Raw genomic sequence first — 69705 nt, 5'->3', positions numbered from 1 at the left:
TTGTATATAAAATAACTCTGTACTTAACTGTCATTGAGGTTTCAAGTGCAAGTCTACATAGGTGTGGGGTGGGACCTGGGAATCAATCTAGTTTTCAGATATTCCCAAGATAGAACTTTGATTCGTTATGTTTGGGGACCAGTGTGCGCCTCAGTGGTTCTTAACTCTGTGTGAATGGCACCTTTGGAGCTTATTTAAAAAAAGGAAAATAATGCCTGCAGCAATTTTAGACAATCCCTGGAAATAGGGTCTGGGCATCACAGTTTTTTTTCAAATTATTTTTTGTAGGAACATCACAGCTTTAAAGCTCATTTGCTATTTAATATGCCCCAGGTTTCAGAACTGTGGTGCTAGGTGGTCTCTCCAAGATGTCGTTTATATCTGACATGAGTTTTAGAGTAATTCTGGACTGCAGTCTTTACAGCTTTTTTCTCCTTTGAGGAAGAGGTTCTCCATACTTGTGGTCCCAAACTAGCATTCAGTTCTTCATAAGCCTTAGTCAGAAAGAAAGTTTACAAAGTTCATAGTCATAGTCTTACTGGTGGACCGGCACTGAGATAGTTTAGGCAGTCGTCTCAGTGGTTAGGTTACTTAGGCAGCAGTTTGAGAAGGGGGCAGGTATTTGAGCTGTAGAGTTCAGCTAAGGTTTTCTAAGTTAAAGCTAGAATGTAGAGGAAGGCTGTATTTCTCTGATAACTTCAAGACAAATGTACTGTACAGATTTCATTGAAAATGGAGATCTTTTTCACTCTTCCAGGAATATTCTAATTCACCTGCAGAGAGTACACAGGTCCAGATTTAAAAGGATAGGGTAGTGCTAGAAATGAGTGTAAATTGAAGTTACTCCAACAGAGTACATTGGACTTCTAGGAGATGAAATCTCTTGTTAACTCATGGTCACTTTGTTCCTCTGCTGCAACTCCACCCCACCCCCACCCAGCCTCACCCCCCACACCCACCCTGGTTATTTGTCAGACCTTTGGGCAGTGTCACTTGGCTTTATTTCCTCTTGTGTCAGTGAGTATAGTTACAAGTGGATTTATTTATTTCTGTTTTTTTGAGTGGTTAAATAGGTAATGGTTTCCTTTGTATTAGCCTTATTCTGATCCATTAATATTTGATTGTATAGAGTCTTAGTTTCTTGGTTCGTGGTTTAGGTGTAAGTTGATGCAAAGTCCATGTGACCAGTCCTCTCAGAGGCAGCAACAGGAGCGGAGTACCTGGGTGAGTTTGCAGATGTTTGTTGCTTTTGAGGCATAAACTCTAAACTGAAAATTCTTTCTTAACTCCCTGATAACGGGCCGTTGGCTCTTCAGGGTACAGCCTCATATAAGTGGGAAAACTAGTGCCAGTATCCAGCTGTCTCTTTCTTTTAAACAATTTGTTGAGCTATTTTTAACTCTGGACCCTCTGTTCTGTAGCCCATGGATTTCTTGGATTGTTGAGGTTAACTCCGCCTAGTGGTGAATTTAAGTTAAAACTGACAGTGACTCCAAACAACATCCCTGTATGTGGGTGTGTTTTTTTTTTCCTGGCTGCTGGGCATGTGGGATCTTCGTTTCCTAACCAGGGGTCGTACCCGCGTCCCCTGCAGTGGAAGTGTGGGGCCCTCACCTCTGGTTTCGTTGTTGTTTAGTCGCTAAGTCGTGTCCAATTCTTTGCGGCCCCGTGGACTGTAACCCTCCCAGGCTCCTCTGGACCGCCAGGGAACTCCCAGAGTAAGGTCTTGATGGCAGAAGGTAGGGAGAAGGTGGTGAGGCAGAAAGGAATAGTGACTGAGCCAGTTCCCTGGTGGACTAGGGAAATTTCTGAATTATGTAGGAGAAGTTAGGAGTCAGAATTTGTAGCCAGTCAGAATGTAAAAATCTGAGGTAGTGTGTGCTGTAGGGAAATAATGGCCCCGAGTTATAAGACTGTACTAGCTGTGTGATTTTTTTCAGTGAATGTCCGTACGCTCCATTTTCTTCATCTGTAAATGGGAATTGTGATAAATTCTACATCTCAGGTGGTGAGTGTGAGAATTCAATGATATCTCATATGTGACTGTGTTCTGTAAACACGTAAGTGCAGTGCAGATATTAACAGCTGCCAGATATGCTTTGCAGTGCGGAGAATTCAGGTTTATGTGAGGGAGTTCTTACTAACACCATTGTGACATTGCTGCTGGGTGTATATTGGAGAGTTTGTGTTTGAGTAATTATAGGAGTACACTGTTTATAGAGCTAAGGGGTAGAAAGTGAAGTTGCTCAGTCGTGTCTGACTCGTTGCAACTCCGTGGACTGTAGCCTACCAGGCTCCTCCATCCATGGGATTTTCCAGGCAACAATACTGGAGTGGGCTGCCATTTCCTTCTCCAGGAGACCTTCTCAACCCAGGGATTGAACCCGGGTCTTCCGCATTGTAGGCGGACGCTTGCTGCAGATAGTTGAGAGGTTTCTTTAAGAGGAATCTAAGGCCCACGCTTCTCAGTTTCATAGAAATACTTCATGTTCATAGTGCCTGTATCCTAGGAGCCAGAGATGCTTCGTCTCTGAAGCTGCTTTCCTTCTCGGACACGCGGGAGGCAGGAACACAGAAAAACCTCTCTGAAGATCATGGCAGCCGCGCAGTTTCCCCCGTGCCCCAGAATTACCAGGACTGTTGTCCCAGGTTGGCCAGATCCCTGAAGCTAAGCATGAAGATCTTGCTGGTCCAAGCTGGTTTGTGAATATCAAGGGATAAGAACTATTCAGAAAACGTTATTAAGAACTCAAATCTCCCCCATGCTTTTGTTTTGTGTAATGTCAGTTTTACATGTTCATTTAGTACTAAGAGGCCCTCTGTTAGATAGCAGGGTGGATGAGGATGGTTCTAATCATGAAAGTCAGGGAGGGGAACTGAACACATCAAGAAGAAGATAAATAACATTGAGCTGTGTGGGTGTGTTGTTGGGGAGAGGAAAGGTAGGAGGTAAAAGTAAATCAGGAAAGGCTTCTTGAAATAGGTGAAAGATGGGTGTGGTTTGGACATGCAGAGATACACAGGGCTGGAAGGGTCAGGTGGATGAGTATGGATTTCTGGGTGGAAGGAGAGGACACGAGAGGCACCTGGTGTGTGGAGTAGACAGGAGCCCCAGTTTAGGGGTGGGTGTAGTATGAAGAGAGGTAGCTCTTAGGGGCCCTCACAAACTCTGAGTGTTAAAGAGGGAGCATTAACCACTCCAGGAGGGCTCTGCTCTAATTATTGAGGTTCATAAAAGAAATGGAACATACTCTTTGGTAAAAGAATAGCGGTTTACCGACTACAAACTGTGTGCTTGCACTGTGTTGAACCCACAGTATTATCATATTTAATACTCAGAACAGCCCTGTGAGATTTATGCTGCAAGTAACTGCTTTATGGGGCTTCCCAGGTGGCTCAGTGGTAAAGAATCCGCCTGCCAAGCAGGAGACACAGGGCATGTAGGTTCAATCCCTGGGTCAGGAAGAGCCCCTGGAGTAAGAAATAACAACCCACTATAATATTCTTGCCTGGAAGACTTAGTGGACAGAACCTGATGGACTAGTCTGTGGCTGAGCACACATGCAACTCTGTTTTACGGATAAGGACTCGGAGACTTCATGATCGCTTAACATCTCCAACCAGAGTTAGAACTCAGGTCGGTCTGGTTCTGGAACCTGTGTGCTTAACCATACATACATTGTGAAAATAAAATGTATACGACCAATTACAAAGCTGAAAAACTGTAGTTCAGCCATCGTATAATGCGGAGGGCAAGCATGGCAGTATAAAAGGCTTATCTGTAATGGCAGGTTATTGGGTAGGACCTTCTGGGGAAGGTGACTTTAGGAACAGTTCTGGCCTGAGAGAATGATTCCCTTTTCCTTTGCATAGATTTAGAGGATCTCGAGGTGCCTTTAATTTTGGATAGTCTGCCTATAGTCCCTGCTCAGCTGTAGAGATGTTTTTTCCATCATAGCAGCCCTGTGGGTTGGCAGAGCAGGATCTGTTAATGAGAAAGCTGCACCTTAGAAAGTGATCAAGGCCAGGGAGGTGACGGGAGTGCCATGAAACCTGGCGCTGTGCTGTGCTCAGTCACTTTAGTCGTGTTCGACTTTGCGGCTGTGTGGACGATAACCCACCAGGCTCCTCTGTCCATGGGACTCTCCAGGCAAGAATACTGGAGTGGGTTGCCGAGCCCTCCTTCAGGGCATCTTCCTGATGCAGGGATCAAACCCACATCTCTTGGACTTCCTGCATTGACAGGCAGGTTCTTACCATTAGTGCCCCCTGGGAAGCCCATGCCCTTTTTTTTTTTTTTAACCAACTCACAGAATGACCTTTAGAATCACACCATTGTTTTCCATATATCTAGCGTGGGCCTGATCAGGAGAAAGGAACTCTATTACTAGATAACAAAATTCTCATTAGCTTGACCCAAATAAAGGAAAAGCAGTTGGAATTCTGGGGCTGCATCTCTCCAGAGGTCAGGGTTCCTCACTCTGTCTTGAGTTTACCTAGTAAACTCATAGACTTGGATTTATGTTTGTATTAGTGATTTCACTTGGTCTTTAATAGGACCCCCTAAGGGAGGGAGGACAGATGACATCACTTGCCAGATGGCAGTACTGAAGTTACACAACTTCAGCTCTGTCACTGACTTGATCTTTGGCCTTAGACAAGTAACATAAGCCTTCTGAGCTTTGCATGCTGCTCTGTGAAATAAAAGTATTCTGTTACCTGAGAGATGTGAGGGTTAAATAAAATGCTGTATATGAAGCACTTAGCATGGTCTTGGGCACGTAGTAGATACTCAGGAGTAAATGGTATGAATTGAAGCGTTCATCACCATCGGCTCACTTTGAACCAGGGCCAGAGAACCCTCTTGGCTTTTGGGTCTCGGGCTGCTGTGAATGAGGGGGCTTCAACCCCATTGCCAGGAATAGGAAATACTTGCAGGGAGCTTGAGCGTATATCATATTATCCCTCCCATCTCACATCTAACCTACTCTGGGATAAGGCTGGCTATTTGTCCACAGCACCATACCCACAATGGAGCCTTAGTGCCAGCTTCCTGGACCTCCTTTGTAAAAGCTTTATAAGATCTGCACTGGTCTAATGGGGGAGGGATGTTTGGCTTGATTCTGAATCTCTTACTCACTTAAGAACTGCCACCTTTTCTCTATCGCTTTAGTATTTCACAACTATATTGGTGTCAGGGAGTTCAGTGCGTCCCTTGGCAGCTTGTGAGGGGTGGGCAGGCACCTGTGAGCTCACTTGCCTCATGTGAGAATGACTTCACCCTAGGATGCCATTGGTAGTTCTTTCATCTGCTAGTGTAAAATTCCTGTCTTAAATGCCAATTTCTTTTAAGACCAGTCTTTCCTTAACCTGTAAGATTCTTGAACCCTGATAAATGTAATGTTTTGCTTCTAGCTAGCATTATGGTGTTTGATCTTACCTCTTCGTTTTTCCCATGGTAGGTGATATCTCTACTGGAAAGAGCTCTGGATTGGGAGTTGGAGGTGCAGGTTCTAGTTGGGGCATCAGAATTTCCTTGGACAAGTTGCTGTACCTTTTTTGAGCCTCAGTTTCTCCATGTGCAGATAAAATGCTGTTCAATTCCTTTTTGGTTTGTATCTTTTTAGCAGTAGGCCTCTTTTATTCCAGATAAAATCTTGCATAGAGCCCTGTTATAGAGACAGAAAATGTATCATTGGGGAACAGAGCTGCTGTGATTTAAGCAAGCAATTTTAAAGAGAAACAGTATGGAATAAAAAGAAAAATACATACACTTTGGAGTAGAAGGAACCTAAGCATGAGTTTGACTGTGTCAGTAACTAGCAGTGTTAGAGCAAACTAATACTTCAGTTTTTCAATATTGATTTACACATTTGTAAGTTGAGCCAGTGATACCTGTTGACTTTTTAGCAGAATTGTCATAAAGGTTAGTAATAATGTATCTTCATTCCCCAGTGAATGTTCTGTCAGACAGAAGGACAAACATTGGTCTGTTACAGAATTACTCTCATAGAAGAGCATCCAATTTTATATTTTTTGTGGGTTCAAATGATAAGTCACCCAGTCTTGAGCTTATGCATTTATTCACTTCAGGAAACACTTGTTTATATATTGTTCATTTTGCAGGAGGGCATTATAGAGACTCTAGAGCCAGCCTGCCTGGGTTTGAAGCTTGCCTCTATTGTTTACCTGCTGTATAATCTTGGGCAAGTTACTTGATATTTTCTTGTGGGGATAATAATGCCTACCTCCTCAGGAGTTTTGTTTTTGTTTTTTAAACTAGGGTGACAAATTCCTGTCCAGTCCTGTAGAAAGAGAAAAGTTAGAGCACAGGTTGGAGGGAGAGTCTGGTAGTGTAGCACCAGCGATAACAACTCGAAATTTAGCAGGTGGCTCGTCTGTCCCCAGTAGCATGTTTCTGCATTCTGGTTATGGACATCTTTTCTGCCTCATTCAGGTGTGCTGTTTGTTTGTTCAGTTGTTTTTTAAATAAATGTTAGCAAGCACAGGTTTGGGGGAGGGTCTCATATACCTAGAAGAAATAGGAAATTATCTTTAGTCCCTCATTTTACACACGGAGCAGGGGAGGGTATAAGCTTCACTAACAAGCCACAGCATATGTGGTGGCAGAACCAACTTGGATCCTATACATAGTTCAGGACTTGGTCCCTGTTATACAACAGAGGACTCACTTTTTAGAAAGACCAGATAAACAACTCTTATTAATGAAAAGTAACAATACATAGTATTTCATAAATTACAGGGAGACAGGAAGTCTGAGAACATGGGGTTTTCCCCCAGAGGTTGTGGGCCATCAGATTCTCTTAAGTGCTTAGAAGACTGAAAGTGAGAGAAGGAATCAGTGAGGAGGAGCTGTCACGTAGGACTCAAGAGGATAGAGTTTTTGAGCCAGGGCTGACGGGGGAGGGGGTTTCTGATGTGCAATGTGCGCGGCTTATGGAATGTTATCCTCAAATGATACACGTGCTACTCCCTTAGCAGAAGTGGGAACTTATTCATCTGACCGGAAATTTAGGCTCAGAGTAGCTAAGTCAGTTGCCCAAGATTCTGAAGCTTCAAAATAACGAAACCATGGTTCAACTCCAGAGCTGTCTGATTCCAAAAGCCAGTGTGTATCCTACAAGACATACTTGCCCCCTTCAAGTGAGAATGAACATTCTCAGAAGGGTTGAGCTCCAGTTGGACCACACCTTTGGAGGACCTCTGTAAAAAGAGAAAGGCCCAGAGCCTGAGGCAGGCTGCATTGCCCTGTTTGTTTTCCCCTAGGGTGAGTGGGTAGTGTAGATGTCCACCGTTTGGGTTCCTCACGGTAGGAAGAGGGTGCATCTACCATTTGGAGGCAGAGGCTGCTCCAGAGGGTGGAGCAAAGTTCTTCAGGTGGCTTTTGATGGGACGGTCTTAATACCAGGCTGCATCTGTTCAGGTCAGGTGATCAGTGGGGCTGATAGTGATAGATGACCCTGCCCCCTAAATGACAACTGGAAGGGCCTTAAGAGATTATTTAGACCAACCCTCTCATTTTGTGTGTGTATGTATGTGTAAATGCAGCAATTGAGAGATAATCCACATACTAGACAGTTTATTTACAGTGTACAATTCAGTGGGTTTTTTCCCCCTTATTTTGAGATATAATTGACATATGGCACTGTGTAAATCTAGGTGTGCAGTGTATTGACTTACATGCAATGTGAAATGATCACAATAAAGTTTAGTGAACATCATCTCATACAGATAGAAAAAATTTCCTCCTTTGTGATGAGAACTCAGGATGTACTCTTAATGTTCATATATAACATACGGTGTTATTAGTTTTATTTGTCCTGTTGTACATTACATCCCTAGTAACTTATAACTGAAAATTTCAATGGTACTACTATGGCCTTTTTATTTGGTTGTGCTACACGGCATGTGGGATCTTAGTTCCCTTATCAGGAATCGAACCCACATCCCCTTCAGTGGAAGTGGGGAGTCTTAACCACTGGACTACCAGGGAGGTCCCTAGGACGTTTTCTTTACCTCAGGAAGAAACCCTGAGCCCTCGCTATCACCGCCTGAGCCCCCTTCTGCCCCCCGTGCCTCCATTTGTACGCAACCACGGATACTACCTTCTCTTCCTGTAGATTTGCCTATCCCGGACATTTTGCATAAATGGAATCGTACAGTTTTGTGTGCTCTTATTTGATTGGTTTCATCAATTTAACGAAATGTTTCCAAGGTTCATCCATATTAGCATATGTCAGAAATTCATTCCCTTTTATGGCTAATACTGCGTTATATGGACAACATTTTGTCGAATTCATCCATAACTTGATGGACTCTTGTTTCCACCTTTTGGCTATTATATATAATGATTTTGTGAGCGTTTGTGTAGATGTTTTGTGTGGCCTCTCAATTTTCAGACAGAGCGATTGAGTAGGGTGATTGGCTCATTTCCCAGTGCTTTGCCCAGTGTATCCTGTGGCTGGAGGAGGCTGCAGTACCATTCTGTTGACTAGGATGGTAATTAATTGTGAGGAACTTGGAGCATATAGGCATTTTTGGAAGAATTGAGATTATTTTTAGTTTTAGGGCCTTCTGTTCCTCCCTTCAGGTGGACTATAAAGTGGCATGATACTTTCCACTGACTCTCAGTGTAACTCTGGACAAGTGACTTGACTTCTGTAAGCCTGCGTTTTCTTGTTTAAAAGGTAGACTCAATTCCCACCTTGCCGTGTTAAGAACAGCAGTATAGATAAAGTATCAGCATAATTCATGGCTGTCTTAAGTGGCATCTTTGTTTAGGAAGATACTGGAGGGGCTGAGGAAAATGGCCACAAGGTGGACCTGTAGTGCTCCAGAGCAGCCACTAGATGGCAGAGAAACAGCAAGAAAAGTCTGGTTGGTGACGCAGCTGAGACTTAGCAAGGTGTCTTGAGTGAGAAGAGAGAACAAAGTCTCCAGCTGCTGAGAACAGAGCCACTGCCCACAGTGTCTTGTCACGCATACCTGCAGCCTGTGCTTCAATTCTGAGACCCCTTACTGCCCTCCAGAGCCAATGATCTTGCTTCTCATATCTCAAAATAACTGAATATCTTTCAGTTAACCTTCAGCTGAGCATCAGTCTTCTCCCCCTCCCCCCCCTTTTTTTACTTTCTTGTGCAGGCTCTGTCTTTGGGGACCTTGCAGACGTGTGTAGACAGATATGCACTGTGTAGACATGCTCTGTCCTTACATGCAGCAGCATCAGATTTGGTCTGCCAGAGAGGAGTGAAACGTCTGTGTGGGGCGTGGGAGCTGGAGGGAATTGGTTTATTTCAGGCCTTTGGGGGTTGGTTGGAATATGTGTAAGCAGAGAACTCCTTAAGGCTATGCGCTGAGACTATTAGATGAGATGACCTCCACATCCTCTTCGGGTTCTGAGCCTAGATGGCCGGAATGGGTGGGTAATGGGAGTTTTCAGCTTTTCCCGGGGGCATTCAGAAAGATTTCCTACTGCTTGTTTTCTCCTAGTGACCTTTTCCTCCCAAGGAGGGAAGTTTATATCTAGTGGAGTTGAGGCTCTTCATTTTGGCAACACTTAGGAGTAGAAGATGGAAAAATCAAGAAGTTAGTGGCAGGTTGGTGGGATCCTGGGGCTGGAAGTAGTCTTGAAAGGTTATATCCATATCGTTGGGGCCTATGAGTGTCTGAATTAGAGGGAAGCTGAACTTCTAGTCCTGGGGCCCCACAGCCAGGGCGAGAGGGTCTTGGGCAGGCCTGAGGCTTAACCAGATCCTGGCCATTTCTCATCAGGCCTGGCCCTTCCGTTCACTGGAAGCCAGTTGGCTCTCACACTGTCCGATCTTAATGTCTCTGTCACCTTTTCTTAACCTGTGTGTGAGCCTCTCCTTGTATCCGGTGTGGTGTCAAGCACATAGTGAGTTCAGATGTTTGAACAGAAGAAAGGGAGAGGAAGGGGAAGCCAGGAATGCAAAAGAAACCAACAAGGGAAGAAACTTGTATGGGGTCTTAGTATCAACTATTTGTAAAGCTGTTGATAAAACACTTTCATGTTCATCTTCAGAAAAGCCTGTGAGGCAAGCAGACCAGGTATTTACTTTATAAACGAGAAAACCGGTGTAGGGTTGAGCTTCTGTGAGATTGACAGGCCAAGTCAGTCTTCTGGCTCCGAGTCCGGTGCTCCCTCTCAAGCCCCCACGTCCGCGTAGATGATGCCCCTCTCCACCCAGTGGCTCCTGCGGTTAGGAAAGCTAGGGCTGGTGTTCACTAATGCACACGGTGGGTGGGGCTCATCTTCAGCACCTTCACATCCCTTTTCCCTCATGAAGCCACTCTCCCCTGGGATAGGTGGTTGTTGTCACTTGGTCAGATTGAGGTAGAAATGACTCAGGGGAAACCAGGCTGGCAACTGCTGTTTTGGCTTCCAGATTCAGCAGTCTGGGTTTTGCTTCATGAGTTTTTTCCCTTCAGATGTTAAAGGGTAAACAACCTTGCTTTGAGACTGGGAAACTGGAAGTTAGGAAAGAAGGAGCATTAAAGTGTCCAGGGTTGCAGGGTGGTTTTAAAATTAACATGGAGGCTGTAGGCGTTGGAGTAAAACAGATCTAGGTTTCAAACCATCTGCTATTGAAACCTGTGACTTTGGACAAGCCCATTAGCCCCCTCTCAGCTTCAGTTTCCTTTCCTTAAAATTGACCAGCTCGCCTGTTAGAGGGCTGGGGAGGATCGGAGATGGGGCACGGGAAATGGCCTGCGTGCCTGCATGCCGCCCTGGGACGGGTCCTGAGTTGTCTTCTGCTCTGGAGTGCTGGGAGCAGGAATCCCAGGCCTGGTTCTTGGGAAGCTCACCCCAGGGGCTATAGAATCTGATGCATTTGTACTTTCCCAGGAGAAGGGGGAGGACGTCTTTAAACTTCTTGCTGGCTGCTGGGCCCTGGGACAAAGGGGAGACAAGCCCCAGGGCTGAGACAATCATGTCTTTATTATCTCAGATGTCTCAGGCCTGTCCCCCGCCTGGAGATATATGGCCAGGAAGGCTAGCTGCATGGCCTCGGCGCGATTCCAGGTTCTCGGAATGTCTGGCTGTTTTATAGCAAACAAGATCACGCACAACAGCCCAGCATCCAGGCATCTCGGCCTCGGCAAGTTCTTTCCGCTAGCTTGTAAAACAGTGGGACCTACAGCAGTGTGACACAGGCCCCATGCTTCTTGGGGTCCCAGCAGCCTGGTATAGGGCAGCAGTCCTGGGCAACAGTGAACCCATCTAAGGCTCTGGGCACAGGGCCAGCAGTGCAGGCCTGGCCGTACCCAGGGACAGTCTTTCAGGCCAGGCCTCGCCTGGCTTAGTCCTCACTTGTAAGCTCTGGGCGGCCCTGATTCTAGCCCACTTCTCTCCCTTTTGACCCCTGGGGAGCAGCTGTAGGGAGCCACTGAGAAGGCTTGTTTACAGATGCATTTGGCTCAGGATGAGGAGACCAGCAGTGATGAGTCCTTGAGTTCCAGCTTCCAGCTGCTCCCAGGTGCTGGGGAGCCTTGCACTCTGGGCCCTGAAGAAAGAGTCCTCACTGTTGTGTTTGGCTGAGGCTTCGGGAACTTGGAGATGAGGAGACCAGGAGACAGTGGGTCAGATGGCCGTCAGGGCATCATTTATAACAAAGCCACGTGGGCTGGCCCTTCGGGAGGCCTTGTGCAGGAACCAGGGCTTGGGGGCCCAGGCCGGGGCTTTTCTTGGGGGTCCTGAAAGGGCTCCTGCAGTCCTGGGTACTGGTTGATGGAGATGGTTTAATCTACTCTCTTGACTCCTTTGTTCTGGAGAAGGAACCGAGAGGAACAGCCATAGATGTGCAGCTTTTCAGATCTTCCAAGGATTTGAACCCACCGCTCCGCTGCCCTTTATCGGGCCGGCAGCCCACTGTGCGCCTGTCTAGGGCTTGGCAGGTGTCTGCATTGCATCTTCTGGGATGCATGCCTCAGGTCACTTGACATTTATTCGGTGCTTTCTGAATCCCCGCTGCCCGGTGCCACGTGAAATAGAAGATCCAGATCTCGGCCTGAATCAGGAGCTCACGGTCCGAGGGGGAGAATGTGAGCATTAGAAGCAACAGCGTGTGTGGCACAGTGGGTCTGCAGAAGGGGCACCCACCCCGTTCTCTACTGCAGCGTGTCCCCTGCCAGCTGAAGTCTGGGGTGTGCACCCTGATGCACCCGGCCCAGCGAGTCCTCCTGGCGAGCATTCTCTGTCATTAACAGCAGTCGTGATGGCTCCTGGCTGAGTACCCGCTGTGTTGTGTGGCAGGCAACATACTAAGTGCTTTACGTGCTTTACCTTCACAGTAGCTCAGTGGATACCTGAGGAAACAGGTGAAACGACTTACGCGAGGGACACAGCTGGGACATGGTGGAGCTGGGATTTATTTGACTCCAGAGCTTTTGACCACTAGACTTCCCTGGAGAGGAAGTATTAGAATAGCCAGGGGACAAGTGGTGTATGTAATGTGAGGTGCTTATTTAAGTCACAAGATTTATTTTGAAATGTCAGAACTAACAAAGCAAGGGTGTTTTGTCGCTCAAAGGCAGGGGGCATAGGTTAAAGGTTGGGAACCTCTTTCTTGCCAATGAGCTGAGCCCTCTCCTGGGCGAACTGGATGGAGTTCCTACCCTTGAGGGCAAGTTGGAGGGGAGTCACCTGCCTTTCCCTTCGCCATGCTGGGGTCCTGCTATCAAATGAAGCCTGTCAGGCTTGCAGACAGGTGCCTGAGCAGCCTGGAGCCCAGGAATCATGTTCTGTATTGAGCTTCCCCTGATGCTGAGAGGAGAGGGCTGGTGTGGGGGGGAGGGGGGGCGTGCCACCATCAACTGTGTGGCTTTGGTACCTGGCCAGATGGGAAGGGAGGACAAGTGTCCCAGGTCACAGCGAAGGGAGTGTGGCAGAGAACTCACTCACTGGACCCCATCTCCAGTCATGGTCCAATTCCCATAGTAGGCTCTGAGACGGCACCAATGGGGAACCTGAGACTCTGGGGCTAACGTCTCTGAGGCTGCCCAGCTAGTGAGAGGCCTCGAAGACGATCAGTCCCGGGCCTGTGTGACTTCAGCTCAGGCCCCTTCTACCACGCGGTGCCAGTTCTCTTGAAGCATGATTCTGAAGTCACCCTTCTTTATCCTCTTCTGATTCAAATGAGCGCTCTGCCCCCCGCCTCCTGGACCGAAGCAACCTCAGTTCACAGCAGCAGCCCTGTGTCCTCCTGGTCACTTCTCTGGACCCAGTCCCGCTCCGTGATGAATCAGAGGAGCAGCAGCACACCCCATCCTGGCTGTGATAACCATCAGCTATTCCCGAAGCTTCCCAGGTGGCTCCAGCCGCAGTCCCAAGAAGGAAGGAGAGGAGCCCCAGGCTTCAGGCGGTGCTGAAGGGCGGGAGGAGGAGGGATGGGGAGACTACCAGGAGAAGAGAGACCCAGAGGATTCTTGCGTCATCTGAACCTGATGGCACCGGGAACCCACAATGCCATCCCCTGCACCCCAGCGAACGCCCTCCCTCATTCTTGAAGAAAGAGCCGGGGTGCTGGCCAAGGAAGACCCTCAGCGTCCTTTGCTGCCCTTCCCAGTCCACGAAGCACTTCCCCACTCAGTGCTTCCCGAGAGCCACGGTGGTGGGGGCAGGGGGCAGGAGGCTGGACAGGAAAGAGGCTTTGGAGTTAGCCGTGAGTTCAGTCCTGCTCTCTGCTGCAGGTGAGATGGAGAGGTTACTAACTTGCTTCAGATTCCACAGGCAGCCAGCCGTGGAGCTGGAAGGAGAGCCCCGTGTCCCGGGGTCTAGAAGGAGGCTTCACGAGACCGGAAGAGGGAAGCAGCATCCATCAGACTCTGGTTCGGTGCTGGTTAAAGTCCTGTTTAGGAATCTGCTTGTTTCTGTGTACTTATAATCTGTTTGTTTTCCTTCTGTTTCCTAGTAAAAGATCTTCTTGAAAAATACCTCCCTTTTTGGCTGAACTGAAGGGGAAAAGGACTCATCTATTCATCTATACCTTGTCCAGGCTAGAAGCTCTAGAGCCAGGTGTTGGAGCAGCCCAGAGTGTAGCCCTGTCTGTGGTGGGCAGGATGCTGACAGCCTCTCTGGCAGGCTTGGAGCCGGGCCTGAAGTCTTCTGCCATGCTAGCCAGGGCAGGGGGTAGTGGGCCAGGCTGCTGGTTCCAGCTGTGGCTTTGTCAGCCCTAGCAGAGTGACAGCATTCTGTCCCCAGAGTGGCACCTTCCTCATTTTCTGCCCCAGAGAAAGCTGTCTACAGAGCACAGTGTAGCTTCCCAGCAGAGGGACAGAGTTAGCTGAGCCCAGCTAGAGACAGATAGTGCTGTTTTGTGGGGGTGGGTCGGCCCAGGACTGAGGCTCTGGCACAGAAAGCGCCAAAGGTGGGTCTAGGCCAGCAGTGGGGCGAGGAAAGTTGAAGAGGCTTGCGGGTGGAACCGGAAGGGTGCCGGGTGACATACTGTATCCTGCCCGGGAGCCTGGAGGTCTGGGCTCTGGCTGTGGGCAAGGCTTCCCTTCTGTGGGCCTCAGTGTCCTCATTTGTAAAGTGGGGATAAATCCTGCACTTGCCTCCCAAGCTGGTTTATCCGACAGGAGGGATTCCTGTTCCGTTACTCGCTTGTGACCGTGACACACGATAGCGCTGGTAGGCTGTGTTAGTGGGGGCCTGACTCCGCAGCCAGTCAGTGTTCAGTCAGTGGCGATGGTGTTGGATGTTGGTGATACACAGAGCGTCCTGAGGGGCCTGGCCAGGCGGGAAGCCATGTCACTTCCCCAAGCTCCAAGGAGGCTGTGTTTTCCTGATGCTACACAGTCCCTGGCTACCTGGGGGATGCAGAACCAAACTGAGGATAGAGGGTTTAGCTCAGAAAGGAGATGATCCCAGGCCGCAGGCTGGTGAAGGTGGAACTGGGCTGGAAAGAAGAAGCAGGGCTGCAGGAGTAGGGCCTTGTCTCTGGGTTTGCCCGGTGGCTGCTGGCTGGAACCAGGACCAGTCTGTGCCAAAGCTTGTTCTGGATGCCTCCTGCCTCTCTTGGCGCCATCTCCCCATTTATCAATCTCTGGGCCTCAGGGGGTTTCTTCTGGGTCCCCATTTGCCTTTTCAGTTGTGGGGTTTTGCCATGGCCTTTCCAGGCTGGGGGAGTCGCCGATGGGGCTCGAGACTGACCCTGCTCCAAGGTCACATGCAGTCTGTTCTCTCACTAGACCGGGAGTCCCCTGAGGGCAGGGTCCAGGTGTGAATTGCCTCTGGGTTCCCACGTCCAGCGTGGAGCCTGTAATCCTCTTGTCCCGTAATCCTCTTGTCCGACCAGAGGGCCCATCCCCTCCTGGCCTCTGTTGTTGGGCTGGCAGAGTTGGCCCTCCTCCCTCACAGGTGGCATGAGTAGGGGTGGGGGTGGGCGCCGAATCAGAGTATATGGCTCCTTGTGTCCAGCTTCCTCTTCCTGGCTGGCCCAAGGCTTGGGAACAGTGGCTGCCTTTCTGGGGCAGCCGGGGCACCTGGCCAGAGTATGCTCTGTCGGGCACTGTCAGCTCTTCAGCAAGCCCCGGTCCTCCTCTTAACCTAGAGAAGGCCCCGGGTTATTGGTGTTGTTCTTGGCGGACCACCGGGCCCCTCAGCAAACAGGGAGGCGAGTGTGCACCCGGCCTGGGCCTGTTTGTGTTGGCCTCGCCAGGCGGGGGATTAGCTCAGCTGGGCTGCTAATTGCCTCCGAAGTGCCGGCCGGGATGCTGACAAGGGCCGGGACTCTAGGCCCCTCCTTCCCAGCAGGCACGATGCCAGGCCTGGGGGCCTGGCCCAGAAGGGCCCCCTTCTCTCCCCTGTCAGCGCCTGCTTGGCCTAGACCCTTGAGATGCGGGCAGGGGGTCAGCAGGGCTGGCGGCTCAGGAAGGAATGGGGGGAGATGCCTATGAAGTCATCGCCCGGGCCAGGCCAGGCCACGCCACCCTCCACCCCCTCCCCCACATCCCTTAGACCTTCTTGAGTCAGACGCCTTCTCCTGAAGCTCAGCATTCTCTCCTCTTACTAGGAAGCTGCTGGACTCCTCTGCCCAGATGCCTCCTGGTCCCTCAGCACCTTCCCGTCTCCTGGTGTCTTCTGTTTCTGGTTTGCTCTCCTGCCCTCTGCCTTTTCCTCACTCAGCCTTTCTCGGCTCCTCTCAGTTGCTCAGAACCGTATACATCCTTCTCCTCTTCATTTTCCTGTGTTCTCTGGCTCTTTCCTGACCCAAGATCCACTTTAAACCCTGCCTCTGGTTTCCCCAAGACTTCCTCGGGCCACTGGCTGTCAAGAAAGAGCTGAGAAGGAAGTGTACTTTAATCACAAGCTTCCCAGAACCCTTCAGGCAATGTCTGAGGACATTGTCAAGGATGGATCTGGACACAGCCTCTCTGCGAGCTGACCAGGCCTAGGAGTCCTGGAAACCTTCCATCCTCACAGGCGGAGCTGCTGGGCCCCTCTGCCCAAGCTTCCCGCAGCTCCGACATGTCCCCCTCCTCTCCTGACCGCCCTCCTTCACCCCTCTCCCTGTCCTAGTCCTGTTTCTCACCCTCGTTGGGACCTCTATCCAGCCTCTCCTACTGGGGACCAGAGGCAGCATTACCATTGCTTGACAGCTCCAGGGTGTCTCAATCCCTCTTTTCTGCCTGGGGATCTCTGACCTTAGCCAGCTGCCAGCTTCTGAGCTCAGTCAGGGGTGGGGCCAAAGCAGGACCACGACCTTGGGACACGTGCCTTCAGCGCCTGGCCTAATCCACAGTTTGCTCTCCTCCTCGTCTCATCCTCTGTCTGACCCCCTCAATCTTCGAGCTACCTTAACTGCGCACTACATTCCTGAGAAGGGAATAATGATATTTATGGTAGTAGCTGTCATTTGTTGAACTTTACATGGTTTATTTGACATCCTCAAGAAATAGGTTCTATCATTATTTAGTCCTATATTATGAATGGAGTTGGGGCAGGGGGAACAGCCCCATATTACAAATGAAGCAAATGGGTTCCCGAGAGGGACAATGAGTTGTTCAAGGTTCCATGTAGCGAAGAAGTGGCAGTGCTGGCATTCCAACCCAGGTCACTTGGATGGCAAAGCCTGGATCCTTTTCCCACTTCTAGAGAGTGGTTGGGCAGGGACATCTCCACCACTTTGCTCCACCATCTTGGACCCTCTATATCACCAAGGATTTGACCCTGATTTGAGGATGTGTCCTGTTGCGGACCCCATCCCTTCCCCAAGTCCTTCACCAATTTGTATGTAGCCCTGCTATCCTGAAAACACTTTGCTTTGGCCCTTTTATACCCCACTAAATTTTTGGAAAGCCAAGCACATAGAAGCCTCACTGTTTCCAGGCTGGTGTGGATTTGTGCAGCAAATCCACACCAGGGTGGGGATGGGGAATTTGCTGCACAAATCCACAGAGTGGGGGACCATGGCCCCCTTGGTAAGGATGAGGACTTCATCCACTGGACTTGGGTTCCTGAGAGGCCACCTTGGGCCTCCCCCACAGCTGTGACAGAGTTCTGTGGAGTTTTCCATCCAGACTCCATCCTGACTGGACTCCAATCTTGAAATTTACTTTTAGCCACAGGCCTTGAATACTTGTGTCCTTAGGCAGGAACTAACTTCTTTTCCATTTGTCCCCCACCAAACCCTCCTCTGTCCCTCCCATCTGTCCCTCCTCTTCATATCAATGCCTAAGAAGGGTTTTTTTTTTTTTTTTTTCTAAGAAGGGTTTTGAGATCAGGCCAAGGATCAGGCCAAGGTTTGAACAGTTGATCATGGCTCAGTGAAATGCAGATACAGCCTCTGGGTGTTAAAAGTGAATTCCAGATAGCAGGCAGGTAGGTCCTTCGAGCCATTAAACCACTTACTCAGGAGAGGGAGCCAAGAGGGTCCCCATATCTAGAATTGGCTACTGTGTATCTCCTTTTCCCACGTCCTTCCCCAAGTCTCTCTGCTCCTTCTTCTACAAAACAAAAGTCACTGCCACAATTGCAAGATAAAGAAATAATCATTTTATCGTGCACCAGACTATTTCATGAGGATGTCACAAAGGCAAGGAGCCTAGTATAAAAGTCAGGACGTGGGGTGGGGGCAGCAGGGGGTAGCAGCATCCAGAGCTGGGACTAGTCCAGCCTGAGGCCTCAGAGGACACCTTGCCTTGTGATCAGACTAGTGGGGAGGGTTTCAGGCAGGGCTTGGACCCTCTGGCCAGCCTCCAGAGTGGGTGACTGTGTCAGTCTTGTGCTGGTTCCTGTTTATTTGGACAGTCTGCAGCTGGATGTGTCCAAGGAAGCTTCATTTTCCCGCAGCCGTGGAGCCCTTTAGGGTGCTGGTGGCAGCAGTGGTAGGGCTGGGCAGAGGTTGCTAGAATCTAGTCTGCTTCACTGAGGCTATACCTGTCCAGAGCCACAGGAGGATCAGCTTTGAGGAGCCCCCTGGTAGGTGGAAAGGTGAAGCCTGTGAACAAGCACAAACCCTCTGACTTCTTCCTGGGGCAGTGCCCATCATACCAGCATCCAGCCGGAATCTACTATTCCCCTGCCTCTGGGGACAGGCCCTGGGGTGGGGGAGGGGTCTCCACCGCTTCCTTTGTGTGAGTCTGGCCGGTGCCAGTGAGGGATAGTGTTTGTCCCTGGTGCTGAGCAGACAGAGCTGTCTGCTGAGCTGAACAGAGCCCGCCAGAGGAGCAGTGAGCCCAGCTGGGCAGCTAACCGTGGGGACAGGGAATCAGCTCAGCTTTCATCCCCATCAGAGCCTGCCTGCCTCAAGATTATCCCTACGTTTGAATGTGGGTCCAGCATCTCACTTGGTTTTGGCCTTCTTCTCGGATGGACACTGAGCAGAGAGCTTGGCTAGGGGCCAAGGGTGTTGACCCTGTCTTCGTGAGGGAGCCAACACCAGGAGGCACAAACCTCGAGGCCCGGAGAAGCGAGTCTAACAGGCTGGAGCCTGTGTTGTGGATCTGGGGCTTTGAATTCAGATACTGAATCTTGGAGCCAAGAACTGGGAGTCTGAGAACCTGCAAGGGGGCATCCCAAACCTCAAGACCTCAAACCAGGAGCAGAAAGCCTCAGTGTTGGGGCAGCTTGGAGAGCGGGCTGGGAGTGAGGTCCTCGGGGGGTCAGGAGCCCACCTGAGACGCAGCTGGTTCAGGCCGGGGCTTGCTGTGTGCAGGTCCTGGCCACAGAAGTCTGGGCTGGGCTCCTGATGGTTTGACTGGTGCACAGGGCCAGGCCTAGGCTGTGGGGCTGGCTCTGGGGGTGCTGCTTCAGGACCTGCGGTACCTGGGGGCAGGGGTGCCTCCCGTGCTGAGACCTCGCTTTGTCAGCCTGGCTGCAGGCCCCCGCTTCCCTCTGAGCCGGCTCTGCCCTCCCTGGGGAACCATGTGGGCTCCAGCTCGGCCTGTGGTCTACGGCTCCCGCTGCTGGAGTCCGGTCCCTGAGGCTCAGACCCAAGGGGGCCCTACCGTCTCTGGGACTTTGGGAACAGGCTCCCAGGAGGAGGCTTGGCTGGGGGGCTCTTCTGGCTCTGTGTCCGCATCTATGGGTCCTGGACCCAGCTGAGCCTTGCCCTTTGTCCTGTGAAACGAGCACAAGCATGCGTCCCTGTCTGGTTGGCCTCCCAGGACTGCCGCGGTCATCCAGTGAGACGGCCCAGTACAGGGCCTAGAACAGTGTTTGCTCAACAGATTTGGTTAAGAGTGTGAAATAAAAGTCGGGTGAGGGCTTTTGCACATGGCCTTTTCCCATATAACATTAACGATCTTAGTTTCACGGAGCAGCGGCCCGTGAAGAATCACCGTGAAGGCCGGGCTGGGGTCTCTGATCCAGGCTGCAGCCATATTCCTGCCTGGGAGGGACCGAGGACTGGGGCGGGGGGTGGGGTTCTCCCTCTCTGAGAGTCGGGGTGCTGCAGCCTGCACTGGTCCTGGCCTCATCTGCTGTTCTTGCCTGAAGGGTCCTACAGAGATTGAACTGCTGGCTGCTCATGGAGACCTGGTGTGTCTACCCACTCCTTTTCCAGGGGGCTTGAGAGATGGTGAGGCCGAAGCTGCCGGGGGCCCCCGCGTAAGTGTGGGGGTGCGGCTGCTATCAAGACAGCACTGTTCCCCTGCCACCCCTCTCCCTGGACGGCAGGGTCAGTCGGCACGGGTGGCTGGGACAGTCTTCCTTACCCACCTGAAGTCCGCAAGTAGAAAAATGGGTACAGATAACAAGTGAGTGGTCAGCAGAGGCCACATGTGGACAGCCGGAGGCGTGAGCAAAGTCCCTTTGGTCAGTGGCAGCCACAAAGGCCCCGGCCTCAAGGCAGCCCCTGGGTCGGTGCCCTCGGGGCCACCCGCCGGTTCGGGCAATAAATAACACGAGGGACCCAAAAACCAAACCAAAACAAAAAATAACAACCAGTATCTTTGGGGGCGGGTGGTGGCTGGCGGGGGAACTGTTTAAATTATCGGCCTTCCCCGGGGCCACGAGGCGGTCGCTGGGCGCCGGGCCGGGCGGCGGTCACCGGCACGTGTGCAGCTCCACCAGCCGCTGGCACTGCCGGCATTTGACGAAGCAGCACCAGTGGAACTTGCAGCTGCAGCGCTCGGCCAGCTCCACCTGCGCCGTGTGGAAGCCGCGGCCGCAGCACAGCAGCTCGCAGCCGTCGATGGCCTTGGACGTCTTGTTGCACGTGCGGCCCCGCGTGCCCAGCACGCCGCTGCGCAGGTCCTGCTCGCAGAAGTCCGGGCTGGGCTCCAGGTACACCAGGTCCTCATCCGTGTGCGGCTTGAACTGCGCGTTGCGCGGCACCAGGGCCCTGGAGGAGCCCACGCGGCGGGGCTCCACCTCCGTGGCGCCGTCGAACTTCTCCTTCAGGGCGTGGCCCACCTGGCGGAAGGGCGGCACGGCTCGCCAGCACGTCTTTACCTCGCAGGAGCCCGACACCCCGTGGCACTTGCACTCCACCCGCATGTGTGTCAGGATGGCCTGCGGGGGAGGGGGAGGGGAGAGGGGCCGTCAGGAGCTATCGGGGGGCGGGGCTGGGGAGGGGCGGGGGGCGTGGACCGCGGAGGGGGCGGGGCTGGGGAGGGGCCGTGGAGGGGGCGGGGCTGGGGAGGGGCCGCGGGGGCGTGGACCGCGGAGGGGGCGGGGCTGGGGCGAGGGCGCGGGGCGTGGACCGCGGAGGGGCGGGGCTGGGGAGGGGCCGTGGAGGGGGCGGGGCTGGGGAGGGGCCGCGGGGGGCGTGGACCGCGGAGGGGGCGGGGCTGGGGGGCCGCGGGGGGCGGGGACCGCGGGGGGCGGGGATGGGGCGGGGCAGCGGGGGGCGTGGACCGCGGGGGGCGGGGCTGAGGAGGAGCCGCGGGGGCGTGGACCGCGGGGACGCGGGGCTGGGGCGGGGCCGCCGGGGGCGCGGACCGCGGAGGAGGGCGGGGCTGGGGAGGGGCCGCCGGGGGCTCGTGCACCGCGGAGGGGGCGGGGCTGGGGAGGGGCCGCGGTGGGGCGTGGACCGCGGAGGGGGGCGGGCGAGGTTGGGATGCCGCAGGATGGGAGATTTAGGGTGGCGTTTCCTCTGTCTTAAGCCCCTTCTGTACGCCACAGGAGCTGCTCAGCTGTGTGGGGAACAGTCCAAGATACTGTCCTTGGCGTCGGGGCCGCTCGGGGTTGATGGAGGAGGGACCTTTCAAAGGGCAGTGTCATTGGAAACGGTGACAGCTGATGTGAGGGGAAGGACAGGGCTGCATTGCACCTGCCACTCAAGGAACCTTGAGGAGTAGGTATTGAGATGGCAGACGGTGTCACAGTCAAACCCACGGCCCTGGCAGGGACGCAGAGCTAGGGGTGGGGGGGCGGTGTGCGTGTGACGGAGGGATGGAGACATACGCCTGTGTGCACATACGCGTGTGGATGGCCACTCACACCTCCCTGAGGCCTGCTCAGCTGTCTGCTCTCTTGCTCCCCCCCCCACGCCCCCAGTCCCACAGGAGGGGCCTGGCATGGAGCGTTTGGGGACCTTGCCGAGCCTGCCCTTTCCCGGCGGGGAGGGGGGCCCACGCTACCTTCCTGCCGGCCTCGTTGTTGTGGAGGTTCATGAGGGCCCGGCTGGATGAGGCCCCCTTGCTCCTCTCGCGGACGTCCACGAATGACTGGGAGAAGGCTACCCCGTAGGCGATGTTATCCGAGCATCCTGACCACTGGAAGCCTGGGTGGGTGGCGGGGGGAGGGCACCCGATACCACGGGTGAGTGAGGGCCCGGCTCAGGCCCCCCGCCCCTCCACCCCAGGCCACCCACGTATGCCCTCCCCAGCGCCCCCACTTACCCTGCGGGCTGACCCCATGCACGGTCCGGTCACAGCCGCATTTCTCGAGCTCCCCGCTGCTGCACGCCCGTGTCACTGCAAAGGCCACACCTGCCGAAGAGATGGCGTACACGAAGGCCGCCTCCCGAGTCCCTGTGGGAGGCAGAGAGGGGCAGGGCTGGGTCTCAGCGCTCCTCCCCCCGGCACCCTCCTTTATAGAAGGGAGGAGTAGATGGGACCCTCCTGGACGATGGCGTCAGGGAGAGAGACAGCAAGGCAGCGACTCTGTGGAGCCACGAGTCACGCTGAGCTGACACTCTCACCACACCAACGACCAGACACAGTGACACCCGCCAGGCACTGCTCTGCAGTCTTCACACATGACCGGCACTTGTCTGCCCCACACCCATCAGTTCAGTTCAGTTCAGTCATTCAGTTGTGTCCGACTCTTTGCGACCCCATGAATTGCAGCAGGCCAGGCCTCTCTGTCCATCACCAACTCCCAAAATTTACTCAAACTCATGTCCATTGAGTCGGTGATGCCATCCAACCATCTCATCCTCTGTCGTCCCCTTCTCCTCCTGCCCCCAAACCTACCCAGCATTAGGGTCTTTTCCAATGAGTCAACTCTTTGCATGAGGTGGCCAAAGTATTGGGGTTTCAGCTTCAACATCAGTCCTTCCAATGAACACCCAGGATTGATCTCCGTTAGGATGGATTGATTGGATCTCCTTGCAGTCCAAGGGACTCTCAAGAGTCTTCTCCAACACCACAGTTCAAAAGCATCAATTCTTCGGTGCTCAGCTTTCTTCACCGTCCAACTCTCACATCCATACATGACCACTGGAAAAACCATAGCCTTGACTAGATGGACTTTTGTTGGCAAAGTAATGTCTCTGCTTTTAAATATGCTATCTAGGTTGGCCATAACCTTCCTTCCAAGGAGTAAGCGTCTTTTAATTTCATGGCTGCAATCACCATCAGCAGTGATTTTGGAGCCCAAAAAAATAAAGTCTGACACTGTTTCCACTGTTTCCCCATCTATTTCCCATGAAGTGATGGGACCAAATGCCATGATCTTAGTTTTCTGAACGTTGAGCTTTAAGCCAACTTTTTCACTCTCCTTTTTCACTTTCATCAAGAGGCTCTTTAGTTCTTCTTCACTTTCTGCCATAAGGGTGGTGTCATCTGCATATCTGAGGTTATCGATATTTCTCCCAGCAATCTTGATGCCAGCTTGTGTTTCTTCCAGCCCAGCGTTTCTCATGATGTACTCTGCATAGAAGTTAAATAAGCAGGGTGACAATATACAGCCGTGACGTACTCCTTTTCCTATTTGGAACCAGTCTGTTTTTCCATGTCCAGTTCTAACTGTTGCTTCCTGACCTGCATACAGGTTTCTCAAGAGACAGGTCAGATGGTCTGGTATTCCCATCTCTTTCAGAATTTTCCACAGTTTATTGTGATCCACACAGTCAAAGGCTTTGGCATAGTCAATAAAGCAGAAATAGATATTTTTCTGGAACTCTCTTGCTTTTTCGATGATCCAGCGGATATTGGCAATTTGATCTCTGGTTCCTCTGCCTTTTCTAAAACCAGCTTGAACATCTGAAAGTTCACGGTTCATGTATTGCTGAAGCCTGGCTTGGAGAATTTTGAGCATTACTTTACTAGCATGTGAGATGAGTGCAATTGTGCGGTAGTTTGAGCATTCTTTGGCATTGCCTTTCTTTGGGATTGGAAGAAAAACTGACTTTTTCCAGTCCTTTGGCCACTGCTGAGTTTTCCAAATTTGCTGGCATATTGAGTGCAGCACTTTCACAGCATCATCTTTCAGGATTTGAAATAGCTCAACTGGAATTCCATCACCTCCACTAATCAGGTAAGTACAATTGTCATCCCCATTTTCAGAGAGATGAGCCAACTTGTCCTAGGCCACGCAGCTCGTGGTTGAGCAGTGCCGGTCCAGCTTCAGTGCTCTGAGCTACCCCCAGATCCTGCTCTCACGGCCTCTCCGGGGGATGAGTGATGCCAGCGTCATTTTATGAGTGACAAGCCAGGCTGTGTGTGTGTCAGTCGCTCAGTCGTGTCCGACTCTTTGTGACCCCATGGACTGTAGCCCACCAGGCTCCTTTGTCCATGGGATTCTCCAGGCAAGAGTACTGGAGTGGGTTGCCATTCCCTTCTCCAAAAAGGCTGACGAAAGTGTGTAAAATCAGGATCATAACCATACTTAGCAGCACAGTCGCAATAAAGCCAGGCTGGGAGAGGTGAATTAACGTACCAAGACTACAGGAGTCCCGGGGCGGGCCTGTCCGCCTGGCTCTTCCTGTGCCTCTTCTAAAGTCTCTGAGGGGTGCCCCTCCCTGCTGAGGCTGGGCCCACTTCTGAGACCACCTTGCTTCCTTAGACCTTTCAGGGCAAACGGCAGTAACAACGGCCCCACCGCTTACCAGGCAGGACCACTGCCAGTGAGGGGGTGCCCTCTACCTCCGGAGAGCTTCGTCTGTGCCCGTTTCACAGATGGCCCAGTGCAGGTCTGGGGAGGGGAAGTGGGTCCCAGGCGCCGATCAGGAAGTGACAGAACCAGGACCCCGGTCAGTCCGCCTCTGCTCCCCGTCTCTTCCCTTCCGCCCCCTGACTTTTTGGCGGTTCTATTTTGGTGTCTGCCGTGTCTCTCGCCTCAATGGGTGTTTTTATCCTCCTAGGAACTGTGCCTCAGGGGGTGTAGCTGCTGTGTAGGCTCTTTCTGGGGGTGTGCGTGGTGGGAGGGGGTATACTTGTGTGTGTGTGTGCAGTGCGTGTGCACATGGCTGGCTGGGTGTGTGACCAGACGGGCCCTTGCACCTCTCCTGGGCCCTGTGAGGGCCTCTGTGTGCCCGTGACTGTCCCTCTGTCTCTTGCTGGAGTGTCCGTGTCCGCAGGAGCGGAGGGGGCAGGCTTTGGCCTCGCGGTTGGCAATTACCTCTGCGACACCCAGGCCTGTGCTCCCGGCTGCCCCGGGGAGCAGTCACCGTGGTCAGGCGGAAACAATCACCTCCTGTGTGCCTGCGTCTGTGGGCAGGGGTGGGGGGCAGTCCCGGCCCCCGTGGCTCAGGACGCCCTGTTCTCGGTCCGGCCCTCCAGCAAGGGATTCTGCCCGCCGCCCACTCCCCACGGCCTGCCCTCTACCGTGGCCTGGCCACTCTGGCCCAGCATGAGGGGCCTTGGCCGGAGCCACGGGGGCCTTGACAGCCTGAGACAGAATCCTCTCCAAGTTAATCGAGGTTAATAGCAGGATCATGTTGGTTGGTTTTGTGCTGTGGCCGCCCAAAGAGAGACGACTTTAGTTTCTGGTATTTCTGGTATTTCCAGGCCTGAACCAGCACAAATCTTTGCCCCAAAGACCCAAGGGGGAAGGGAAGGCAGGAGATAGGGTGGAAGGGACTGGCAGGGTGGCCCCAGCTCCTGGCCGGGCGCAGTCCTGTCTCTTCTGCTTCTCTGGGCCCTCAGGCAGCCCCCAGCCTGCCCCAAGCTCTGGGCCTACCTCCTCCCCTGCGTGCTAGTCGCCTTGGGTGCAGGGCTCCCCGTGAGGTGCTCAGGGAGACCCCCTGCCTCATCCCCAACCCACACCCATCTGCCAGAACTCCAGGTCCCCTTGTTCTGGCCTCGGGAGCAAGGGCACTATGGTTCTCTCCGCTTGGGTGGAATGGAAGAGGTTCTGGAATGAAGATAATAGCATGAGCTGAAGCTTAGAGAGAGCTCGCACTGTGCTGGGCGCTGTCTGAACACAACAACCCTGTGAAGTAGAGACTTTTGCTCCCCATTTCACAGATGACGAAACTGAGGCACCAAAGGGTGAAGCGACTGGTCCAAGGATGCCCAGCCAGGAAGTGGGGGAGCCAGAATTCAGACTCGGTCAGCCTGGCTGCAGCGTTTCAACCTTGACACGGTCCTGCACCCTGGGAGCCCAGAGTCCCCAGGAATAAATAGCCCATCTCGTCCCACCTCCATGTACAAAGCCGTGAGCTGTGGGACCTGTCCAGTTCCTTTTATGGGTTCTTCCTGGGGGGATGGTGTGCAGTGCTTGGCACAGGAGGTCCCCCCCAAGGCAGGAGAATGTGACTGAGCCCCTGTGTCCTGAGAGCTGAAGGCGGCGGCGGCGGCCTTTTCTGAGCGGGCCTGAGTCCTCGTCCCTTGACTCCAGTGCTGTGGCTCCTCCCAGCTCATCCCCTGTGCCCTGGCTGGAGCCTTGCCCACCAGTGGGACACTGGGCAGAGACCGCTGAGACGCAGAAGAAGGACTGCGATGCAGCGGTGAGGGCCGCGGGGGAGAGTTCCCCAGCGACTTGGTAGATAACTGCTCCCTGGTCTGAGGGTTTGCCCGTGCCGGCTGCAGAGGGTGGACAGTCCTGGCTTTGTTCTCCTGGGACGGCAGAGCCAGCGAGGGGCAGGCAGAGCACCTGAGAGTGCTCGCAGCTGTCCGCAGCTCCTGCTGTTTCCATAAAGCCGTTTGCTCCATTCCACATCCAGCCCCTTTCTTCTTGCTCTTTCCTGTACCTCCTTCCCTGGCTCCAAGGGTCTAAATCCTGAGCGTCCTCTGGGTTCCACCTCACTGCCCTCTTTTCCAAGGTTTGAAGGCTGCCTGCAGCTGGGAATTCAGAGTTGTCCTCGGGATCCAGGGATAACTACGCTTTCCGAGGGCCTCCCATGTGCCAGGGCCTGTCCATGTGCTCATGATGACCTGAGCCACCCAGCTCTCTCCAGCTCTGCTCCTGGAGGGAAAAATGAGGCTGGGTGGCTTGTCTAGGGTCCTTCAGTCAGCCAGTGGACAAGTAGGAACCGGGGCCTGTGCTCTTCCGAGCACATCACGCACACTGTCTCCCCAGATGTTGGAAAGAAGGACATTTGAGCAGGAGGGAGTGTTTGGAAGAGAGGCTGAGTTGGGCTGGAAAGGAAACCGCTAGCACGGGCACGGGGATCCCCCGGGGCACCAGGCAGGTGTCCTGGTGGCACTGTCATTCCGAGCATAACTCACATGTTTCCAAAGCGGGCCCAGCGGGAGTCCTAGGGAGGAGGGGCAGGACAGGCTGGCCTCTGAGAGTCCTGGCCTTGGTCTCTCCCCATCCCTGCCCCTAGCCTGCCTGTCCAATTTCCTTTGCTATATTGTCAGCAAAAGCGGATTTTTTTTTTTCTTGAAACCTCCTCCAGGAAGCCTCTTTGGATTTACAACACAATGTAGGACAGGGGAAACAGTAAAGGCGCTAGAGCTGGACAAGGTTGTGTTGTGCCCTTTTCCAGTTCTAACATGGGGAAGATAACGTTTCCCCAGGAGGCCAGGCCCAGGCACTTCCTCCTGTCCACCATCACGGATTCCCGGGACCCCAGGTGCCCTCGCTGGCTGGCTCTCCACTCTGAATGTTTGTCTTCTAGGTGTCTTGTGTGGATTGTCTGCAGCCAGACGGGAAGCTCCAGGGGCCACACTATCCCTCACCTCCCCCCAGTACAGAGCTGGCAGTAACAGGCTTTTCCCAGCTCTCTGGAAATGGAAAGGGGTTATCGGGAGGAGCGTGGATGCTCAGCCAGGCAGGCCTGAGGTCTGGTCCCGGCTCGGTCACTTCCTAGACGTGAGATTTAGGTTTTCGTGTCCAAAGAATGGCACTGACATTGTCCTGACCTCTTCAGGTGGGTCTGGAAATCTACTGACGTCAAACACAGGAAATGCTTAGTCACTGGCCCAGAGTAGGAGCTTGAGACAATAGCTACTGTTAATGTTACTGTTGGGCGAAATTAATGCCATTTTATTCATTCCTTAACAAATATTGGTAGGGCAGTTACACCCTGAAGGTCGCTTGTCCACATACTGGCCATTGGGCCAAAAGCTTCCTTAGGGTGGAGACACCTCCTCCTTCACCAGTTACCTGCTGTGAGCCAGGCCCTATGCCAGCACCAGGGAGGCCCAGAGGAACCTGTCCTCAAGGAAGTGTCTCCGGGGTACCCCCTCCCTAGACCTCCTGTGACTTATCTGATGGCACCAAAGGCTGGCTCAGGAGGTCCCCAGGAGACAGGCATGTTGTCCCCTTCTCTGGTCCAACGTGATGTCAACATCGGGGACAAAGGTGAGAGCACAGGTATCAGTGAGTGGCAGCCCAGAGAAGCATCTGCTTCCCACATCCAGCCTGATGCTGCCGTCAGGAAAAGGCTCCGGGACGTCCCTGGTGGTCCAGTGGCTAAGATTCTGAGCTCCCAGTGCAGGGAGCGTGGGTTTGACCCCTGGTCAGGGAACTAGATCCCACGTGATGCAACTAAGACCCAGCACAGCCAAAAAAAAAAAAAAAAAGATGCCCTGATGGTCAAACTCGGGGACTAGAAAGACAGCCTGGGCTGAATCTTCACTTGGCTCAACTCATCACCTGTCCTGTCCAGGTGGCAGCCAGGGCCTGACGGGGCCTCAGAGCTCAGGGGGTGCCCAGCATCCTCCACAGAGGGAAGGAGCGGGGAGCCGAGGAGCTGGCTCTTCCCCACCTTTCCGCATCCTGCTAGGGGCTAGCCCCGTTTGCTCCTGAGACCCCCGCCCATCCTGTTCACGGTGACCCTGAACTTTCACCAGACTGCACAGCCTCTCCCTCCCCGCTCAAGCCCTGTGCATTCGTCATTCCTTCCACAAATGTTTATCAGTTACCGGCGCAGATGCTCCCCCAGGCGCGGGGATCCGGCAGTGACCAGACCGCACAGAGGCCATCCCACATCTGGCCCTGAGTGCCTGTCCCGCCAAGAACCTCTGCCTGCCCCATTCCTGCTCCCCCCCCGCCCCCTGCCAACTTCACCAAACTTCTGGCATAGTCTCAGCCCAGAGCACACGGTTTGGCCCTGACTTACACACTGTCCTCATGGGTCACATTATGTCACTATCTGTCTTGCCTCTGTAGGCCAGGAGCAGAGGGGGTCCACTGCCCAGGGGGTGGAGGTGGTGCAGGGTTAGAGCCGTGCAGCCTGGGGCACCGCTGGCGGTAAGAGAGACGTCCCCACACCTGGGGGGCCCCTGGGAGTCACTCAGGCATTTGGAGACATCATCTCTGAATCCTGACGGGAAGCCTGGGAGCTGGGGCCTTTCCAGGGATATGCTGCTGAAGCTCGGACAGGGGATGGACCTTGCCCAGGGTCTCGTGCCTGGATCAGGTCTGGATCTGGGTGGGTTACACCCTCTGCCTGCTGCACCTCCTTTCTCAGCTGTACACGTGGGAATAATACTACATACTTCGAGTTGTCATGAGGGTGGTTGGATGCGAAGCAGTGCCCTCCACATATAGGGCTCCTTTTCTCCTCCAAGTATGGCCTGGCTCCTGGAGGGATCTGTGACCTATTACCTTTCCAGGTCTGAGGTCATGACCCCAGCCAGGCAGCTCATGAATTTGGGAACCGGCCAAGCCCCCTGACCCCAAAACTTGGGAGCTGCGAGAGAGGCTTGCCCAGGCCAGTTGCTGCCCCAAATCACAGCATCTGGTGATGACGGATGGCTTCTCTGGGGCCGAGGTCCACCCTAGATGGTGACGCCCTATGAGTGAGCGCAGGTGAGGACACCGAGGCTCAGAGTGCGGTCCCTCCCCCAAGGTCATGCTGCCCACGCTCTTTCCCCAGCGTCTCATCGACCCTGGGAGGGACGAGTCCCTTCTTTTGTTCAGTGCGGATAGAGTAAGGCTTTCCTAGGATGCATTTTACTAGGGAAGAAAATGGAAAATGCAACAGTGAGGAGATGGATGGATGGGAAGAGCTCAGACTCCTCCAGAACATGACGGCCCTGGCCTGGTGTGGCTGCCCGGTGTGATGGCCTGGTGTGGCTGCCCGGTGTGATGGCCTGGTATAGCTGCCTGGTGTGGCAGCCTGGTGAGTGCCCGCCCTGACTCAGCCCCAAGGAGACTGGACGCTTGACCAAGTCACTTGGACTTTTAGTCCAGAGCAGGCTCCAGCCAAACCTGGTCGGAGTCTCGGCGTCTCCCTGAGCTTGGTTGGGAGGGCTGGGCCCCCTGCCTGGCTCCTGGCACAGACACAGGTGAGGAAAGCACATCTCAACAGGGTCCCTCACCGGCTTCAGGCTGCACCGATCCGCGCCTCCCCTCCTCTGCCCCTTGAGTCCGTGCCCTGACTTGCTCTCTGCCATTGGATGGCATCCATTTACTGTATCTTCCATGCCAGGCTCGGCCATGTGCTGGGAAGCCGGTAAATGAGACATCTGTCTTGCCTTGAAAGAGTTCAAGGTTTAGGGATGGGTGGTGGGGGTGGGGTGGGGGAGAAAGCCATCACAGGTTAGTGTGAAAGGTGTACTGAAAGCCATGTGGGCACAAATGGTTTAGACAAAAGTGTGTGTGTGTGTGTGTGTGTGTGTGTGTGTGTATTAAGGGAGTGAGAGAATGAGAGAGAGAGAGAGAAATTGATGAGTCAAATGGGTTAAAATGTAAATGGCTGGTGAATCGAGGTAAAGAGGCTATGGCAATTCTTCATAGGAAAAACAGAACTCTTACATTCAGAGAACAAATTGGTGGTGCCAGAGGCAGAAGCAGGGGATGGAGGTGGGCAAAACGGGTGAAGGGGGTCAAAAAGTACCAACTTCTAGTTATAAAAATAAATGCATCATGAGGACGTGATGTCCAGCGTAGTGACTATAGATAGTAATACTGTACTTCATGTTTGAAAGTGGATAAGAAAGGAGATCTTAAAAGTTCTCACCACAAGAACACACTACACATCTGTGTAGTGATGGATGTTAACTAGTCTTTCTGTAGTGGTCACTTTGTAATATATACATGTTATTGAATCGTTATATTATACCCTGAAACTAATATAATGCATGTCAATTATTCCTCAGTTAAAAAATAGGAAGATGAAAGCTGACTAAATAAACCCGTCGCTAGAAATCTTTTTATAAAGAGTATATAGGGGGACTTCCCTGGTGGTCTAGTGGTTAAGACTTCAGCTTCCAGTGCAGGGGTCATGGGTTAGATCTTTGATCAGAGAGCTAAGATCCCACATGCCTCAAGGCAGCCCAAGATCCAAAACAGAAGCAATATTGTAATAAATTCAATGAAGACTTAAAAACTGGCCCATATCAGAAAAAAGTCGTTAAAAAAAAAAAGAGTATGTGAGAATTCCTTGTACTATTGTTGCAGATTTTCTCCAAGTTCGAAATTATATCAAAACAATTACCAACAAAGGGGGAAGAAAACTCCCCAGCATGAACAAAGAGCTCTGGAGCCCTGAGGAACAAAGCAACCCCCTGCCTGCAGGAGTTGGGAAGACTGGAGGAAGGAGAAAGAGAAAGACTAGTGGAGAAAGAGGACTGGGTGTCTGGATGGAGGGAGCAGCATGTGCAAAGGCACCGGGGTATGAGAGGGCCTGGCGCGTGAAACCCTGCCCATCTATTCATCAACCCACCTGAAACACAGAACACCTATTGTGTGCAGGGGCTTCCCAGGCCCAGGGCCTGCTGCTGAGCCTAGGATCTGGGCCTCAGCAGACAGACAGACACCGTGGTGCCGGGAGGGCCTCGGCTCCCCAACTGCACGCTGGGGCTCTGCTTCTTCCACGAAGCAGCAGCGTTCAGTTGGGCCAAGCACAATCGTGCCTTTTTTGGCCCCTGCCAGCTCTCAGGAGAAAGGCTTCCAAATTTCTATCGCAGTCGGTTTCCAACAACATCTAAATGGTTTGCCACAAGCCCGGCAGCCCCAGCCTTCCAGGACCACAGGTGCCAAGACAAAGGTTGGCCCAGGAATGCCCTCCTGCTGCCCGGGCACATCACGGGGCCCGTGGACGGTCGGTGGCCCAGAGTGTCAGTTTCACGCTCAGGAAGTGGTAGAAAAAGAGGTAGCTGGTTCACAGCACGCCCTGGAGGAAAGCAGCTTGACCTGGTGCCCTCTTGGGGAGCCTTCCAGTTGCTTGGAACGTTCTCTAGGCCCTGGCCCACCTTCCTCTGGTTTGAAGGCCTTCTCATATTCCTGGTGTCAGCCGAGGGCCCACCTCCTCAGGGAAGCTCTCCCCCTGAGCACCTGCCCTGGCTGGGGCAAGGTCCACCCCGGGCTCCCGAGGCTCCTGTGTCCCCTCATCACGGGTAAGACAGAGCATGACCTGGAGCTGGACCGAATGGGCTCAAGGCCTGGCTCAGCCACTTTTAGTTCTGTGACCGTAAGCAAGTGACTTAGCCTCTGGGTGCCGCAGTTTCTTCATTTGCAATATAGAAGCCTATCTCAAGGGGCCAGATGAGTTCGTATCACTTAAAACAGTTCAACAGTTTGTCTGGCCCCTTGCTGGTGCTATGGGTGTGAGGGCCACCGCCGCAGCTGGGCTGTCAGCACTCCCTTGACCGTGAGCCCGGGAGGACAGGATCTGGGCAGTGTTCTTTCCAGGGTCTCAGAGCTGGGCATGGTGAGGTTCCTAATAGGGTTTGTCAAAGGTACGGACGAACAGGCTGAGCGCTAAGGTAAGAACAGCGTGGGGCTGGAGGTCTGGAGGCCCCTGGATCTGATTTCTGATTCTGCTGTTCACCCTCTGAGGAGCTCCAGGCAGCTCCATCCTTTCCCCTGCCTGAGCCTTGGATTTTGACTCTGAAACAGGATGACGACCCCAGGTCTGAAGATCCTGCCCGGGGTATTGCGCTACAGTGTCAGTGAACAAAGGCCCTCCTGCCTCTGACCGCCACCTCCGCTGCGGCCTGCTCACTCCCGGGCCTCCACCGGCCATCCTGTGATGAGTGATGGACCGGTCACGCCACTCCCAAGCACGTGACTCCCCTCCCCGCCCCCTGAGGAGACGGTGGCCCCTTCCGGGGTTCCCGGCACCCCCGCGAGCCCTGCCCTCACCTTGCGTCACCACCTTGCCGAAGACCGGCAGCGAGTCGAGCGTGGAGCAGTTCCAGCGCCGGTTCCGGAACTGGTACTGGCACTCCTCGATGGCGAGCTGCGCGCCGCGGCGCACCGAGTCCATCACCTCCAGGTTCCGCTTGCACATCTGCACCTGCCTCTGGATCAGGCCCTTGAGCTTCTCGCACGTCTCCTCCTCGGAGATGCTTCCCACCGACGACAGCTTGGCTAGGTACCTGGGGAGAGGGGGCGTGGGGTGGGGGTGGGACACCAGGCAGAGCGCCTCCCCTCCTCCTTCCACGCCCGGGCTGAGGCCCGCCCGCCCTGTCCAGGGCTCTGGGAGCCAGTTTGTCCCAGCGATGAGTCCCTGGAGGAGGTGGGCCTCTCTCTGGATCCAGGGACAGCCCTCCTGCCTGGCTCCCGGGGGCGGAAGTGGGGAAGTGCTGCCTTGTACAAGGCCTCCATCTCAGCTGGAGTTAAACAAAGCACGGGGCGCCCTAGGAGAGCCGCTGACAGACCCTCGTGGGATCCCTCCGCGCCTCGGGGGCCCCTGGGCCACGGGCATCTGGGCCCCGATGTTACACCAGACCTCGCCCACTCCAATCCCTGCATGTCGAGATGCCCTCTGTCTGGGAGCCTTGGAGCCACTGTCTGGTCTGGTGTGTCTCTTTCCCTCATCCCCAGGCAGGGACCCCCGCCACCTAAGCCCACCTTCTGGCTACAAAGGCCGCGATCCTCATTGCCAGCCATTTCCCAGGGCCCCCGGGCAGAGACCAGCATCACAGCGGTAGCACTTAGGACAATGTGTGCGGTGAGGACTGGGGGCTGGGGACGGTGATGAGGGAGTGTGAGCTTTGAAAACAAAGTGTGCCAGGCTCCCCACTCAGCCTCTGGATTCTTTACCGCCTGGGAATGAAGCACCAGCACTTGCCCCACCTCACAGGGTTGGAAGGGGATCCCAGGCCAGATAACACAGCTTTCTGTCAAGGCACTCTGGGACCAGGCGCGTGTGAGAGGGGGCTTCATTGCATCCATTTCAGCGGAGGACAGACAGAGGATTACTGTTTTGTTTTTGTAATCTTTTGAGCACACCGCATGGCATGCAGAATCTTAGTTCCCCAACCAGGGATCAAACCCACGCCCCCCTGCATTGGCAGCACAGCATCTTAACCGCTGGGCCATCGTGGAAATCCTGGGAGCACTCCTGCTGATTGAACACCTGCCCTGTGCTGTGCACAGAGGCAGGCACTTCTTCCTGTGGCCACTTCACCCCAAATCTATGAGTTGGCAATTATTGTGCCCATTTTATGGACTCCAACATAAAGGCTAAGAGGTTGACATGCCCAAGGGGATCCAGGTAGCAAGTGACAGAGCCCAGCTTCAGACCCCTCCGACCTCATGGGCCTTTCCCCTGCCTGTCCTCCTCCGTGAGGGCCCTGGAGGGCTCTACCCTGTCTAATGACAGTGACTTTGTGATCCGCTCACTGGGGTGGAGCAGAGCTGGGGAGGGACCCTGTGAGGAAGAAAAGTGGTTTGTTCTCTCTCAAGGGAAGGGTGTGCATTAACTGAGCATCTACTAAGTGTCAGGTAGTATTTCAAAGCAGTGAGGTGGCCATCCGAGTCACCCAACTTGGAAGAGCAGTCCTGCATCAGAGTCTGGGTCTGGATGACCTCGAGGCTTGTGCTCCAAACTCTGCCCCTCAACCTGTCCCCAACCACCCATCCCAGCATCCTTGGCCGAGGCCAGTGCACATAGTAGGTGCACAAGTAGCAGTCTGATGGTGGAAGGAGAGCTGAGTGGCGACTCTGGAAGGCCCCCTCTCCTTCCCCTGCCTCCCTTTCTACCTCTTCAGTGGGAGGTGCACCTGCCACCACCCAAGGCAGGTCTGCCAGGCGCTGCCTCCCAGGTTCTTGGAGGTGCAGCAGATCACACAGAATCACAGCCTTCAAGAATGTGACAGATGGGCTGGTCCAGACTCCTTATCGTACTGGTAAGCTCAGAGAAGGAAAGGGGCCTTCCCACCAACTTCCCACAGGAGACTCAGACCCCAGCTCTACCTACCCTCAGCCTCAGCCCCAACCCCACAGATAAGGGGCTCTGAATATAAAGAGAGGAGGTGTCCCGCTGCACCAGACTCCACAGTGAACCAGCTCAGCAACCCAGGTCTCCTTGATGTGGGAGCAGTGGCTCTCCGGGGGTGGAGGTAAAGATGCTGGTGCGTCTCACAAGGGAAGCCGCACAGATTTCTATCAGAAGTTTAAAGGGGGAAGGTCACCACTCTCAGGGACTCAGTTTTCCTACCTGTAATGTGAGGGGGCAACCACCAGTTGTGGCCAAGTCAAGGAACCATTGTCAGGCACTACAGGGATACTGTATGTGAAAGATGGTCTGACCCGGGGCCTCAGACAATGGGGTGTGAACTTGACATCTGTTGGCCGAGTGAAGGAATGAATAAATGCACGTTACCCAGATAGAGAATCACACAGAAATCCTAGTACGACAAGGGAGATTTTTATGACAATGGCAAAAAGAATAACTAATTTAAAGGCTGAGTGCTGAAGAATGGATGATTTTGAACTGTGGTGCTGGAGAAGACTCTTGAGAGTCTCTTGAACTGAAAGAAGATCAAACCAGTCAATCCTAAAGAAAATCAACCCTGAATATTCATTGGAAGGACCGATGCTGAATCCGAAGCTCCAATAGTTTGGCCACCTGATGCGAAGAGCCGACTCATTGGAAAAGACCCTGATGCTGGGAAAGATCGAAGGCAGGAGGAGAAGGGGGCGACAGAGGATGAGATGGTTGGATGGCATCACCGACTCAATGAACATGAGTTTGAGCCAACCCTGGGATATAGTGAAGGACAGGGAAGCCTAACTTGCTGGGGTCACAAAGAGTCGGACACGACTTAGTGACTAAACAACAACAGCAATGGCCGGCCCTTAATCAGTAAAGCCTAACACTTTATTTACGTGATTGCATTTAATCTTCAGCAAGCCAATGAACTCCCATTTCACAGAGGTTAAAACTGAGGCACAAATACTTTGCCTTGTGTGCAATGTCACACGGCAAGTAAGAGGCAGAGCCAGGACTTGACCCTGGTTTTGCCCGACTTCAAAGCCTTTGGTAGAGACAATATTCTTTTAAGTGGCTCAAGGACTTGAATGTCACCAGTGGGCCGAGGCTGCTGGGAACTGGGTTCGTTGGACCTAAGGACGCGGGCCAAGGTGTAGATAGACGGTGGGCCACCTGTGGGTTGTCAAGCTCTCCCCACCGGCAGTGTACCATCAGCAGCTGGATTCTTTTTGTCTGGCATGTGGGCTGGACCAGAGTGATGGTTCTCAAATCTGTGCAGCAAAACATTTGCGGGGTTTGCCAAAAGCACGGGTGTCTGGGCCCGACTCCAGGTGGGGCTTGGTGGGTATATGGGCTTTTTAACACATTCCAAGCAGCAGCTGTGAAGCCAGGCTGGCACCGACCTGGAGGGGGCTTTCGGGGAAGCCCATGGGTGACCACTGGAGGTGTTCCCTTCCCAGTCCCCGGGAACCTGATTCTGGCACCCTCTCTCCTCCTCATGGCTGCACTGGCCCCCTGGTTGCTGGGCCTCCCCACATCTGGCTTTCCTGATCTGGGAAGCGGAGGTAAAGATTTTGATCCCCAGGCCGCTGGGAGAAGTTAACCTGGTGTGATGCGGCTGCTGCTTCTTGCTCTCAGCTGATTTTTGGGTGCACAGCAACTCTGAGGCTCTCACCCTTCCCTGGCAGCTCGGGAGGTGGGAGGTGGGTGGTCTCTGGGGAGGCAGTCTCCCCTCCCTCACTATCCCCCCATTCCCTGCCTCCCGGGAGGCTCCCAGTCTTTGCTACCAGGTCCTGCCCGGAGGAGGCACAGAGGCTTGGTAGCGTCCCAGTGAGGCCTGGGCAAGATGCCTGAGCGCCTCAGAAGGGAGACGGGGGTGGAAAGATGGCTGAGGGTCCGCGGGAGGGTGCCTCTGCAAGGGGAGGGGGCCCTGTCTGGGTCCACAGTACCCCCGGCCCAGTGGCTCCACTTGGTGCTCTTGGCCTGCAGGGGGCGCCAAGAGCCTGGCTACTGGCCATGGGCCAGGTCCACGTTGGGAGGCCATGGGGTGATGGGGGACAGGAGTTGGACCTACGAGTTGGATCCTTTTCTGCTCAGATGCCAGCTCAGGGCTGGCTTCTAGGAGAAGGTGGGGGGGCGGTGACATGGGGGCACAGAGCTGGCTGGTCCCCACCTCCGCTCTGCCCTCCTCTCTGTCTTGCCGAGGGGCTGGGGGAAGGGGAGGACAAGTGGTGCGGAAGCTTGGCTTCTGTGTCCAAAGCGAGGGTTCTCCAGGCAGGGTGAGCAAGCTGGGAGGCCTGGCGGAGCTGCCTGCCTGCTGTGCGACCTTGGACCAGTCCCCGCCCCGTCGGAGCCTGTCTCTTCAAGGTACTACTGCAGACGAAAAGGTCCAAGCCCGCAGGGATGGGGGAGAGGGGTTTAAGCCCCAGAGGCCTCTGGCCCCATCCCATGCAGGCTGATAGATGGAGCCCCTGCCATTGAAGATGGGGGACACGGACCAGAGGACCCCCCCTGCCCTCTGCCTGCCCCTGCTGCTGCTCAGAACTCAACGAGGGACACAGGCTGAAATAACAGTAGAAGGGATTTAGGGGTGAGCTGCTGGCCTGCCACGGCCGTGAGTCACCGGGATGGCTTCCAGGAAGAAGCTGAGAAACCTCTTCCGCTGAGGAGTGTCCCTGCCCCGCAAGGCTGGCACCAATGTCCACCACCCCCAGCCCCTGCTTTCGTCTGGCCCCTCAGCTGACCCCTCCCATGGTACGAGCATCACAGCCCTAACCCCCTTCCGGTTCTCGCAGATCCCACGCTCTTGCCTGGAAAGGGCTGGATGTCAGAGCTGGAAATGGAACTGGGACTGGAGAAGGGGCGGGGGGCTTAGGATCCCAAGCCTCATGGGCCCTGGCCCACATTGCTTCTTCAGTTAGGATGCCTGGCTTCGTTTTCCAGATGAGCAAGCTGAGGCCCAGAGAGGTGGCATGACACCCCAGAGTCACACAGCTAGTGAGCGGCAAAGCTGGAATGCAAACCCAGCTCACACTGGGCCCTTTTCCCCTCTGCACCCCGGTTGTGGATCTGCCTCGCTTGACAGCTGCAGGGCATCATGCCCCCCTCAGTGTGTATCCAGCCTGCGGCCTCCCCGACGTCCAGCACAGGCTGTGACCGTAGAAGGTGCTCAGTGAATGCTTGCAGCATAGATGGAGGGCCCTGTGCTCACGAGGTCCCTGCAGCTCCCCTCCTGTGAAGCGCTCAGGAGAGGGCAGGGCGGGGGTGACAGAAGAACCTGGGGGCTCCTTGGCCGTTCGGCCTGCGGAGGACTTAGAGAGCCCGGGGGGGCGAGGCCCAGCTGGCCCCAGGGGCCTCAGGAATGCCCTCCCCACACCCTCAGGTGGCTCAGCCTTTCCCCCAGAGACATGCGTGCCGCTCTCCGACCTGGGGCTGGGCTCAGATGTCAAGTGCACAGGCCATTCCTGGGGGAGATGCGGGGCGTGGGGCCAGCCTGCGGAGGGCCTTGACCATCCCTGCCTCTTCCCTCGTTGGGGTTGCATTGCCTCCATTTAGGCTTCTTCCGGCCGCTGCTGAGCACAGGCTTAGCCATTTGCCACCCGCTGCCCAGGGCCACCTAGGACTCCAGCCACAGCCGTGCCATCGATCAGGTTACCCCCTACTCCCCCACCCCGGGCCGCCCCGCTGCCAGCCAGCGCGTGCCCCGTCTCCTCCCGGAGGGGCTTGGAGTCCGGCAGGCTCCTCCCAGGAGGCCCTCCCCGTGGCCCGTGCCTGCCGCCTGCGAGGCCGGAGGGCCCTTGGCCCTGCCAGGGAGATCAGATCCTCTCAGCCACCTGCTGTTTTCATTAGAAACTAAAATTAGCTGGGCTTGTCCCAAGCTTTTCCAGGTTTGCTGGCTTTTTTTTTTTTTTTACAAAAAAAATATACAAATTCCTAGAGGAAAATCCGCACCTCTCCGCCTCCTGCCCCGGCTCTGGCTCTGCGCAGTCAAGAGGACAGGGGACGGGAAAGTGCTGGAGCGTTTGGGAGGCTGAGTGGATCAGTGCCGTGGGTCCCGGCCCCGTGGCGGGCAGGTGGGGGCTGGGAGACCGGCCCGGACCTCTCTCTGCCCCCTCCTCCCTCGGGCCTCCCTGCTGCCCAGGCCGCATTTAGAGCCTCCAGAGGAGCGGTCGTGCCTGCCGGGCGACACCAGGAAGGAAGGAGGCCAAGAGACCGGGAGGAGGAGCCGGAAGGAACCCGAGTGCCTGCTGAACGGAGAGCCGCCTGCCTGGGGAGATACGGCCGGGTGAGGAGAGAGGGTCTGCAGACCCGTCTGGGCCCCCCCGGCGCTCGTGGCGGGCGGGGAGTCCCTGGTTTCCCAGGAGCCGTTCACATCCCCAGCTGTTTTCAGGCCTTGGGGGGCTTCTGTACCTGCAGTCTTAGTCTCTATAGTGTCCCTGTCCTGAGACTCTCATCCCTTCCCGTGGCAGGCGGCGCAAGGCACTGCCCAAGAGAGACGGATGGACTGGGTCAGCATCCTGTCTCCGTGTTACTGGCGGCAAGAGAGGGGTGTGAGCCTCCGTGTCTTCCCCCCTAGGATGGGGAGAGGAAGAATTCGGATCTCCAGAGGCTGAGGTGGGTTAAACAGGCACACACCAGGCACGCCTCTCCTGTTGGCAACACGATTATATTATCGTTACCCCTTATCGTTAGTATGTTCATCAGCAGCGTCAGCATCCCTGCCCTCCCAAAGCCTCTCCTTAGTCCGTTGAGCTGCAGCCTCTTCCGGGGGACCCCAGGCTAGTTCGGCTCATTTGTCTTTTTTAGCTTGGCTCCATCAGCTCCCTTCCACCTGGGTTCCCAGCCCTTTTTTCAGCTGAGCATCCCGGAGGGCAGAACACACACCCTTTGGGGGCAGTGGGTCACTTCAGCCTCAATCCCAACTGTTGATTGTTGACGGAGTCTCCAGAGGGAGTCTTCAGAGGGTGTGTTGCAGTGGTTCTGGTCCATCACATGGGTCCTCTAGGAACGGGGTGGGGGGTTCTGAGGACTCGGGGGATGGTGTTGTTAGGAGATTCGGAGCTGGGGACCCTGGTGTGAGGATGGCAGGGATAGTGGTGTGCCCAGGAGACCTGGGAACCATTCTTGGGACTGGGTGACGGGAAGAGGGACCTTACGTCCCTTGTCACTTTGCTCCTCAAACAACAGTCATGTGCTCCACTATATCCTTACATGGACGCATGCGTGCTAAGTCACTTCAGTCATGTCAGACTCTTTGTGACCCCGTGGACCCCGTAGCCCACCAGGCTCCTCTGTCCATGGGATTCTCCAGGCAAGAACACTACAGAGGGTCACCATGCCCTCCTCCAGGGGATCTTCCTGATGCAGGGATCAAGCCTGCATCTCCTGTGGCTCCTGCATTGCAGGTGGATTCTTCACCACTGAGCCACTGGGTAAGCCACATGTGGATATAGAGCCATAAATTCACGCAGGATTCTCCAGGTGGGTATCATCCTGTCCATTTTACAGATGAGGAAACCGAGGTTCAGAGAAGTGTGTGATCAAGGCTGTGCAGCCAGTGAGGGATGGTCAAGACTTGAAAACACATCCTTCTGGCTTCTAAACCTGGGCTGGCTCATCAGGCTCCAGAGATGGCCCAGGGCACAGAGGACTTGGTGGTTTGGCATCAGTGGGCGCTGGTCTGAGGAAGGTAGTCTTATTCTTCCATTGATAGGTCTTTTTAGAGACCCCGTGTCTTTCCTGCCCGACAGTGAAGGCATCTTTCAGGAGCAAGAGGTGCTGGAGAGGATGATGCCTCGGAGGTTACATGGCCGCCTGTGTACAGTGTCTGGGTCCGTGACCTCTGCAGCTTCTCAGGCGGTGGAAGGAGTTGCTGCCATTGGCCTGAAAGCCCTGCAGGGGTGGCCAGCAAGGAGGGGCTGGGCTTGGAGATGCTCGCAGGGGCTGTGGGGTGGTAGGTGATGCCTCCATGCCACTCTTCTCCCAGACGGAGCGCAGCCCACTTGATGCCCACATCAAGTTCTCTTTGCCCCAAGTGCATTTCCTCAGTTTCCCCCTGCAGCCCAAGGGCCTGCTCCTCTACCCTAGGGTGCTATCCGCCCCGCCCCCATCTCCCTTTACCCCCCCCATCCTCAGAAGCCTCAGCACCCCGATCTTCTCTCTTTTTATTTTTTTAAATGTGTTCAAGAAACATGTATTGAGCAAGGGGTCATAGCATGCACGCAGAACGGGGTGGTCTAGCCGAACATGTGTGACGAATCAGCACTGAAGTATTTTGCATGTTTCTCCATCTCTACCTCGATGAAAAAAAGATGGGTTATCGTTGCAGTGTTACAGTCCCGGAGTTGTCTGTCTCTTCTTCCGTCCCGACATTTTACTCCCAGCCCCACATTGCCCCTACTTCCCTACCTGCCATTCCTGCCCCCACCCCTCCCATTTCTTATTTCCCATCTCACAGGATTTGTTCCCGGGGGAGCCGGTGGCTGACTCAGGGTCAGCAAGTAGCAGCTCAGACCTGAACCTGGCTGGTTCCCGAGCTGCACCAGGTGGGGAGAAGTTTCCTCTCTCTCTGGAGAAGGTGTGGCTGTGGGCCCAGTGGGCATTGAATTTAAGGCACTTCCTGACCTCGGCTCGCCCCCGAATTTGCCAGCAGAGAGCGTCTCCCTTGCAAAGACCCATCTGACTCTCCTCCCTAGAATGCCTTGCCTGCCTTGAAGCCATCAAACCTTTTAGCTGTCCTCCCCAGCTGGGCTGGGGGAGCCCTGGGGGAGGGGTGCCGGGAGGGATGGGGAAGCCGCATGATCTGTCCGGGGACAGTGCGAGGGGCTCCCTGAAGCGAGGCTCATGCCCTGTGTCTTTAGGTGTCTAGCGAGTTCCTCGACCTTGGTGCACCCTTGCTCAAGGCCCAGGCCTGGGGGAGCCCGCGGCTAAGCCCACACTCGCACCCCAGTAGGGCTGGCGGGAAACCCTGGGCTCCTGCCTTGTCGCTCATCACCTCCAGCAGGGATGGCAGGCAAGGGGGGTGGGCTGCAGGCCTGCTTTCACCTGGCGCAGGGAAAGGTCTGGAAGGCAGGAGAGACCTTGAGTGGGGTTCCAGCTCTACCACTGCTGTGCCCTGTGACCCCCAGGTGCCTAGCATGGCACCTGATGGAGAAGAGGTCTGGACAAGGAAGTGCTTGCCGCCATCAAACAAGGCTCGCCAGGCACTCACCCTCCTGCTTGGAGGCTCGGTGTCCCCAGAGGAGGCGGACCTGAGCACCTCCAAGAACCCCTGACTCTGATGGCTGCGATTTCGTCCTCTCAGCCTGGGGTGCCAGGGCAGCTGGGCATCCCAGACTCAAGGGGAGTACCCTGCTGTCTCCAGTCCTTGGAGAGGAGTTCCTGAGATCCAGTTCTGCAGTGACTTGTGTATGAACAGAGTGAGAAATGTTCCGAGAGGACCCTTCGGAGTCACAGCGGCAGAGGCCCCTCTGGTCTCATCGGCGGTTTCATGCTGCTCCTAAGGGGCCTCTCCAAGTTCCCTTTGAGCCGTGGACTGTCGGGGGGGTGGGGTGGGAGGCTCCCTCTCTCCTTTTACTCCCCGCCACCCCCGCCCTTCGCCTCTTTTCTCAGACCAGGTCCCCTCCGCTGCGGGGGTTCTGACTTGGCCAGGGAACTAATAGAGTTTGGTTTCGTGTTTGCCAGGAGACGGGGGTGGGGTGGGGGGGTGGAGACGGGTTTGGGGGGGGACCCGGGGAGCTGGGGGTCACAGCAGGGAGCGAGCCTTCTCCCGGGTTTGGCTGGATCACAGAAGATGCAGCTCAGGACTCAGAGATAAAACCTGGCAACTCCTGTGGAAATCTGGACAGCAACCACGGGGTCACAGCTCTGCCTCCCAGCTGAGTCCGCCGAACGGCTCTTGCAGGCTTGTTTGGAGTGGGGGCGATGGGGTGGGCAACTGTTACCCCCACCCCGCCATCAGCAGCTCCCTGGCCAACTCCATGCCTGGTTGGCTCAGGCCAAGCCCTTCTTCCCAGAGCAGGGGACAAGAGGATGAGGCTTGGTGCAAATGCTCAGCTCTCCCAAGGCACCCACAGGGCCTGAGCTGGGCGAGTTTCAACAGGTTTGGGGAGCACTGTCTTGTCAGATGCTGAGTTGCTCAATTGCTAATCCAGGGTTGAGGGAAGAAAGTCAAGCCACGGCAGACAGCTGGGTCGTGATTGCTGCTTGAGCAAACCCCTCAGGCAGAGCCTGGTCCCGGAGCCCTGAGAGGAGGGTAAAGGGAGAAAGTGCTCTTAGCCTGGCTCTGAACGGGTGCCCTGGCCCAGAGCTGCGAGCCAGAGCCACGCATCTACAGGGTGACAGCCACGCATCCTGACACCCACTTTGGCACATCTGAGCATCACCCGCAGCTCAGGGAAGTAGAGCAGAGCCTCCCTCCCACTCCAAGCGGCAGGGCCCCCATCAGATGGGGCCTGATGTGACGGCAACTCACAACCCTCGGGAGTGAACAGGCCTGTCCTTCCTTTGTTCGTGAAATGTTGACTGAGAAGCTACTACAGGCCAGGCATGTGCCAGGCGCTGAGGCTGCTGAGAGGTGTTTATGCCAGAGCCTCAGCCTCCGGAGGTTTCTAACCTTGCAGGAGCCACGTTATTTGGAAATGGCAGCCCACTCCAGTATCCTTGCCTGGAGAATTCCACGGACAGAGGAGCCTGGTGGGCTACATACAGTCCATGGGGGTCACAAAGAGTGGGACACAACTGAAAGACTAAACAACAACAACGATATGATAGGAAACAGTTCCATAAGGAGAGGCTGGAAAACCTCGAGATCTGGACATCTGAGAGCAAGTCAAGTACTGCTTCTGGCATGTAGGATGTCCCTTGGGGAAGTCACTGCACCTCTGGGCCTTTGAAGTGGGGTTGAATATGGACTCCCTCCTCTGAAGGGGAAGGGGGAGAGGTTATGGGGTTCTTGTAAGGAAATGGGTGTGAAAATGCTATTTTGCCCTCCAGGGACATTTGACGATGTCTGGGGACACTTCTGGTGGTTCCCTGGCTGGGGGCGGGGGTGCAGGGTGCTATAGGTGTCTGGTGGGCAGAGAGGCCAGGGATGCTGCTAAACATTCAACAATGCACACCACAGGCCCCAAGTACCAATGGTGAGAAATCCTAGTGTCAACTGTAAAGCGCTATGGGTGTGTCAGTAACTGTAATTCAATGCCCAGAGCCATGGGAGGTGATCCAAGGGGGTGGGCTTTTGCTATTTAGAAGGGAGCGAGTTTTAGCCCGGAGACCAGGGGGACACTTCCTGGGGGAGACAGACCGCGCCTTTAGCTGCACGTCTTGGCTGGCTCTGGCCGCACCCGGCCCGGTGAGCTGTGCCCAGAGCGCCAGGCGTCACTCTGCTTGTGGGCAGGGGAGTGGCACTGCACCCCGCCCCCTGCTGGGTCAGCAGGCCCACGGGAACTGGGAACGCGGCCGGGCGATGGAGATGCACACCTGTGAGGAGTCGGATCCAGCGAGGAGCGATAGGCCCTCCCCAGGGGCAGCAAAGGGAGCTCCTAGCAGCATCCCCTCTGGCTGGCAGGGTTTGCCCAGGAGCCGGGCTGGCCTTCCTGGCTCTGTGAGGCTCTTGCAGGGGCCCCAGCTGAAAACCAGGGAGGCAGCAGCCTGGGATCCTTCCTGTGTGATCAAGGTCACAGGATGTGGACGGCAGTTTCCCGAAGGCCCTTTCTCTCCATCATCTCTGTAACCAGGAGTACAGCTCAGTGACGGCTGCCACCGTTTCTGGCAGCATCGTCCATGGCTGCCTTCACCATCGCTGGCTCTGTGCTCAGCATGCCGCGTGCACCCTCACGTGTGGATCCCATTTTACAGATGACGAACCTGAGGCTCAGAGAGGGTAAGTACCTTGTCCGAGGTCACCCCTCTGGTCAGGGGCAGACCTGGGATGGAACTGTGTGCCATCTGCCCTCGCCACCCTGCTGGATGACCTATGAATGTAGCACAGGCCCCCTGGCCGCGCCTACCGGGCCTCCAAGGGGGCCCCAGCCCAGCACATCACCGCCTTTCTTCAGGAAATCCACCATGATAAAAACTTAGTTTATCTATTCTATCTTAGTTTATCTAACTCTTCCAGTACTTCCATCTGGGGTTCAGAACAATCTGCTGAGGATTGCGGCCCAGAGGGAAAAAGAGGCCATCCCAGGCTACCCAGCTCTGGTGACCAAGTCTCCTGACTTCCAGCATGGCCCCAGTGCCAGGGGAACCTCTCGGAGACATTTACAAGCCCAGGTCTGTGGAAGATCCAGGCCTTCCACTGATGGACCGTTTCATCCATCCCTCCCTCTCTCCCTCCCTCAGTGGTGGGAGCTGCCACAAGCTGTCAACTCACTCCTGGTGCCAGACACAAGTCTAATCAACAGCTTCTAGCTTCTCTGGGCTTGCCCAGGCCTCAGGCTACAGAGCCCTCCCAGCTCCAAGCTCCCTCCTGCCCAACAGCTGCACGCAGCGGGACACCTGGCCTCTCCGCCAGGCCACCCGCCCTACGGAGACAACAGACAGCATCAGCTCTTGCAACCGGCCAGCCAGCCAGCCCTGGCCGGAAGCCTGATTCCAGGTACTGGAAGGGGAGTGAACACCCTGGCCTTGCCCCTCTGATAGTGCTGCCAGCCATCCTCTTGGGGCCAGACCTCCAGCATGGCTGGAAAAGACACAGTGCCAGCCATCATGCCTGGACGGACATCTGCCTGCCAGAAACTTTTCCTTCTACAGGCAGCTTTTGGATTAGACGCCTCTGCCATTTACCAGCCAGGTGACTCGGGGCAGTTACCTCCGTGATCCTCAATTTTCTCATCTGTAAAATGGGATTCAGATGTTGTCAGGATGTAGACAGCACAGGAGGATCTACTATAATTATTACTGTCAGGATTCTACAACCTTCAGGCCAAGTCCCCTCCGTGACCTCTCCAGCTCACGCTCATCTCTTTCCTCCAGTAGCTACCGCGTATTCACGGTCTCATCCATCTGTGGTCTGCTTTTACTTTGTCTTCCTCCAAGCTCCTTGGAGGCCCGGTTGTGACATCTGTTTCCCCCAGAGCTGGCCCAGGCCCTTGCCTGGGGATGGACTCAGTCTTGGAATATGCCCAGAGATCTCTTCTCCATCACAGCCTTTTTGGGTTGGCGGGGGTCCTGGGAAGCCCCTTGTTCCTCCTGCCTTGGGTTGCGCAGAGAGACCCTTGGCTTGAAGCCTGGGGTGGAGCAGGAGTGAGCTGGGTCATCCGGAGACCTGCTGCATGGCAACCTGAACCATCGTGGCTGCAGAGAACAGGTTTGCCAACCTCTCTTCTCCTTCTAGGCTGCCCCTCTTCACCCCACCCCCCACAGCACAGCATGAAGAACTGGGCTGTTGGAATTCCCCGCGGTTTGCGTGACCTAAAGCTGGGGCGGCCTCCCTGATTGGGATTTGGGGCTTGGATGTGGCTGAAGGTGGGTAGTGACACTACCTGGGCCACACTGGCTTAACTTTGGGACAGCTTCAGGGAAGGAGGTATGTCACTGCCTGGAAGTCAGAGCGTCTGGGATCAGGTCTCTGCTCTGAGACGAGCAAGTAGCTTCCCCTGCTGGGGCCTCAGTTTCCTCATCTGTAAAATGGGCCCAAACACTAGATGCTCCTGAAGAACTCCACTGTGGATGTCCTCTCGCTCTTCGCAGAAGGCCTGGGTCAGACCCTTGAATTGTTGCTTCTTCCTCTGCCTTTTTGTAGCCCTCAGCCCCAGACCAGTGATACTCTGTTCTTGCTCCTGCTTGCTTTGGAGACCCCGGCTCTGAACCCTGCTTTCCAGGGACCATGAACTCCCCCAGGTCCCGATCAGCCCCCCTCCTTGGCTCTGTGACCCTCAGGCCCCACTCAGGGTGGGGGCGGTGGCCTGCCGAGGGGTAGCAGGAGGAGGTGGTGGTACCCTGGTTTCTGTACACTTTGCCACTGCCCCTGAAGTGTTAATCAAATTAAGTCTCCAAGAAAAACAAAAGCTCCGCAGCCACTTCGGGCTGCCTTGGAGTCGCTCACTCTCGCTCTCAGAACAGCTGGGAGAATTCCACATCACCTCCGTCCCCCAAGCCCTGGGTGGCTCTGACCCCAGCGAACGCACTCCTTCCAGCCTACAGGGCCCCAGCGGCCGCAATGACCTCATAGCAACAGCCATTGGACACTCGGGGCAATTTCATGGGAGATATTTGTTCTTTGGTCTTGATGCAGAGAGAATTTTTTCCTCTCCCGCTGTCTCCATGGAAACCCCAGCTACACTGTTGGCTATCCCCCTTCCCACCTCATGCTTTTCAGATCAATATTGGAGCTTGGCTCCCCACTGACTGCCCACGGCGGCCGATGGGGGCAGAGTTCTGGGCAGGAGCAATGGGGACCAGGGTGAAGCCTGGGGCAGGGGTGGAAACCATCACTAAGGGGGATGAAGAAGGGGTCCAGGGCCCTCCTGCTTCCTTGTTCACCCACTCATGGAAGCTCATCCCTTTAGAATTCCCCACTGCCCCCAGCGAACCTCAGCCCCTTCGCAGGGAGTCCCAGGAGCCAGGCCCAATCAGGGAGAAACACACAGGTCACCAGCGGTCACTACCCCCCCCCTCTTAGGTGAGACTTAGGGAGCGGAGGGCTGCTGCCTTCTTTAAGCTCTGGAAGGAGTTTCTTCCTGCCCCGGGGAGAACCAAGGCCGGCCAGCGCCAGCTGCCGGAGGCCGGCCGGCCGGTCTCTTCCCTGCTTCTATCCCGGCTCCCGGGCCCCCAAGCAGGACAGGTCCCTGCACGCCTCCGGCCCAGCCGGCAGCGCCGCGCGGGCAGCTCGGCGCGGGGAGCTCACTCCTGGACTTCACGGGGGATTAACCTGCTATTAGCAGCCAGGGTCCTCGCCCGTCATGCGCTTCCTCGGCGACCTGTCAGCCCAGCTTGGGCTGCGCCCCGCACCCGGCACCCCGCCCCTGCCGCCTTCCCGCGCTCACGCCCCTTGCGCTCCCGGGCTCCCCAGGCCGTCTCGGGGTGCGGGCGGTCGCCGCCACCCCTGCCGCCCCTGAGCTGGGAGCCGGACGCGGGCAGAAGGGTGTTCAGAGGGAGGCCGGGGCACTGGCAGCGGCAGCGGCGGCGCACAGGGCGGTCGAGCCTCTCGTCCCGCGGCCGAGACACCTGCCGGGCGCCCCCGCGCCCGCTGCCCCCCGCGCCGCCTGGCACCGGCCGCGGCCCCCGGGGCCCGCCCCGCCCCGGCCCCCGCCCGGCCCCGCCGGGTCCGGACTTACAGCCAGTTGCTCGCGGCGGCCGAGAAGACGGCGAAGACCAGGAGGCGCAGTGAACGCAGGCACCAGCGGGGACTCATGGTGCCGCCGCGGGCGCCCGGCCCCGGGCAGCGGCTGCGGCCGCGGGGGCGGGTGTGGGGGGACCTCCCGTCCGGGCGGCAGGTGGGCGCCCCGCAGGCAGGCTGGGGCGCGGCGCCGGGCGCGGGCCGGGGCACGCGCGGCGGGGCTCTGCCTCCGTGCCTGCCGGCAGCCCTGCCCGCTGCTGCGCCCGCTGCCCGGCGCGGACCAGACTGTCAGCGCCGCCCCAGAGCCGGGATGCGGCGGCAGCGGCGGCGGCGACGGAGGCGGGCGGCCGGGGGGGCGGGCCGGGGGCGGGCCGAGGATGGGGTTACCTGGGCGGGCCCAGCGGCCCGGGACACCCCCCCCACCCCCACCCCCGGGGGCGGGCCGGAGCGGCGGCGCCCGTGGACGCCCTGGCCCGCGGGACTGACTTCTCCCGGGGCCTCCCCGGCTGGGTGCCCGGGAGTCCTTGGGGCCGGAGCTCGCTCTAGGCACGCCTGGCTGCGCGTCGCCTGGCTTGGCCAGGCGAGGGAGCGGCGCCCCGGCTGCCCAGTCCCCGGCCGAGCCTGGGGGACAGGCGGGCACAGCTCCCCCAGCCCGCCGCTGCGGGCACTGCAGCGCCGCCCCCCGCCGCAACCCCCTGCCGGCGCTTGGGAGCCCGACCCCGGCCCGAGCGCTGCAGACCCGCCCGAGCGCGGCTGTCGCTCGTGCGCACCTAAGCCTCTGGCGCTCCGGGCGTCCGGACCGAGCACCCAGGCTGCGCACCCGGGAGGTGGGTGCCGCCCGACTCCCCCCCCCTCACCCCCCGCCGCCAGGCCCCTCCCTGCCTCCCGGCCGGCGCGTCCTCTGGCCCGGCCCCTCCCTGCTCTCACCTCCCTCCAGCCTTCCGGGAGCTGGACGGGGCCTCCCCATGCTTCGGGCAGCTTGGGACAGTGGCCGGAGACTGCCGGAATCTGAAACCTCGCTTCTGGCTGGCCACAAGATCTGGGCGCGCCCTAAGCGGCAGGGTGTTGACCTAGCCCCTTACCTCTCCCTTCCTCCGTTTTCTCATCTGAGAAATGGACAGGAGACTGGAGGGTTGCGAGGATGGAAGGAGATTAGAGAAGGTCTGTTTTTAGCACACTCGCCAGTCTTTTGCTTTGCCTTTCGGTTTTCTGTGTGCCTGTTTGATCCTCCCAGGTCCGGCAGATCAGCCCCTAGCTGGCACAGTGTGGGTGGCTGCAGTGTTTATGGAATGAATGGACGAGATGAAAGGGACTGCAGTCTGTGACCCGCTGGTGCCAAGTGCTCAGTTCCACACCTTGGTAACCGGAGAGAGTTCTCTGCCCATAGCCAGGTCACGCCCTCTCCAGGTCCCTGAGCTAATTGTGCCCTTCCTCACCCCGCTTCAGCCTGGGTACCAGAACCTGTTAGGGCAAATGAAATCTCTTGTCTAAACGGGGAAACTGAGACCCAGAGAGGGGCAGGATGCTGCCTGCCTCACTACGGTTGGGGCAGAGCCATAGACCAGGTTCACGCCCTCCCCCTGATACCGTGCTCTTCACTGTTTTAGGAGTGCCAGGCATGCTCCCACGCAGATGGTCACATTTGGGTGCCGGGAGGGTGCCCTTCACCCCATGGAGTCCCCTGGGCTCGGCGCAGAGGAGGGGCTCAGTAAACATGTAGCGTTGAGAGTGGGCAGGAGGTGGCAGGGATTTGCGGGGCCCAGGGAGAGTGCAGATGGAGGCTCACATACCATATGTCTAAATATTTGCAAGTTATAAATCAAGCTAACAAAATGTGAAATAAAATATGTTCTATTCTCCTACCTTGACAAGCACACTTTCATAACAACCTGGAAGGCCAGCTCTGAATGTAGACTCCTCGGACTCCTCAGAGCCCACACTGGAGCTTGGTGGGGCAGGGGCCCCTGTGCACACGTGTGTGGACATCTCGGCCTGCACGCACCAGCTGGGCTCACACCGCTCCACTCCTGAGAAAGCTGCCACCCCTCCGCCACCGAGCTGGGCATGTCAGTGGTGCCATCTGACCTCTGAGGTTGGATCTGCAGAAGAGACCCTCCCAGGTCCTGGCATCTGGCTTAGGACCCCCTGGGCACCCAGAGCGATCGAGAGGGGGCACAGACTGCAGGTGGCACAACACCTTGGCCCAAGGGTCTCATCTCCCTGTGGTGAGAGCTTAGCTGGAGGACTAGAGTTTGAGGTGAGCCCAGGGCAGGGCTCACATTCACCTAGAGGCACTGAATTACTGAACTGTTCTGAGTCCACGTATTTGATTCTTAGAGTCTCAGTGTGGTATGGTGGGAAATAATAATAGTAATAATAATAATAATTTAAACAGCAACAGGCAATTATTTTGGAGTGGCCATATAATGTTTTTCCAAACCGAGACATTTTTGAGAGTGACCAGGGTCTCCAACTGGAAGACCTGCCGGGAGTCAGGCATAAAGCAGGAGGATGCCAGGCAAACTAGCATCTTGCGTTTCGCTAAGATATTGAGCCCTCGTGTGCCAGGTGGTGTTCTCAGGGCTGTCACGCGTTCAGTCCTCACAGGAGACCTGGGAAGGTCTTTTTTCTCCCTTTGACAGATGAGGCCATGAGGGTTAGAGGCGTGACTTGCCCAAGGGAAGTGGTGGTTCTGGGACTGAGGAGCCATTGCCTTGGTGCCTGCTGCTGCTGCTGTCCAGGGCTTGGGCTCTGGTGTTTGGGCTTCTGTCCCACAACATGTGGCCCTGACATCTGGGGGGGCCGCTGGACTGTCAAGTGGGGACAATCTTACCTGACTCACCTCTCCTGGGGCTGCGGGGAGACACTCATGAAGCGGTGGGTGTGAGTCCTGTGAGTTGGGGAGAGATGAGCCGGGGCAGGAGGATGGAGGGAGGGAACTGAGGCCGCAGCCAGAAAGGCCCGCCTGGTGGTGATAAGGGCGGGGGAGGAGTCCTCCGGTCTGAGTCAGTGGAAAGTCTTCATGCGAAAGTCTCTTTGAGAAAATGCTCTTATAGCTTTCAAGATTCAGTTGTGAAGATATAAATAGGAGTCAATCAAAAGTTCAATCTTCAATAGCTCTCTCATCGTAATCACATACAGTGATGGCAACTGTGTCGCGAGTGGCTTTCTATCTGCCAACCACGGGTCCAGATGATTTGCTTATGTGAACTTATTTCAGCCTGGCCACTGCCCTGGGAAGTGTGTGTGTGTGTGTGTGTGTGTGTGTGTGTGTGTGTGTGTGTGTGTGTGTGTGTGTGTGTGTGTGTGTGTGTGTGTGTGTGTGTGTGTGTGTGTGTGTGTGTGTGTGTGTGTGTGTGTGTGTATGTGTTAGTTGCTGAGTCGTATCTGACTCTTTGTGACCCCCTGGTCTGTAACCCGCCAGGCTCCTCTGTCTGTGGAATTCTCCAGGCAAGCATGCTGGAGTGGGTGGCCATTCCCTTCTTCAGGGGAATCTTCCCAACCCCAGGATCGAACCCGGGTCACGTGCATTGCAGGTGACTAAGACAGCCCAGGAAGTACATAGATGCTGTTGTTATCCCCATTTAGAGATGGTGAAACCCAGGTGCTGCTCTAACGTGCTGTGAGATAGATCCATGAACCTCTGGCATTGGTACTATTGTTACTCCCATTTTGCAGACTGAGAAACTGAGGCACAGAGGGCTTGCTTAAACTCACGCTGCAGGTAAGTAGCACAGCCAAGGTTTGGACACAGGTGTTCTGGGTGCTGAGTCACACTACACTGTTTAGTACAAGAGTCCTCTGCATGTAAGGATTAAATCCGGGCCCAGAAGAGGAAGGTTATGGGGTTTCTCTAGGCTCCTCCTGGCAGTTACTAGAAATCTCCTCAGTCTGAGGTGGGGGTCTCCCCCTCCATATCTCCTCTCTGTGCCCACTGTGTTGAGTGCCCCACACAAACGGAATCTGAACAAGTATTAGTTGTTCCTCATCCTGGGTTGAAGGAAACAATTCCTTAACTTTTGGAGTGTCCTCTTTTCTTCTTTTAATTGGAGTACAGTTGATTTAAAATGTTGTGTTAGTTTCTGCTGTACAACAAAGTGACTCAGATATATGTAATTATGCATGTTCTTTTTTCATGTTTTTCTTTTTTCATGTTTTATTGTAGGATATTTAGTATAGTTCCCTGTGCTGTGTGTTAAGACCTTGTTGTTTCTCTGTTTTACATATAGCAGTGGCAACCCACTCCAGTACTCTTGCCTGGAAAATCCCATGGACGGAGAAGCCTGGTAGGCTACAGTCCATGGGGTCGCTAAAAGTCGGACACGACTGAGCGACTTCACTTTCACTTTTCCCTTTCATGCACTGGAGAAGGAAATGGCAACCCACTCCACTATTCTTGCCTGGAGAATCCCAGGGACGACGGAGCCTGGTGGGCTGCCGTCTATGGGGTCGCACAGAGTCGGACACGACTGAAGCGACTTAGCAGCAGCAGCAGTGTGTATCTGCTAAACCCAAACTGATAATTTATCCTATCCCCACCCTCTTTCCCCTTTGGTGACTGTAAGTTTGTTTTCTATGTCTGGGAGTCTGTTTCTGTTTTGTAAATAAGTTCATTTGTGGGTTACTTTAGATTCCACCTAAGAGTGATCTCTTAGGATATTTGTCTTCCTGACTTACTTCACTTTAGCATGATAATCTCTAGGTCCATCCATGTTATGGCAAATGGCATTATTTCACTCTTTTTTATGGCTGAGTAGTATTCCACTGTATGTATGTACCATTCTTCATCCATTCATCTATTGATGGACATTTAGGCTGCCCTCATGTCTTGGCTATTGTACAGTGTTGCTATGAACATTGGAGTATCTTTTCGAATTATAGTTTTCTCCAGATATATGCCCAGGAGTGGGATTGCCAGATCATATGGTAGCTCTAGTTTTAGTTTTTAAAGGAACCTCCATACTGTCTTCCATAGTGGCGGCACCAATTCACAATCCCACCAAGAGTGTAGGAAGGTTCCCTTTTCTCCCGGAGTGGCCCTTTTTTCTGGAGTGAGTTCTCCTCTACTGCTAAAATGATGAAAATTCACCAAGGATGGGAAACATGGCCAGGTTTTTAATCAGAAAGAATCACAGACCGTGTGTCTAAATTATCACCAGCTCGTGGTGAATGAGCCCAAAGCAATGTGGTTGGCTGCGTCTCCAGCCCAATCTTAGAAGCACCGAGTAACGGAGCATACGGTCAGCTGGTGACCGGGCTTTCCTGTCCAACTTCCCAGATTTTTGAGATGGAGAAACCGAGGGCTTAGGCTTATGGTCTAGAACATTCTTAAGCCTATCCATACGTTGTTCAAGGAGATAAAAAGTAGAAGGGGCCTTTCCTCTGCCACCATCTCAGACTTGGCTGGCTGGATCTCACAGTCACCTTCTCCAGGACAATCCACCCTGGGGTCCTGTTCCAGAAGGCCACAGGAAACCTGATGGGTCTCTGCCAGCCCACTGTGTTTGTGTGGCCATAGGCAGTGCCCTGCCTCTCTGGGTCTGCCATTTGTTCTCAAAGACACTTTTAGGAATCTAGAGAGGGGGATAGAGTAGAACTTTGAGTTCTCAAGAAGACCTATATTTGCTTCCAGCCCTGCCAGATCTCTTGGCCAATGTGAGCCTCAGTTTCCTCATCTGTGCATTGGGGATCGTAAGGGAGACTGTGAGGAATCAGTGCTATTCTGTATGTAAAGCCTTCTTCTCCACACGGGGCTCAGCGTCAATGAAGGTTCGCTCTTTACTTGTTCTATGGTTTAAACCAGCAGTCACACTCCAGTGGTCTGCAGGTGTGTTTTGCTTGGCCCGCCCAATGTTTTTAAATATATGAATTTGTTGACAACATTTCAAGATCAGGAGATTTCACATAAGAAGCGGGATCCCCAGCTTCTCTTGAAAAATGGGAAGATTTGGCAATAGGGCACCCACATTCTCTGGCAAAGAAAGTGACCTCTACACATCTTTCACGGCTCACACATGTCGCTGCAGCAGCCCCGCAGAGTCCTGGGGGAGGGGAGGAAGCCAGGATTTCCTGAGCATCCTACTGTGTGTCAGGAGCCAGGCCTAGGAACTGCAATTTAATTCTCACCGCGGGCCATTCCTACCCTTGTTTGGCCAACGAGGAAACAGGAGCTCAGAGAGTTGGGATGAGTTGCCCACTCAGTCAGCAGATGGTACAACCCACAACCTCCAATCAGACCCTGTGTCACTCTTCTCTTTTGGGGGCTCTCCTTCCACCCTCAGCCTAGCAGAGGGTCCATGGAGACATCTTGGTTATGACCTGTTGATGGATTGATAGATGGATTTAGGCATGTGATGTCAATGCCTGTGGTTCCCATTCTTTATCTTCAGACCCCTGGGGGCTGTGGAGTTAGGGTAGGAGTCCAGGAATCAGTGTGCATACCTGCAAGCCTTGGAATAAAGCTCTCTCACTTATATATATCAGATGATGCTTTCGTTTTAAATGTTTTATTTTGGTAATATTCAAATATTCACAGTAGAAGAAAGTCGTAGTTTAATAAACTCCCGTGTATCCATCACCCAGATGCAGTCATTGTTAACATTTTGTTCCATTTGCTTCATCTCCTCTCTTTTTTGTTGCTGGTTTCTCTTTTTCTTTAAGACATTATTTCAACGCAGAGTCCAGATATCTTGTCACATCTCCTGCATGTAACTTCAGCGTAGATCTCTAAAACCAGCGGAGCGTTGGAGCCAGCTGGTCCTGGCTGCTGAGGGCTGGCTGATTGTGTGGTCTCTTCTCGGCTTGGCATTCCGTGATGTCAAGCTGGTTGCTTGAAATCAGCTGGGGTGGGAGTATTTACACCACGGAAATGGACAGACGTTACAAACCAGAGCTCCCTTCACCCCCACCCCCGGGAGTTGGTTGGTAAACATGTACCAGTACACCACTGTGGAAAATATACAACATGAGCATTTCCTTACATAATCACCATGCTATTATCTCTCCTAATTAAATTAACACTCACATCCTAACCAAATGTCCCCAGTAGTTTCAAAAATGTCTTTTTACAGACGGTTTGTCTAGTGACGACAAAACAAGGTCAAATATCTACCTGTGATGTTTATTTTTTTATTATTATTTTTAGAAGTATTTATTTATTTGGCTGCACTGGGTCTTAGTTGCCACACATGGGATCTAGTTTTTCTGACCAGAGATCAAATCCAGGCACCCTGCATTGGGAGCATGGAGTCTTAACCACTGTACTCCACCAGTGAAGTTCTACCTGCAATATTTAGTTGCTACATTTCTTGATTTTCCTTAGTCCAGAGCCCACTGCTTTATTCCCCACCTATGTTTTCTGGTCTTGTTTGATGGCCTTGATTGCTGCAGACACCAGGCTGATTGATGTGTAGAGGGCCCCATCCTGTGTTGGCTGTATATCCTGTCAGTTCACGTGCTAAGAGATTTAGCTCAAGTTTTTGGTTGGTTCGTTTGTCTTTTTGGAGGGAAGGAAGCCGGAAGACTTCATAGATGGTGTTGGGCTGCACGATTAACTGTTCAATGCGTGTAGATAAGTTTGTGATGAATGAATGCAAAGTCACGGAAGAGCATGCAGACATTCACGGTGCTAAGTTGCTGACTGACTAAGTCGTGTCTGACTCTTAGGACTGTCTGCTGCCCGGCTCCTCTGTCCATGGGATTCTCCAGGCAAGAATACTGGAGTGGGTTGCCATTTCCTCCTCCAGGGGATCTTCCTGGTGCAGGGATTGAACCCGCATCTCCTGCGGCTCCTGCATTGCAGGTGGATCCTTTACAGATGATTCTGTGATGAATGAAATGTAAAGTCATGGAAAACCATTAAAACATTGACGGTAGCTTCTCGCTATGTCACCATCAATTAGAGGATGAGTACGCCCACTACGGAATCTTCGGATTCCATAGTGGAAGGAGGGGTCGTCAGACTCAGGAAACTGGGCCCCTCTGATGGGGCCTCACCAGTCTGGGCAGGTCTTTCTACATTCCTCTCTCAGGGGTGAAGAACTGCCATTGGGAGTTCATTCCAGGATGCTGTCACTCGGATGGTCAGCCATTCCTATCTCACGTCTAACTGCGGTCTCTCCTGCTTTAGGTCAAGCCCATTTTCTCTGCTTGGAACCCTGGAATTTCTTAATCTCTCTGCTCTCAAGTGTCTTCTTGAGAGCTGAGGAGAAAAACAAACCCCAAATACCATGTGATTCCAGGAATCTAAATCCTATGTTTGAAGTGGTAGTCATTTCACCCTGGAGCGGTTCTAACTTTGCTGTGCCCTCTGCCCCTGCCCAGGAGATTTTGTGCATACTTTCTCCACTCACCTGCAGGAGGGGGTCCTCAGAGGTTGGGACAGGGGCTGTTCTCCTTTACCCACCAGTCTGGGGTCCCCTTGTACTCTCTGGCTGGCAGACCTGGGGCCCTGTCCACCCGCCCAGACTGAAGCTGTGTTTCTGGTTCCCAACAGGCTCTTGCTATGATCCGCTGTTCCCATCTGGACTGATGGAAGCTGATTCCTCACGACCTTCATCCTCTGGTCTGCTCCCTCGGACCCCGACCCCACCTTTCAGAGTCAGCGGGGAGCTTGCTCTTTCCTTTCAGAAGCAGGGCTGGTGTGAAGACACTTTGTGGCTGAGCCTTCTGCTAGACTCTGGAAGACAGCGTGAGCAAGAAGTGATGCTGGTCCCTTAGGGAAGCAAGTGGCACCTGGGGAATGTGGGCGCTTTCGTTAAGCACTCTGCCTTGAGCCAGAAGTTTGACTCTGAGCCGGTATGGAAGCTGCTGTTAGAACTCAACCCAAGAAACAAACCCTGTGTGACCCCTCCCTTCCACCTTGTGGAATTTCAAAGCAGTTCATTGGCCTGAAGGGAACTTGGGGGTGGGCAGTATGAACTTGACTTTTTCTCAATTCACATTACCGATGAGTCCCTGGACACCTGCAATCCTGGAGCCTTAGGAAAAAATGGTCTGATTTGTAGAGAACTATCCAAGGTAAGTTAGAAGGGCCATTCTGTTAAGGTCACGGTAATGGGGTATCACCGACAGCTAAGGACGATTGCATGGGGTGCCAAGTCGCTCTTGAAGGCTTACTTTTCCTGGCTCGTTTTTACTAGGACTGAAATGGATGGCTAAGATGTCTTCACAGAGGACTTAATTTTCTCAGACCTTCTCTAGTAAAATGTGTGGGTGTGCAGTCGCCCAGTTGTGTCTGATTCTTTGCAACCCTATTGACTGTAGCCTGCCAGGCTCCTCTGTCCATGGAACTTTCTAGGTAATAATACTGCGAGTGGGTTGCCATTTCCTTCTCCAAGGGATCTTCCCAATCCAGGGATCGAACCCACATCTGCTGCATTGTAGGATTCTTTACCACCATGCCACCTGAGAAGCGTCTCTAGTAATAGAAGTGATATTAATCTGTTTGTCATGTTTCTCTCTGGAATCTGATGTTCTGGACAAGAAGGCAGTGATGGAGGCAGCCCCTGCGCTCTTTTCCTTCAGCAGCAATCTGCCCTCATGCTTGAGGAGGCATTAGCAAAGGCCCTGGGGCCCACTCATCTTGGGATCTGACCTAGGCCTGTCCCTTACTGGCTGTGTGGCTTCCAGCAAACCCAATTATTTTGTCCCTCCTTCTCCCCTCCAGGCCTTTGCATGTGCCATTTTGGTGGCTGGAATGCTCCTCAACATGCCTTTTACTGGGCTAATTCCTTTCAGGTCTCGGCTTACATGTCATGTCCGAGAAGGCTTCCTTGGTCTCCTGGTTACATATTTTCTCTCAGCCCTTTGGACTTTTCCTTTGAAGCCCTATCCATCTAATCACAATGGTTATTAAATAGTTCTGTGTAAGATTATCTGTGTAATGTGTCTCCCAGCGGATTATGATCTCCAAGAGGGTGGGGATCACGCCTGCCATGTTCCTAGTGCCACTGGATGCCTGGCACCCGGTGAGAGCTCAGTTAGTAAGCACTGAATGAATAAATGAAGTGCCCATCCTCAAGGCTCAGTTTCTTCATTCAAAAAAATGGGCCAGTGAATATCTTTTATTTATTCACTTTTCAAACCCACATCCCCTGCATTGCAAGGCGGATTCTCAACCACTGGGCCACCAGGGAAGTCCCTATCTTTCTTTTAAATGGGAAACCCAGGTCTCTTGCATTGTAGGCAGATTCTTTACCCTCTGAGCCACCAGGGAAGCCCAAGAATACTGGAGCGGGTAGTCTATCCCTTCTCCACTGGATCTTCCAGACCCAGGAATCAAACTGGGGTCTCCTGTGTGGCAGGCAAATTCTTTACCAGCTGAGCTACCAGGGAAGCCCTTTAAACGGGAATAGATATACTAAACATCAGTTCCTTTTCTATTCTCACGCCATGCAAAAAAAAGAAAAACTCTGAAGAAATAAATGATCTTTTAAATTGTTTGTCTGAAAAACCCAGAGCTTAAGGAGTTTCATAAAGTTGGAACTGTAATTCTATACTCTTTTTTTTTTGGCTTCACTATTCAGCTTAAGATTCCTTGGTGGCATAGACGGTAGAGTCTTTCTGCAATGCAGGAGACCTGGGTTCGATCCCTGGGTCGGGAAGATCTTGTGGAGAAGGAAATGGCAACCCACTCCGGTATTCTTGCCTGGAAAATCCCATGGATGGAGAAGCATGGTGGGTTACAGTCCATAGGGTTGCAAAGAGTCGGGCATGACTGAGTGACTTCACCACCATCATGCAGCTTGTGGGGTTTTACTTCCTTGACTAGGAATTGAACCCAGGCCATGGCAGTGAAAGCGTGGAGTCCGAACCCCTGGACCATGAGAAAGCTCCCCGGATGGTAACTCTGTAATGACCGAGATATCTCTGGTTTCTGCCACAGGGCTTGGACGAAATGACTCTCTCAGATCCCGAGGTGAAGGAACTTTTTTTCCTGGGGATGAGAGAGTTAGTTTGCCTGTATGTGCTCCCTCGTGCTGGTCCCCTCCTGGCCGAGATGGTGTCTAAGTTCAGCCTTGAAGGCTGAGGAAGGCTAGCTCAGCCAAGGGTGAGAGGAAGACTGTTCTAGGCTGAAGGGATAGCGGTTGCAGAAGTCTGGAGGGGAAAGGGCATGACGTGTCTGAATGGAAGCAGGTCAGCATGGTGCGTGGGCAGAGGTGGAGGAGTGGGTCCTGTGAGGAAGGTGGAAGCGGTCAGCGTGGGTCAGGGTGAGAGCAGAGAGAGGAGACCCCCCCAACACTTGAGGGATGCCCTGGAGGCAACTGCAGCTTGCAGGACGTGCTATGCGTGTGTGAGTGTGTGCCTGTGGGTCCCTGTGTGTGTGTATGTGTGTGAGTCTGCAAGGGAGCAGTTGAGGGGGGCCGGGGCAGCCTCCGTGACCACCAGCCAGGAACCCTGCATGTGGATGCCCAGTCAGCATCCCCTACAAATGCAGACACCCCGGCACTGGAGTGTCGGAAACCCGCCGGGGCAGGAGCAGCTGCTTCTAAATCAAGGCCAGAGAGGCAGCCGAGGGGCCGGGCTGGGTCTGGTTGGCTCTGCCCTGAGGGCTGATGTGGGGGCTGGGGCTGCAGGGGGCTCTCTGTGAGGGATTCTGGGCCACAGTGAGCCCGGCTGGTTTGGGGGAAGTTTATTTTGGAAGCTGGGATGATGCAAAATTAAGTGGGGAGCAAAAAATAGATGAGGCGGCGGTGAGGGTCTGTCTGTGGCCGGCGGGGCTGAAAGTGTCCAGCTAGCAGAGCGTTGTTGGGTAAACAGATGGGGGTGGCAGCTTCGCTGCGTGTCCGCTATAAATACCCGGCAGCTCGGCTGCCCCGCTGGGGTTTCCTGGCATCGTGGGTGCGGAGATCAAGGTGCAGACACAGGGCACTTCCGGGAGCAGCAGAGGGTGGCCAGGGCCCGGCTCAGACCTGAGTCCTCTGGGGGGGTGCAGGGCTGAGGCTGAGGCCCGCGGCAGGGGTGGGAGGTGCTGTGGCCCTCCGATAAGGGCCACAACCTCTGACCTCTGTGTTTCCTCCCCTGTAAGATGGAGTGAGAAAATGCGGCGAAGGAAAGCGTTGCTCCTGGCGGTGACGGGCATCCTGCAGACCCTCAGGAAATGCCCTCTCCCAGGGTCAGATCTCTTTAGGCGCTACGTGTCCTGGGAGAATTCTCTCATTGAGCTGAGCCTCAGTTGTCTCATTGAAAAGATGAGGAAGACCACGGTCTGGGAGGCGGAAATGGACTTGTGAGTGCGGCAGCGGACTGCAACGTGAGTGGTCTCTCAGGGCTAACTGTGGCTGGGGCTAGAGTGCTCCCCTAGCCCTCCGAGCCCGGGAGCAATCACTGTCATCTCTACCATAGTAAAGCCCTTAGTAAAAATCATAGCAGCAATGCCAACAGCCATGCCCACTGCAGGCTTGTGATATGCAGGAACTTTGTAGACTATGGTCTGTGTTTTCTGAGTTTGTTTCCCCAAACTCCCATCTTACAGATGAGGAACCTGAGGCTCAAGAGAAGGGACTGCTAGGAGGAACAGATCTGGGATCCGTATTTGGTCAATACACAGTGAAGATAAACCACGTGCGAGGTGCTGGAGATTTAGAGGGTCTGTGTGCCCATGGAGCCCACAGCCTGGTGGGGGAGATGGGCTGTGAATCTGAACAAGGAACACACAGATAAGCTTCCAGCATCTGAGACGACCTCTGTTCTCCTGCATCTTTAGCGGATGTATCTGGACTTCTCCCAGGACCGAGGGGCTTTGTCATCCAGTCACCCAGAGTGCTGGCCCTGGAGTCGGCAGGTACCTGCTGAAACGGACCAAGAACAAACCAATTCAGTTCATGCAAACATTGCCTGAACACTGTTCTGGGCAGGACTTGTGCTGGCAGCTGGGGGGTCCAGGAATGACGGGCCATTTGGGGAGGTGACGAGGGCGAAAGCAGTGCCTTGGACGCATCTGTGTGACACGTCATGATGAAAGAAGCATTTCCATACTTCCGAGAGCTCAGTGAGTTAGGCAGGGCAGTTCATCATTTCACAAAGTAGGAAATGAAGGTTCAGGGAGGTACAGGGACCCACCCAAGGACCTTCATTTGAGATGTGGCTGCACAGGACCTGGAACCCAGGGTTTCCAGCTTCAAGTCCAGTGCTCCTTCCCTTGCAGATGGGAAGGGGCACAAGGGCCTCCCAGGCCTGAACTCTATGTTTGCATGCAAGTTCAGCAGTGGGACTCTGGCCTGGGGAAGGGCAGGCATTTCACCCTTGCTTCTTGCATCCCATTTTGAAGATGCCTGCCTGCAGGAGGAGGGAGGAAGGAACTCTGGAGAGAGTGTCTGGAGACTCAGCTTTGCCCTTTACGTGCTAGGCCATGGGAATCCAGCTCACCCTCCCTCAGCCTCAGTTTCTCTCTGTGAATGAAAATGTTGGACTAGATAACCTCTAGGGAACATGAGGGATTCCCTAGTAGCTCAGTTGGTAAAGAATCCGCCTGCAATGCAGTTCAGTCGCTAAGTCATGTCCGACTCTTTGTGACCTGGCAGCATACCTAGTTTCCCTGTCCTTCACCATTCCCGGGAGCCCGCTCAAACTCATGTCTGTCAAGTCAGTGATGCCATCCAACCATCTCGTCCTCTGTCATCCCCTTCTCCTCCCACATTCAATGTTTCCCAGCATCAGGGTCTTTTCCAATGAGTCGGCTCTTTGAAACAGGCGGCCAAAGTATTGGAGCTTGGATGCCCTGTGTCACTCTCCCAGTGCTCCATGGCCCCCACAAGGGCTTAATTGGGAACGAAGGTCCCAGAACATTCGTTTGAAACTGGACCAGGACAGGATTTATACTCCAGCCCCTAAAGCAGACTTGGGCTCACAGCTGATCCTGAAGTCTCCCCCCACAGCAGGCAGGGCCGAGGGGCTGGGGAATGAAGATGCTCAGGGAGATGCCACCAGGGCCTTTGTTCTGTTTCCCCCTGCCCTACCTGGTCTCCATCCCACTAACCCTTGGACAGTGTTCCTGGGCAGCTGGAGCAGGGCACGGCATGTGTGGCAGCCTTAGGGCTGTTCACAAACATCCGGGGTTCCCTCTTTCTAGATCTGTAGTGGGAATGCCCTGTCCATTCCTTTAAAGTTAGGCATAATGATGTGACAGGCTTTGGCCAATGAGATGTGACAGCCCCCAGCGACCAGCAGGATGGTAGCGACTTGCGACCTGAGTGAGGACCACATGGAGCAGAGCCCCCTCCAACCCACAAGCATATAGTGTGAACAGGAACTAAACCTTCATCGTTTGGAGTCATTAAGGTTTTGGAGTTGTTTGCTGCCATGACATAACCCGTGTATCTTGCTGGATGGATTCTGGAGGAGGGAATCAATGGGACAGCAAGAGAGATGGCGGCCTTGGGATGAACTGATTGATCTTTCTTCCTTCCTTCTTTTATTTCTTTAGCCCTTCATCTGTCTGTCCGTCCATCTACCAATTCACTCACCGACCCATCCATTCACCCATCTGTTTATCCACTCCACCCATCCATTCACCCATCCATCCGTCCGTCTAAGGATTCAGACCCAGGTCTGCTTGGCCATGAAGACTGACCTTGTCCTTTGGGCTAGGGTGCCCCTTTGGAGAAGACATACCCTTCTCTCTACCTGCCCTAATCCTCTCTGTCCACCCTCCCTCCTCCAATAAGCCTTCCTGGACCTGCTCCCAGGCCCAGCCAGGGTGTCCAGGGGGCTAGAGCGACCACACAGCCTTGATCACCTTGACTGGCCCACACATGTTGTCAACTGAATCACAGCCTGGAGGCGTAACTGCATTTTCCCAGAGAGGGCTGAGGCATCCCAGGAAGTTGGCTGTAGTGGCCCCAGGACTCTGAGAGCCACAATGGCCCCGAATGAAGGGGGACCCTGGTCCGCAGCAGGCTCCATGTGATCACTCTAGAGATGTGCCCCCCATGACAGCTCCATTCTCAGCCCCTCCAGACTTCAGAGTGGGCTTGGGATCCACCTTGAAACATAGATCTTTCTTTTTGGAAAAAAAAATGGAGGGGGGGAGTTCTTGATGGAGGAAAATTGAGTTTTAGTGAAACTGTCACACACTGATTTGTTAGGGGAAACACTCAGGGCTTGCAATCTCCTGTGGAGTTTCCCCAGCAGCTCTTGCTGTTGCAATGAGAGAGAGGAGGCTTCCCTCCACCTGGAAGGCAGGGTAGCCTAGCAGTAGAGGCCTGGGCTTTGCAGGTGGACTGTGGGACTTGAGTTCCTTTCCATCTCCTTTCGGTCCCTGAGAAGAAACTTCACATCTCTGAGCCTCGGTTTTCACATCTGTTGTTGTTGTTCAGCCGCTCAGTTGCATCCAACTCTCTGTGACACCATGGACTGCAGCACACCAGGCTTCCCTGCCCTTCACCATCTCCTGGAACTTGCTCAAACTCATGTCCATTGAGTCGGTGATGCCATCCAAACATCTCATTCTCTGTCATCCGCTTCTCCTCCTGCCTTCAATCTTCCCCAGCTTCAGGGTCTTTTCTAATGAGTCAGCTTTCACATCAGGTGGCCAAAGTACTGGAGCTTTAGCTTCAGCATCAGTCCTTCCAATGAATATTCAGGACTGGTTTCCTTTAGGATTGACTAATTGTATCTTCTTGCAGTCCAAGGGACTCTCAATAGTCTTCTCCAACACCACAGTTCAAAAGCATCAGTTATTCGGCGCTCAGCCTTCTTTATGGTCCAACTCTCACATCTATACATGACTACTGGAAAGACCATAGCTTTGACTATACAGACCTTTGTCAGCAAAGTAATGTCTCTGCTTTTTAATATGCTGTCTAGCTTTGTCATAGCTTTCCTCACAAGGAGCAAGTGTCTTTTAATTTCGTGACTGCAGTCACCATCTGCAGTGATTTTGGAGCCCAAGAATATAAAGTCTTTCTGTTTCCATTGTCTCCCCATCTATATGCCATGAAGTGATGGGACCGGATGCCATGATCTTAGTTTTTTGAATGTTGAATTTTTTTTTAATTAGTTTATTTTCTATTTTTTAACTTTATAATACTGTATTTGTTTTGCCATACATTGACATGAATACACCATGGGTGTACATGTTTTCCCCTTCCAGAACCCCCCTTCCACCTCCCTCCCCATCCCATCCCTCTGGGTCATCCCGGTACACCAGCCCCGAGTACCCTGTATCATGCGTCGAAACTGGACTGGCGATTTGTTTCACATATGATAATTTACATGCTTCAATGCCATTCTCCCATATCCTCCCACCCTCGCCCTCTCCCATAGAGTCCATAATACTGTTCTATTTATCTGTGTCACTTTTGATGTCTTGCATACAGGGTTATCTTTACCGATTGACTAAATACCATATATATGTGTTAGTATACTGTATTGGTGTTTTTCTTTCTGGCTTACTTCACTCTGTATAATAGGCTCCAGTTTCATCCACCTCCTTAGAACTGATTCGAATGTATTCTTTTTAATGGCCGAGTAATATTCCATTGTGTATATGTACCACAGCTTCCTTATCCATTCATCTGCTGATGGGCATCTAGGCTGCTTCCATGTGCTGGCTATTATAAACAGTGCTGCAATGAACATTGGGGTACATGTGTCTCTTTCAATTTTGGTTTCCTCAGTGTGTATGCCCAGCAGTGGGATTGCTGGGTCATATGGCAGTTCTATTTCCAGTTTTTTGAGGAATCTCCACACTGTTCTCCATAGTGGCTGTGCTAGTTTGCATTCCCACCAACAGTGTAAGAGGGTTCCCTTTTCTTCACACCCTCTCCAGCATTTATTGCTTGTAGTCTTTTAGATAGCAGCCTGAATGTTGAATTTTAAGCCAGCTTTTTCACTCTCCTCTTTCACCTTCATCAAAAAGCTCTTTAGTTCCTCTTCACTTTCTGCCATAAGGGTGGTGTCATCTGCATATCTGAGGTTATTGATATTTCTCCCGGCAATCTTGATTCCAGCTTGTGATTCATCCAGCTTGGCATTTCACATGATGTACTCTGCATGTAAATTAAACAAACAGGGTGACAATATACAGCCTTGATGCACTCCTTTCCTAATTTGGAACCAGTCTGTTGTTCCACGTTCAGGTCTAACTGTTGCTTCTTGACCTGCATACGGGTTTCTCAGGAGGCAGGTAAGGTGGTCTGGTATTCCCATCTCTTAAAGAATTTTCCACAGTTTGTTGTGATCCACACAGTCAAAGGCTTTAGTGTAGTCAATGAAGCAGAAGTAGATGTTTTTCTTGAATTCTCTTGCTTTTTCTATGATCCAACAGATATAAAACGGGCTTTCACATCTGTAAAATGGGCTTTTCCTCGGCTTGAGGAAGGGTTGCTCTGAAAATGATGGGACAGTGACAGAAGTGCCTGGCACATAGTAGGTGGGCCACAAATGGTAGTCACTATTGATGATGGTGACTGGAGAGGGCCTTACTCGGTGACAAATGTGCAGAGACTCGGTAGCAGAAATGAGGGTGATGGTGGTGATTTATTTTTAAACTAAGTCTAGTTTCTCTTGTGGAGAAAGCTTAGTCCTTGGGGTTAAATGTTAAGAACCAGGATCACGGGCACAGTTCAACTTCTGTTTATAAGGAGAAGGGAATGTTTCTTTTCTAAAACTCCTACTGGACTTCCTTGGTGATCCAGTGGTTAAGAATCTGCTTGCCAATGCAAGGGACGTGAGTTCAATCCCTGGTCCAGGAGGATTCCACATCCCACAGGGCAACTAGGCCGAGGAACCACAACTACTGAGTCGGCACTCGACAGCCTGCGAGCTGTGACTGCTGAAGCCTAAGAGCCTGGAACCTGTGCTCTGCAAGTGAAGCCGCTGCAATGAGACACCCAAGCGCTGCAACTAGAGGGCAGCCACCCTCTGCTCCCCACAACTAGAGAAAGCCCGCCTGGAGCAACACAGACAGCCAAAAAATAAGGCACCCTGTGTGCTGGGTGCCCAGGCAAGCAGAGTAGGAGCATGACTTCTTGGGAGCCTCGCATGGGCTTTAAGGGGGATTAGACCCACTCTACAGATGGTGCAACTGAGGCTCCAAGGCCAAAGATATGGTCAAGGCCACGGAGTGAATAGGAGATGGAGGACGATTCCAGCCCCGGTCCCATCCTGCGCTCCATCTTGCATAAACAGTACCCAGGCCTCTGGGCTGGTCCCTCTGTCCACTGCCAGTCAAGGCCATGTAATGGCCCCGGCAGCTTTGCCTAAGCCTTTCATTATCCCCGCAGGAGGCCGCCTTGTCCTGGGGCTTGGCTTTGGCGGCCACTCCGGTGGGAATGTGGGCTCAGCTCTGCTCTGGGTCAAGCTCCCCGGGGGCCCGTGGGCAGGAAGGGGGCAGGAAGTGGGCGGCTGGGCAGCAGGTGGCTGCGGTGCTGGCCAGTCCCCGCTTCCCGACACCTCGTCCTCACCCCAGGGTCCTTCCCTCTGCTCAGGGCCGCCACCAGGAGCCCACATCCCTCCCTCTGGTCAGAGGAGAGAGTCAGCCTGGGGCCCTTCTCCTACGGAACCCCCCCCCTCCCCAGGATTCTCCAGGCAAGAATACTGGAGTTGGTGGCCTTTTCCTTCCCCAGGGGAATCTTCCTGACCCAGGGATCGAACCCGCATCTCTTGTGCCTCCTGCATTGGCAGGCGGATGCTTTACCACTGTGCTACCCGGGAAGCCCCAGGAAGATCCTACCATCCGAACAAGTCACAAGCTAGTTCCCATGGGAAACGGGAACAAATGATCTGACATCAGAATAATCACGGAAAATCTGAGACACAAGTCAGCACAACTAAATCCTCGAGCCTCTCCTCTTGCATGGTACCCCCCCGCCCCCCGCCCACTGCCCCCTCCAATCTCAGGGGCTAAATGCATGGCTTCTTCCAGGAGTCAGAGTGCAGGGCAATGCTTCACCCAAATCCCCAGCTTATCATGGTGAGATTTCAGACAAGGTGGCACACCTGGGCAGGGCAGAGATTTTAGAGCTTGGGGACATTTCTAGCTGCCCTCTTTCCACTCCATGCAGCGTTCGGGAAGCCTGACCAGAACCCTTGCACCAGGCTGGGCCTCCTCAGAGCCCGTTTCTGTGTCTTCCTGTTGCGGTTTGGACTTTGGAGAAATGCTCTGGCCTTGAACTCATCAGGGGCCGGCCCCATGTGAAGCTCGAAGTTTGTTCAGCCATTTTGGGCTCCTGGTGGCAAGCGAGCTCGGCCTTAAGCAAAGTCCAAACTGACCGCAGGTTTCCAGGGTGACTCTGGAGCAGACGGGCCTATTTATATGTGGTGGGCATTGTATCACCACTTCCCTCCACGCTGAGTTTGTGAAGGTTTTTCTCTTGGGGTGGAGCGTGCTCTTCTTTCCACCATCATTCTTGCTTTTTCTGGCTTCTCAGAGTTGGGAAGCCCACCAGCCAAAGGAGACAGTGCGGCAAAGTGGAGAGGGAGAGGATGCAGAAAGACTTTAGGTCTCACTTCAGATGTCACCTCCTCCAGGAAGCCTTCTCTGCTGTTTCTGCCCCTGTTTTACTGTTCTCACAGTATTTACCACCATCCGGATGATCTCGTCATACATCGATTCGTCTTACTGTCTCCCCCACTAGGACGCAGCTCCAAAGTCAGGGGCTGTGTCCGTTCACAGATGTATCCTCAGGACCTAGGGCAGTGTCGGACCCCCTGGAGGTGTTCAGTCAAAGAATTCTGAATCGGTGCAGGAATAGGGTGTGTTGCCTTCAACAGTGGTTCCCAAATGTCAAGGAGCATCAGAGCTCCAGAGCTCTTCCTCACTGTGCTGACTTGGGTCCTGCCCCAGAGAATGGGATTTGGTGGGTCCGGACAGGCATCAGCAGCAGGTCTGGGGGAGGCCGACCTTTGGGAAACACTGGCCCCAGGCAGAGGGCCCAGAGCATGGCAGGATGGGTGCTGAGCTGTGGGTGTGGCCCCCCTGCCTCCTGTCTTGGGGGGTCTTGGGAGGCAGCTGTGTAGCAGGAGCGGCCTTGGACCCTCAGAAGCCACCAGGGGCTTCTCTGGTGGCTTTAGTGGTGAAGAATCTGCCTGCAATGCAAGAGAGCTGGGTTTGATCCCTGGGTTGGGAAGATTCCCCTGGAGGAGGAAATGGCAACCCACCCCAGTATTCTTGCCTGGAGAATCCCCATGGACAGAAGAGCCTGGTGGGCTACAGTCCAAAGGGTCACAAAGAGTCAGACATGACTGAGCGACTAAGCAGCAGCAGCAGCAGCATGGGGTAGCAGAGGGTGGACCCTCCTCCCTCCAGGGGAAGCCAGGCTCTCTGTTTCCTCAGGCATCTGTATCATGGATCCTTTCTTATTTTTGTTTTGTTTTTGGCTGCAATGCGCAGCACACAGAACTTCCCCGACCAGGGATTGAACCCACGACGCCCGCAGTGGAAGTACGGAGTCTTAGCCATTGGACCACCAGGGATGTCCATGGATCCCACTTTCTAATAATTCCTTGCTTAATGTCTATTCTCTCTGCTAGACTGTAAGTGTCCCAAGGGCAGGGATTGAGTCAGGTTTTAACTGCCCATAGACCTAGGTTAGCCAAGTCCTGACCTTGCTCCTGGACCCTGCTCGGGTCCTCTGCTGTCCACACTCCATCCCACAGACTGAGGGACCGATGGGTCGTGCCCACTCAGAGCTCATATTCTATCCCCTGGTGGACGTCCTCCAGATGCTGGAATGCCTGCCTGGCTTGAAGAGCCCTGAGCCTGCTCTCAGGGTCTCTGGGAGCCCTTCCCCAGATGTGTTCTCCCGAGGATGGATTGCACTGCAGATATGAGCCCTGTGAGGCCCAGATGGCCACGGAGTGGATGTCTGGTGGGGGGCATGGACAGAATTTGGATGTACTGGCTGGGGTGTCCACACTGAGCCCAGTGTGGGAAGAGAAGGGGCCAGGCTGGGCAAGCACGTTGCAGAGCTTCATCTTGTGCCCACTTGGGTCCCAGGGCCACTCTGGGCCTGGCCACTGCTTCCTTCACTTCTCACTTCTCCCTGGCTTCTCTGGTTTAAGCCTGCACCCTCCTCAGACAGCAAGGGAAGGGGGGCAGGATGAAAATGTGTCATTTCCTTGCCACGTATGTTCGTCATTTATGCAGGGCCTGCCGTGTCCAGAGCTTCTTTAAGTTTCCGTGTTTAATCCTCGGAGTGTCCAGGGGGTTAGGTAATGTTTTCCCTGTCGTATGACGCTCAGAGAGGCGAGGTGACTCGTCCAAGG

General features: G+C 54.3%; 1 protein-coding gene and 1 long non-coding RNA gene across 2 annotated transcripts; one reads left to right on the top strand and one right to left on the bottom strand.

Moving 5' to 3' along the window:
- Positions 1–18014: 18014 nt before the first annotated feature.
- On the bottom strand, positions 18015–48802 carry WNT4 (Wnt family member 4). The gene is made up of 5 exons (XM_081580643.1): positions 48494–48802; positions 33137–33372; positions 22330–22461; positions 22069–22211; positions 18015–20998 (listed from the first exon to the last, which is right to left on the bottom strand). The coding sequence occupies exons 1-5, from the start codon at positions 48568–48570 to the stop codon at positions 20531–20533; spliced, it is 1056 nt and encodes a 351-aa protein (XP_081436769.1). The 5' UTR covers positions 48571–48802; the 3' UTR covers positions 18015–20530.
- Positions 31518–41546, top strand: LOC145542229 (uncharacterized). Its single transcript, XR_014079697.1, has 8 exons — positions 31518–36364; positions 37488–37580; positions 37668–37967; positions 38157–38378; positions 38769–39498; positions 39683–39827; positions 40722–40902; positions 40980–41546. It is a non-coding gene; the product is annotated as an uncharacterized LOC145542229 (long non-coding RNA).
- Positions 48803–69705: the final 20903 nt, after the last annotated feature.

This window comes from Giraffa tippelskirchi, chromosome 3 (genome assembly GCF_054371585.1).
Source record: "Giraffa tippelskirchi isolate mGirTip1 chromosome 3, T2T-mGirTip1v1.2.pri, whole genome shotgun sequence".
Classification (NCBI taxonomy): Eukaryota; Metazoa; Chordata; class Mammalia; order Artiodactyla; family Giraffidae; genus Giraffa; species Giraffa tippelskirchi.
The sequence above is the reverse complement of the archived record's forward strand: the minus strand, read 5'-3'. Positions and strand labels throughout refer to the sequence as shown.

What these genes read in the sequence shown, in the direction of transcription:
- WNT4 (XM_081580643.1), bottom strand. Translation starts at nt 48,570, where the DNA reads ATGAGTCCCCGCTGGTGCCTGCGTTCACTGCGCCTCCTGGTCTTCGCC. An exon ending in GCCGCCGCGAGCAACTGGCT is followed by an intron (nt 33,373 to 48,493) that starts GTAAGTCCGGAC and finishes CCCTCTCCCCAG; the next exon opens with GTACCTAGCCAAGCTGTCGT. An exon ending in CGGCAAGGTGGTGACGCAAG is followed by an intron (nt 22,462 to 33,136) that starts GTGAGGGCAGGG and finishes TGCCTCCCACAG; the next exon opens with GGACTCGGGAGGCGGCCTTC.